The 72,089-nt window shown below is 40.6% G+C and overlaps 1 protein-coding gene across 1 annotated transcript; it reads right to left on the bottom strand.

Annotated features, from left to right (window-relative positions):
• Positions 1–14,823: 14,823 nt before the first annotated feature.
• On the bottom strand, positions 14,824–66,175 carry ATP6AP1 (ATPase H+ transporting accessory protein 1). The gene is made up of 10 exons (XM_072355206.1): positions 65,956–66,175; positions 60,742–60,868; positions 60,568–60,636; positions 53,342–53,535; positions 52,102–52,145; positions 46,731–46,816; positions 25,743–25,984; positions 25,084–25,137; positions 21,244–21,481; positions 14,824–15,655 (listed from the first exon to the last, which is right to left on the bottom strand). The coding sequence occupies exons 1-10, from the start codon at positions 66,054–66,056 to the stop codon at positions 15,446–15,448; spliced, it is 1,365 nt and encodes a 454-aa protein (XP_072211307.1). The 5' UTR covers positions 66,057–66,175; the 3' UTR covers positions 14,824–15,445.
• Positions 66,176–72,089: the final 5,914 nt, after the last annotated feature.

The raw sequence follows: 72,089 nt of genomic DNA, 5'->3' as shown, positions 1-72,089 counted from the left end.
GCTCAGAGGTGGATTTATGCACCAGCTATTACGCAAAGGAAGGTGCCCACAATAGATCTTGCAGTATCAATAACTGCAACACAGAAACTTGCTCAGGTAGCCAGGCTACATTTCCAGTAGCAGCCAACGCTGTCCTCAGCTGAACAATTTAATTTTGGAGATACCTCATGGCTTAGAAAGATGAGCTTTTCCCTCTCTCCAACTTCTTAACCTGCAACAATTTTTGCTATTACTCTAGTTTCACTCTGATTCAAAACAAAACTGAGTTTTGATAGTAACTTCTCCTATGAACTGGAAATACATTGCCTTGACCCACTCCAATGACCTGCTTGCCCAGAGGATCTGCCTGGGCCAGGGAACTCACATCAGTTCATTCAAATCCAGTGGTTGGGCATCAGGAACAAAGGGATGCACATTTCTTTCAAAATATCTTTTAGATCAATTTTTAAAGCAATTTACTTATAATATGATGATAAAATTATAAAATATTTTATAACATAATAATCAATATTTTATACAAATGACTTCCTTTGTTATATATCATTTTCTGTTCCCAAGAAAATATTCAGGAGCAGGATTATATACAGCTTCAAGTATATTTAAAATGTGGCACTCTGAAATTCCTTAATGAAATTAGTTATGGAGAGACATTAATCACTGTGCCCTCCACCTTGGCCTCAGGTCACTACCTTTATTCTTAATCTTTGCAAAGATTAACATTCAGCCGACTCACATGTAAAAGATTTACAGACTGAGATTGTAGGAATGAGCTTCAGATATCCCTGCAAGCTTCCCGTCTTTCTGGTTCTTCCAAATTAAACTCTTAACTGTGTTCTCTTTCTCCTCGTACTCGGCACATTTTTCATCTAGCTATCGTGGAGTAACAGTAACAATAATAAATTATGAGTAAGACTTTTTTCAGCAGAGGGTCATTTTTTTCTATGGCATGTCCCGAGCGATTGCTACTTTACCTATGAAGAGGCAGCAGTGAATACTTCAGGAAAAAAGATGGTAATTGTGTGTGCTGCTGGATAGCGAGGTAGCAGCAGCCCTGGGCTCTCAAGGGCTGTGTTCTTACAGAGCAAACTAAACAGTAGTAGTTTAAATGAAATTATTGGCCAACTGTTGGATAAATTTTAAACACGTTGTCAGTATTTCAATGAACTCTTCCCCCCCCCCCCCCCTTTCCTACTTTGTGACACAGTAATTTTCATGGGGAAAAAAGTACTATATTATACCTGGTCAATTTCTATTCTAAAAACTGTGTGTCCTACCTGAGTCAGCAGTTCAGAGTCTCATTATAACACACCTATATGTCCAGTACACAAGAGAACAAGAATGACATTCCCAGCTCTGGCACTCTGCGCCTGATGATGTACCAACTATTCAGGCTCACCTGGTCTCATCCCTCAGGGGTCAATACACCTCCCATTTGGAACTATGGTTTCCAAGACCAGATCTATCCTTTCTGATTTCTAAAGCTGAGATAGTTAGCAGTGGAGATTTCTGCTGTGTGTGTTAACAGCATCCACCAAACGGGCTGCCATTTCCCTTAGGGTCCTTATGCTCTAGTAGCACAAAGACTGCACTTGCTGCTAACCTTCTGCAGCCAAATGTGCTAAAGGGCAGTGATAGCAGCTCTCACTTACAGGATATATATGCAGTGTGTGCATGTAGACACGCACCCATTTCCCAAAGTATTAAAAAGAATGACAATGGGGCGTTCATGAGCGTTTTTGTCAGATTCTGGAAAACTCTCCTGGCAAATCAAGCACCCTGTAAATTCCTCTGTCACAAGGTCCAGTGCTTCCACATTCCTTTGCAAAGTGTCAGGGTGATCTAGCAACAAGAAACCTGCTGCTGCTGGTTGCAGAGCAACCAAGGAGAGAAATACTGTCTATTTTACCACACTGGTCTTCAGTTAGACTCAAGTTTGTGTTGCTGGGGCTGAAGGAATAGCTGACCACAGCTGGGTGATGAGACTGAAAGCTGTCTGCTTTCAGTTCAGCTCTGCAGTTCTCTCCCTAGAGCAATTCCATAGAGTGGGAGTCTCAAAGGCAACCAAACCAAAGCAAAACCAAACAAACAGAAAATCAGCTAGGTAAGACATTACTAAAATTAAATCTATAATTAATTGTATAAATATGTATTCATATATAATATATTGATTCATAAAGTTTCATTACTTCCTCACTATAGGAAGCTTTGCACGGGCTCCAACAATCTGGAGTCTTGTCTGCAGCCCTGTAGGACCGGCTCCCTTTCCCACAGCTGTTTCTGCCTCAGCTGCAGGTTCCCAGCTCTGCACCCTGCTCCCCAGTTACCATTTCCTGCCAGCAATCCTTGTCCTGAAGCACATCTGCTTGGGAGCAGTTTCCCTACCTTTCCTTCTTTCCAATTGGCTGCAGCTTATCTAGTTTCTGTTTATAAAACAGCATGAAAACATAAGTACCAACGGTTCAAACCTCAAATCTGCCTGTCTGAAGTTAACTTTAGTGCTTTTTGGTGGCCAGTACTCAGAAGATTAGCTAGACCCTGCTGCTCAACCTTGGAGGCAAAATCAATTGCACTGTGAACAGCCACAGCCCCATTAAAAGCAATATACCCTGTTAATATCTCCTCTCTTGACAGGCCAAATAGTAATTCCAGCTCTGAAGACAATTGCACAGAAAGAGCAGGCAGCAACACCTGGGCTCATGCTTTGGTCACCTCAGTGTCACGTGGGCTGTTCCATCACTACCATGCTTTGGTCACCATAGCAGTCTACTCCAGGATCATATCCTGCCCTGGTTCTGCAGGACTGAGGCACACAGCAGCAAGCACTGACAGCAGGAGCTTGGGACATGCACTGCAGGACTGTGACCATGCAGGCAGATGCACAGAACTCCCCAGGCCTATCCATACAAAGAGGTAACGCACTTCAGCCCTGTTATCTGTGAACAAACTCCAAAAAGAGTGATATTTTACCCCAAGTTAAAGCCCAGATCTGAATTGCATGGCCAGACTTTGGAGAGAGCCAGCAGCAGACCTGCAGAATCATTCAGTGCTGCGGATTAAATCATTGCAAAACAATGTTCATCTTTCATCTGTGCCCTCTGATACCGATACTGAAAGCAGTGCAATGATAGAAGTAATGATTAGGCAGTAACACCCTCACCTAACACTAATTAATGCTGGCTAATCTCTGCAGCTGAACAGAGCTTTCACAAGGAATCAAACCCTCTGGGTCATTTGTCTCTAATGTAGGTAACTTTTTAAAAAGTCCTATTAATCTTCATTCATTCCTTGGATAATGAAAAATAAAAGGCAGCATCACACTTCTGAGGTTTTCCAGTTTAAGGGTTATTTCCTACCCAAAGGTTTGCTGAGAGAGGTCAGATTCCTCCTGCAGGAAGAGTAAGAGATTAAGCGAGGCTCACTTCTCCCACTTGCAGCAGTTAAAAACACTGAATAGGAGATAGTTCATAGAGATTCTTCTTACTTTTTCTGTCTCATTCACAATTAAAAAGTCAGAATGTTTCTCTTCTCTCAGCAAATCACGATGAAGCAGCGTGCATTAGATATCCAATGATCTGGCACCATTACAGATAGTCACTGACACAGGGGGTAAAAGGACAAGGAAAGCCAGGGAGACAGCATTGAAGAAATTAAAATGTTCTCAAGATCTGACAGTATGACAAATGTTCCCGATACCAATCCCAATTACATAACAGAGAGGAAGTTCACGGGAGTGCTGGGTGGAAGCAGTCACAATGACGCAAGGTCCAAGGACTGATGCAGTGATGTAACTGTCAGTGACACAAGGGGCTGCTGTGGGGCTCAGTGTGCAACCAGGCCCAGCAATGGCAGTGCCCCTGCATGGCTTCCAGGGCAGTACTGCAGTACTTCTCCTTCCCTCCAAGTGACAGCAAGGTGCTCGACTGCTGAGCATCAGCATCCAGAACAGCAGCTGGCTTCCCAAATTTCTGTAGAAAGCCTATGTCTTTAGCTGAATAAATACTGACTGAGGGCCTAGCTTTCCACAGTGCTTTGTTTTGAGTCCAACACAGTGAATGTATGCAGTAAGCTTATGCCTAAAAGGACCTGCGCTCCACAATAGGACTGCAGCTTGGTGCCCTCATCTTTCTGCTGTAAAATCACATTCCTTTTTAGGAATTCCTAAAACTCCTGGAATTAACTGTAAAGAAAACTGCACATGAACTGAAAGCAGAGAGAGACAACAGCAGAAAATGAATTTGGCGTTTTTGTTTTAGGTTCAATAAACTGTGCGATCCAGATGCAAAATATATTGAAATGATAAGAGAACAAAACATTAGTGTAGAGTCATAGAATCATCAAGGTCGAAAAAGACCTCTAAGATCTTCTAAGCCAACTGTGCACTTACCGCCAATGTTGCCCACTAAACCACATCACTCAGTACCATGTCTGCAAATGTCTTGAGCACCTCCAGGGACGGTGAGTCCAGCACCTCCCTGGGCAGCCTGTGTCAGCACCTCACCACTCTTGCAGAGAAGTTTTTCCTGACATCCAACCTGAACCTTCCCTGACGCAACTTGAGGCCATTCCCTCTAGTTTTATCACAAGTTATGCGGGAGAAGAGGACAAGCCCCACCTCTCCACAACCTCCCTTCAGGCAGTTGTAGACTGCGATAAGGTCTCCCCTGAGCCTCCTCTTCCCCAGGCTAAATAATCCTTGCTCTCCTAGCTATATTTGGCAACCATTGGGATGTCAGGGCACTTGTCCTTCCCTGATGCCTTTTAGGACCATCTGGACAGAAACTTCCACAAACAAAGGCAGACAGAATTATAATTTTTTGAAGAATTTGTAATCTTTGTTCTGTTTCTCAATAACAGGTAAAAAGTGCTGGGGGAGGGGATGGCATCAAGCGAAAGAAAGCAGGAAAACCTCCAGCCTCCAGAGAAATGCTCTATTTACAATACAGAAAAGGATCTGTTATTAAATCATCTGAGTAAACGAACTTTGATCAAAGTTTTAGTTTGGGGGGCAGGGGTATGTTTTTGAAATCAGCCTTATCCTTGTGCTCAATTATTTATATTGCAGTCAGGCCTACAAGGCTCAGTCTGAAACTGAGGGCGCACTGCACTAAGAGTTTAATGCCTAATTTCTCTATAGCTTGTAAATTGCCTTTTTCTTGAGAAGAAAGAGGAAAGATGCAAGAAAACAACCAAAACAACATCAGAAGTTCTTTTTTTTTGTTGTTGACTTAGACAAAACAAAACTGACTTCACCACTACACTAAGTGAGGGGGAAATTAGGACTGCTGTCAAGAGTCTAAGCACCATTTAATCTACAGTGTAATCTGAACCAAAAAACTTTTCCAGTTTATTTTAAAAGAATGCTGTTTTTCTGACACAAAAGAAATAATTATTCAGGTAAAAGTAGAGGTCTGGCTATCAAAAGAAGCCTAAAATCCTTTGCAGTGGCACAGTATCATCTAGCTGAGCATCTCAAGGCACATCTCAGTGGTTTGCCATTTTACTGAAGCAGAAATCATGGCACACCGAGAGGAAGGTCTGAGTTATCTAAAGCAGCCTGTCATTGGAGTAGCTCCTGTGTCAGGGGCTCATCTTCAACAAGGCTCGTTTCCAGTCAGAAGCTGAAAGTTTAGGTTCAGCTGTCACAGTGTTCAGCTACATTGGGCAACTTGTGCTTGCATTAACCTGCCTGATGTCTGAGGGCTTTCAGCTCAGCTCTTCATCACTGTTCCAACTGCAGATATTAAAAAAATTGCGCCCAAAATTGGAGGCTGAGGATTTAGCACTGAATGACACGTTGTAGATTATCACTAGACCAAATGTCAGACAGAAGAAAACAGATTTTCTCTGTTCTAACCTCCAGATAATTTTGCCTCCCTGCTCCAAGCCTTCCGGATGTGCTCAGAACATTCTGCTTTGAAGAGCTGTATTAGGAGTGTAATGTTTTAAGACCTAAAGGGAAGTGAGAAGGAAGCATCTTACCTCAAGTGTCTGCTTCATATCAAGTAAATAGGAAAAACAATGAACTTAAAACCACACTAACACATGAACATTTGACACATGAACCACGCTGCCAGGGACACCTACCTCCATGCTGGACCAAAGACTGCACTGCAGTACAGACTTCTGTGATACTCCAGCAACCGTAATGAGATCACAGCTCCTACAATCACCTTATTGTGTCTTCTGCTGTATAAGCTGAAGTTACTGAAGGCAGAGTATAAGACTACGTATACTGGAAGCTTTGAGGAGCAGCAGGTTCCCTTCTTTACTCCCTAAGCTGCCTTAGACAAGGCTTGTGGAGGGCTAGTGGCACAAGTACCAGAGTATGCAAGGGCAGGGCAAGAGAAAGCAAGGAAGGGTAAACCTTTGAGCTGAGACATCTGGCTGTCAGCCCTCTCCACTGGTTTGCAGTCATCAAGCTGCAAAAAAAAATAATGAAAATGATTAAGCTAACGGGGCTGACAAGCACTTCATTTTTGCCAGCAGGTTCAAAAATGGAAAGTCGCAGTGAAATCTGACAGTCCTTATGTTGTTTGCTAAAAAAATGACCAAACCTCACACTCTCTCTTGTGCTCCTCAGGGCGAAGGCTACACTGTCAGAGATATGACAGAAATACTCTTCAGGAATAATTGGTTTAACTAAGTGGCACACATCTAGCAATAGACTTAATTGAAGTTTTAAAAGTCCAGGCTTCACTTATGGAGATACTTACCCAGTTACTTACATCATAATTGACTCAAATGCTGTCATTTGTATTTGAAGTTAAACACAAACCCAGGTGCCTTTTGTGTCTTTTTATTATTACTTAATTATTATTATTTTGGTACATCATCCTGTAGCAGCAATTTCTGATTTATTTACTGGAGATGCATGACATAAGATTTTATTAATCAAACAAGATATGTTTTTTCCACTGGATACACTAGATACCTGGGCACTGTGCCCTTTTTGGTGCTACCTGCATGAGCAAGCATAAGGAAATGGAATAAGTCATACACACAACACCAAAACACAAAAAGTAAATCAGTCCCTCTGTGCCCGTGGTGATGGGTTAAAGAACCCAGTGACTGGGTCTGATTTGGTCTGGGAACATAAGAGGTTTGCCCTTAAAAACAGCAGGCACACAATAATTCAGCCCTATGTCTTGCAGCCTCTGACTCAGTCTGTTTTGCAATGAGCCATACCATTTCTAAGATAAGGCCAAATCCGAAGCCAACAGAAGGAGATGGAGAAATCCAATGCCTCTGAATCCTTGTTTCTAACTATTGCTGCCCCTTAGGTACAGTTATTGCTGGGCACCTGCTGGAATTTGGGCATTGTCCAAGGGCACTGTAAGGTGCTGGGCAGGAAAGGGCGCTATGCTGGGCTGGTACATCCCCGTCCCCACAGAAACAAGGATGTCAGAGCACTGGGGAAGTCAATGCCGTTTGTTCGCAATAGCTCAGCAGTACAGCGCTTACTTCAGTGATTACTTTATCAGTTAACTAACAGAGGTAACATTCAAAAGTTAAAGGAAACTTCATAGTATTGCTATGTTTAATTTCCTCTATTCCATTTCCAAGTTGTTACATGCTCTGGTGAAGTTCTGCTTTGTTCTCTTGGAATCTGTTGCCATGGAAGTGACTGAAATATCACAAGTTAAACATTATAGCCTCTATTTCCTAAACAAATAAGCAGCTTTTCTTTCTGTAAAGGACGGCAAATGGCACTTGTGTTGTTCTCAGATAGACACGGCACTTGCCAAATGTTTTTAAGTGCTGTGCTCAACTCCAAGCAACTGGGTCACCAAACAGGAAGGGCCAGCAAGGAGGTGCAGCCCTGGTTGTGCGCAGGAGAGGATGTTCTGGAGTTACTGACACCCCAGCGTTTCCAAATCAAACCTGGTTCACCTTTTGCTGTGTACACATAAACAGACCCATTGCAAACATGAAGAAAAGGGGAGACGAGGTGAGCTTCAGCTCAGGTGAAGCATGAAGTCAGGTGTCCAGGCGGACACCATAACCTCCTGAGTAAAAATGATGAACCAACATTAGGCCGAGTATTCAGCTGCCAACCCAGCTGTGTCTATTAGGAAGCAGGATGATGTCTTTACTGGAGAGGAGGGCTAACATCACTTGATGTGTTTTTCATAAACACCGAAGATCAGCAGAGCATCAGTATTGCTGCTGTGCTGAACGCAAGGACAGAGGAGGGAGGGAAGGACACCTTGCTTCTCCGGTTCCTAAATCATAAGAGGATCTGAGGGAAGCCAGACCATCATCTGTGATGGGTGGACCTGATCGGCACAGCACAGTGTGTTCTCTGCATAACGCACCCAGCTAACGGGAGGGCTGGGAGCAACCTAACACCACAGCTTCACCATCTTAGAGTCTCTTTTCAAAAAGCAAACAGACCATTTCAAATAAAAGTCCTGTATTTTGCATAGATCACCCAAACTCACTTTACAGGTCCCGACTGTAAGGAGGATTTTTTAAAATATCCTTTTATTTTCTAAGTTTCTACATGAATTCAGATACATATATGTGTGTATATTCATATGGTTGTGAGCAAATAATGCTGTAGCACAACAATAAACAGAACCAGTCAATACATTCAGTCAGATAGCTGCTGTCTTTCCACGTAGTTGAAGCAACCTCCATCAGTACATTTTTATTTGGAAACCCTGTCTGTATTAGAAGCATGCATTAGTATCGGATATTAAATGACCACAGCGCTGCTAATAAAGCAAGGTCACTGTATTCCTTAACAGCATTATAAGGATCTAATAAGTGATTGTTTAACATTAGACGTTTATTTAGAGGGGAAAGATCACCCTTCTTCCAAATGCACTGAAATAATAATTAGTGATAATAATAAAACGGTTTCACTTGGAACACCAACAACAGACATTTGCTCTGCTGCGAGAGCTCATTTCCCTTTCTTACACAGGGTACAAAAGGTGGAGCACAGATTACACTGCAGTTGAAGCTCTGCGTTGTTCACTTTGAGACAGGAGGCCCAATATATTGAGTTATCAAAGAGGAACACCGGAGCTATAATTTTTGATTAAATTTGCATGAACAGCAACAGTCTCACTATCAACAGCTTTTGGAATAAGTCCCACCGCACTGCACAGCAGCTGAATCCAGTCCTGGGTTTGTAGCATGCATACACACTGCTGATTAGACAAGATGTAGACTTAATGAGTAACATGCAATCTTTCTTACTGAATCTTTGAAGTGAAACCTTTGGCTATTCCGGATGAAAACCATGACATACTAAAAGATCCTTCACCTTTCTGATAAGGGGAGGTGGTAAAAGTAACTAGCTCATATGTGCTAACCAAGAGTTTCACAACAAACAGAAGGTGGATGTTATTATGCAAAACGCTGCCACATTAAGACTTAGACACTAATTTTATTCCAGAAAGTGTTTCAAATTTTACAGTTCAGAAAGCTATCGGTTAATCTTTAACTCCTTTCACAAATGCCAGAAGCATGCTCAGATCTTTCTGCCCCCTTGAACTTCAAAGAGTGCTATGAAAGCTACTATAGCAGAAATGGGCTAAAATTATGTCAGAACACGAACAAACCCTGATTTCCCCCAAGTATTCAATAAACGATTGTTGTGCAATTTAAGGCAAACAAATGCAAGGCTCAGTGATCCTTCTCTCTGTTTAGGTACCCAAACATCACCAGTAGGCCAAGCAAGCTAGTAGTAACCCATTAAGGTTTTACATTTTGGCAATAGGATCAGCCGGTACAGCCCCAAAAACTTCTGTGAAAATCTAAATCAATGAAACATCATGCAACTTTGCCACTCCTGCCATATACGTATAAATCCACAAAAGCTGTATGAGAAAAAGCAGGCCACCTGTTCTGTAACTGTAATACAAGCTAGTTATAAAGAGACAGATAAAGCCTCAGACTCTTCCATTCAAAATTCAACTGCCTGTTCAAACCCTCCAGGGACCAATTCTGTTGCTTCATGCATGTAGTAAAATAAATGCAGAATACCTGCCTTTTAGACACCTCGGGCTCCTGGAGGCCTGCCAAGGCATGGGCTCTGACCTCAGCCTTCACACAAGCCTAGCTGCAACTACGGAATCCAGCACTGAAGACATGGGAGCCTTCTGAGGTAGCCCAGCATCACACAGGCATGCACATCCTCACCTGCAGACACAGGGACGTTCATTGCCACCTGTGTTTGTCCATTGGAATGTAGGACTGATGGCCAATTGAACGGCTAAGGACTTCAACTCAGCCAACTGAGGAAAACAGGATGGCCCATATTGCCCGTTGTCTTCCATATTTCCTTTTGTGAAAGGTAAAGGCTGAGACCATTGAAGATCTGGGACATCTTTATTCAACTGCATTGTGAAGAAACAGAGAGGTCCAGGCCACACCTGGACCACAGGGCCTTCTATATATCTCCGGCTTTGGATCTATGCAGCAGGATACAAGAGCATTCTTGACACTGCCCTCATACACGTGGTCAGCTGCACTGCGTTCAGGCAGGAGGAGACAGAAAACAGTGCCCAGAATAGAGCTGGTCCTGCCTCTCAGGATGCCTACAGTGTGGTCCCTGACCCTGACAAGTCAACTGGCTGCTTTGGTCTCCCTTTTCAATAAGTATGACAAAAATCCTTCACCAATATCAACGTAATGTGTTAAGACATCAATGTTTGCAGCTATCTGCTTTGCTGCTCAGCCAGAATTTTATTACTCAGTCGCAAGAATGACAGACCCAGACAGGCACCTGCGTCTCATCTACTCTTGTGCAGAATGATATATTACCTCCTTGGTGAAAGAAGAGAGCACAGCAGTGTGAACTGAATGAACAGCTGAGGCACAGTTAAACATGGATGAAAAACAAGGAGACGTAACGTCTTAAATCATGTCAGTATGCTCCAGTGAATGATATCCATTAATTGGTGGAATTATCACTTAACTATATATACATATCCATATTTATCTGGGATAAATATGATATGTAAAATTACAATTCTGACATTATATCAGCATGTCCTTAACTTACCCACCCCCCAAAGGAACTTTCATGAAAATTCTTGTGGTTTTGTTCTTTTCCCCTAACATTTCAAACATTATTGCAGAGTTTTCTTTAACTAACAACTGTGTATGAAGTCACGGTCACTGTACTTCAGTACAGCATTTACAGTGCTAAGACTGGCAGTGGGTTTCACACCCATGTTGCCATCTGCAAAGCTGAAAATATATGTTCAATCATTTATGGTAGTAATAAATTATATATAAAACAGTCTACAATTAAGCTCAGTTATAATAATTCAAGAACATACCAGGTCCAGGGGTATAAAGAAATCCAGCTAATCTAGAGCAAGCAATCTTTGTTCAAACAGGTGGAGTTCAAAGATTCATGATGAAGAACAGCAAGCCTCTTCATCTGTGGAACATCAATAGCAGGTGGCACGTTCCTTTCTGTCAGTCACCACAGTAAGCCTTCCTTCCACCCACACAGGTAGGAAGACTAGGAAAGACACTGACCTGCATTCTGGAAGTGAGACTGGTTACTCAGGGAACCACCCCTTGGCACGATCTTGGCTCTTTACTTTTTTTTTTTCCCCCTTCTTCAATATTTTCTTAAGCTTTTAGAAATCCGAGTTCTAAAGAAACAGTTCTTTCCTCTTCCATTTTACACTGTTGAATTTTGATAGGGAACAAACTAATCTGAGAGAACGTTTATAAGCAAAAAGAGTAACACTGGGTTCCTTTACTCAAAGATTATTCAGATATTTTGGCATAATTATTTCGAGCCAACTGAAAATGTTTTGTTTCTCACTCACTATCCCACCTATTTCAATTGGCAATTAATTAATCTTCCCCAAGTCTGTTTTTGCCCATGAAAGTGACAAGTGACTTCTACATCCTCATCTTGACCCCATTATCCTTCCCATTCTGTTTTCTGCCCTGGCCTACTAAAGACAAGCAGTGAGAGAACAGCTGGGTTGGCTTCTGACATTTGGCCACAGTCAACTCACCTCAAGGTGCAGCATAAACAACAGCGTGCAGGAGAAAAACTTCCTGCCCTCTTGACTAAGTGCGTGTTATCTGCTTCTCTTGGGCAATCTAAGGAGGCTGTCACTACACTTACTCCTGCAGTCATCACCACCTGCTAAGACAGATGCTAGCATTCTGCCAGCACTGATCGATACCCAATATTCAAATTTCCTCTTGTATCTCAGGTTAGCTTCTCATAGTCACGCTTTTTTCTCCCTCTGCTTGACCATAGCTTATGTTGAAAGAATTAAGGAGCTCTCTGATTTCCAAGCACTGCCTAATTCAGCTGATACATATTTGCAAATTAATTATCTACCGGGAACCCGGAAGAAAGGGAGGAACCAATTACTTAATCGAGTCTTGCCTTCACAGATGGAATGACTTACCTTCCATTACAGTCTATATACAAACACTGCTCGTAGACAGTTTCCATTATAGTCTGTTTCAGTGCAAATCATTTATAGGTTTCCACATGGTTTGAGAAAGAAGCTGTTTTACAAGTAGAGAAACCAGCACAGCAAGACAAAACAAACCTGTACCCGTAGCATGAACAGGAGTCAGAAGACTCAGACTGCAGCTCCATCTCCCTTCTCCCTCCAACAAGTGATTGTTGCTGAGTTTTGAGCTGAAATGCTTTAAATATCTTATGGATTCAATACTTTTACATTTCAGTTTGGTTTTTCTCTGATTTTAACCTTCTTGATTTCTCATAGAGAAACTGATTTTTTTTTTTTTCTCAAGTTGCACTGTAGATTTTGGGAGGGTTTTTGTTTTATTTGTTTTTTTGAGGAAAAAATCAGAATCTATCAATAAAGTTTCATTTATTAATGTTTTTCCTTTGCCGCCCTCCCCTATTTATTATTTTGTACTCCGTAGAAAATGAGCTGGCACTCACTAAAGCCTTTGGAAATACTTCTGTTAACTTCACTGAGCTCCAGGGTAAGTCATGATGGCTCACACCTTCCAGACACAGCTAATGTTCTCACTGGAACCGTTCCTGAAGCAGGCGTGTTTTAACAAGTGCACCTGTGATTAAGCTGAACTGAGAAAACAGAAGTACACAGAACTGAGAGGCCCCTGGCAGCTTTCTAACTTTATTTGGCAAGGCAGGCAAACACAGGCAGGTGTAAAATCCTACTTAAATTTCTGTAGGCCCAGCCCTGCTGAAATCAGTGTCTTGTTGCTGACCATGGCTGTAGGGCAGCGTAACATACAGCTGCAAGGGTTCCAAAGAGTACAGGGTCTCTGGTGGTGCTCAGCCCCTGGCATGGTGTTTTGGGTGTCTGTGTCCCAGTGTTGGTAGTGGAATGGTTGTGGGGGGGCCTCAGTGAAAAGAGGCTACAGCAGCTTGGTGGGCATCTGCCAGCTGGCCAGTGTCAAGCTGCCACATGGAAACAGACCAGCTCAGCCTCTTCTATGAGCCATGGTGCCCAGAGCCCAGGCCACCTGGGCCGCAGGATGCTGAGGGTTGCAGTTAATTCCCCTCCTTTCCTGCTCCTTCCCAGCACAGACCTTGCAGCAGAAAACCTGCCCCATCCAGCACTTCAATGTGTGGCTTCCCCCTGGTGTATTTTCCACTGTAGCCTGGAAAGTGTAATATCAAACACAGCATATTGTTCAGTCTGCCCTTCTTCTGAGGTCTCCACTTTTACTGATGCTAATCCAACAAACCTACCTTCCAACATCTCTTACAACTTGATCTCTTCTGGAAGAGGCCTATCTCTTCACAGCCTACGGGAGACTATTTTCTGCTCTTTTCCAAGTGCAGCCTAGGCAAGCAAGGGAGGGTTAAGTGTATCCTCAGTGCCACACTTTAGTCAGGACACTGTGAGCTTGAGGAGCCCATGGGCTCAAAGAGGAAACTGGACAAATTCAGGAATATAGGTATACTGAGAGTTATTAAATACGGTCACCATCTCTGGATGAGGAAGTCCATGAATTTAAATGGCTGAGACCAGGAGAATGTCTGCAGGAAGCACTATTCTTGTACATATTCACTGTACTCATTCTGCTGCTGGATACTGGATCCTGATCTAGGTAGCCTTGTGTAGCTGTTCTTCAGTTCTCATATATCATCACCAGTGAACAAAATCTATTTCAATTTTTGGGGAATCTACAGAAGAGTGATAAGAAAGAAGTCTTCTACAAACCAAAACCCTTGTAATGTCCTTCGTCTGTTCTAGCTATCAATTTCATGACTATCATGTCAATTTTCAGGGAAGACTCATTCTTTAAAGAGAGAACTAATGGAGTACAGTTATCTCTCCTGGCAACTTATTTTTGCAAAGAAAAAGTGCCTTTCTAATGCTGCATTTTTGTGCAGACCAAACGGCAGCATTCCTCAAGGTTCTGAAAAACATTAGGGGAAAATACTAGAGCAGTGGAGTCACCTTTCCTGGCTATATACCAGTTTCCTTTTTGTCCTCCAAGTCAGGACTGAATGATTCAGAAGAAATAGCTCCAGGTAGCATTTATCTTACCTCTTTGGCTTTGAAGCAAAAATGCAGCATCCAGAAATTACGAGTATAAACTATTACTGGCTTAGTTAAAGAGCTGATTCTAACCATCCTTCCTCTTAATCACTGACCTGTGAGATGGACCGAGATTGAAGAAGAAAAGAGAATTTTCCTAATGTGACTAATATAACTTTGTTAAATTCTATCTTTTTGTTCTTAAACTACTAATGGAACATGTGCACTCTTAACAATACATTGGTAACAAAAGTATAAAAATATTATTTTACCTTTTTTTCAACATTTTACCACTTACTGTCCCATAATATTTAGCAATTCCCACCACAGACAGATTGCTCAGTGAGAGGTTGTAGCATCTTTATTAATTGCATAAGAATTAATCACACTGAGCTCTATCAGGCTTCTGGAAGCAGTGAGATGACCACAAACACATTCAGACTTAAACAGTAGAGTACCACTACCTTTTTTCCCCTTTTTTGTACAACCTTCAAAACTACTCCAAAGACACCTGGCAAAGGAAGAACGCTAAGAAAATTACATTATTTCCATCTGCATTGGCACATTTAATCATACTTAGTATGATAATGCGTTCAGTTTCTTATTGAATTAGTTATTTATAAATCCTTCTCATTTCTCTCTGTTGTGATAGTCTTTCTTTGCCAAAAATATTTAATCTGAAGGCAGCTTGTTCTGGTCTTTTTAATAACTAGAGTAATAATCTTGACAACCTCACCTTAGACCTTAATAACGAACATTATTAAAAAAAAAAAGGAAGTTAATAACAAGTAGAATTATTATTATTGTTGCTAACCATAAGTATCCGTTTAATATGTCATTTGATTATCCTTTTCCACGATGACATCTTTTCAGGTTACACATGTCATAAAGTAGAAGGCTTAGAAAAATCATAAATATCAACCCAGAAAATGCTGAAGCAGTATTAAATAAATCCATGGCTATTCTGTCTGAGGAACTGACAGAGCTGGACCTTTGGGATCATCAAATCTGCTGTTTGTTGTGAGCTGCATGATCATATGAATTCCGTAGGTCAGGATCCACAGTAAAATTATAGATGTCAACAAGCCCATCCAGATTGCAGGGCTGAAGAAACCTGTACAGTCACTGGCATAGGAAAACTGGCCATTTTCCACATTGAATCCTTGAATCTGAGAAGGAAGAAAGACAGATGAGTGAAATTAAATGTAAAGTAAAGACCTAAGAGTCTAAAGCCTGAAAGTAAAGTTATATGTTTGGCAGGAGAGAGGTTGTGTTCCCACTTCACAAATTTGTGTTAGTTTTGATCACGCAGCATGTGTGATCAGCATAGCTCAATGACCACTTCAGAATCAGGGAATTCAAGGTCATGTGAGGTAAGGCTCTCCAAATGATATGACTTGTCAAAATACCTTGAGATTTTTAGATAATATCTCCTTAATGAATAGAACTTCTAGAGCCTACTTTAAAGTGCCTTTAATGATACATAATATTTTAGCTGAGTTTTAGTAAAAGTTTAAGAAGAAAATGGTAAGGTTTTTATCCTCCATTGAGGGGTGGACTCCATGCTGTGTATTCACATACAAAAGCCCATATATGGAACTGGACTTGGTGAAGGATGCGAAAAAATAACAATAGGGGATTCTATAGGTACACTGGGCAGAGGAGACAGACCTCCTCCGACTAATGAGAAGTAAGAACTACCTCCAATAGGCATGAGAGGTACTCAAAGACTTCTTTGCCTCAGTCTGCACCAGAAGTCAGCCTTCCCACATCTCTCACATCCCTGAGCCTCTTGGAGTTAAGTCAGGGAAGCAAAATCTCACTCAGTGTAAGAGATGGGCAAATCCAAGACCACTTCATGAGGCTGAATGTGCACAAGTCTATGGGGACAGATGACATGCATCCCAGGGTTCTGAAAGAACTGGCTGATATGGGTTCCAAGCCACATTCCGTCATATTTGAAAAGTCGCGGCTGTCAGATGAAGTCCCAGATGACTGGAAAAAGGGAAATATTGCTCTCATTTTTAAGAAAGGGACAAAGGAACACCCAGGGAACTACAGGCTAGTGAGCCTCACCTCTGTGCCTGATAAGATCATGCAGCAGATCCTATTAGAATATATGTTAAGGAATGTGCAAAATGAGGACATGATCCATCACAGCCAGCATGACTTTATCAAGGGCAGATCATGCTTGTCCAATCTGGTGGACTTCTACGATGGAATGATGGCATTGGTGGCAAAGGAAGGGCAACAAATGCTGTCTACCTGAACTTCTGCAATGCCTCTGACATGGCCCCAAACCACATCCTTATCTCTACATTGTAGAAATATAGACTTGAAGGCTATTTGGTGGATAAATAATTGGTTGGATGGTTGCAGCCAGGTTGTGGTCAACAGCTCTATGCTCAAGTGGAGGCTGCTGATAAGCAATGCTCAAAAAGGGTCTGTCTTGGGACTGGTGCTCTTCAATGTCTTTATCAGTGATACCGACAGGGGGATTGAGTGCACCCTCACTAAGTTTGCTGATGACACCAAGCAGAGTGGTGCAGCTGATACAACAGAAAGAAGGGATGCTGAAGAGAGAGGACGTTTGGATTGGATATTGTGAGGAAATATTTTACACAGAGGATGGTGGAGCACTGGAAGAGCTGCCCACAGTACCTGCGGATGGGGACCCGGGCAGCCTGATCTAGGAGCTGACAACTGACCACAGCAGGTGGATGGAACATGATGATCTTTAAGGTTCCTGCCAACCTAAGCCATTTTATGATTCCGTGATAGGCTTTTCACGTGCTTAGGGAAACCTGTAATATTTCTCCTGTGATTGGTTTCTTGATATCTGCTACTGGTTGAGCTCACGCTGTCATTATCCTGAGAAAAGTCAACTAATTTCGTGACCTACCTGGGGATCAATTATCTGTCTATTCTGATAGATCTCCAGATTTTGCAAAAGGTATGAACAAACTGGATGCCTCTGAGTCTGATACCACAGTTAAACTTTTGTTAAAACCAGTTAAAGAATTTGAAAGATACAAAGGGAAGACAATTTGCAAAAAACAAACAGGCACATAATGACATAAGCACCCTCTCCTTCAGAAGGAAGGAAAACTAGTGGGAGAAAATGAAGGAAAAGAAGATCATGGATTTTTAATTTATGTGTTCCCCGTCCATGATTACTCTATGCTTTAAGATAAATTAACATAACATTTTTGTGTTAATAATTGATTTTGCACTTCCTACGAAAGATGCTGCACAAACTAAAGAAATCTGTCTGTAGCTTGTAGATAACGCTACTTCAGCAAGCACTCTGAGTTTGAGTTAATTCATGGTTCAGGCAACTGAAGTTAATGTGCATATAATAAGTGTTAAAAGCAATGCCTATACCTTGTGAAATGCTGATTAATAAAGCTATTATCACATGCAGGCATAAGTCACCATGGTGGTGAAGATAATTTTAACATCATGAGATTTTTTGGACCTTGTAGAAGAACGTTTCTGAGTGAGATCTCTGCCACTACTTGCAAATCCTAAATGCTTTCACTATAGGCAGTCAGAGTTCTGATTAAAGCAGGATTACTGGCAATAAGCTTTTGGGTTGGATAACTGTGCAGTTTCAGAGAATACAGGTGCTTACCAAAGCTGTTTCTTGTTAAGCCACTGCTTTGACAACAGATGAAAATGTAAATTGTAGTCAAGAAATATAACCTGAAAAACTTGTTTACAATAAAAAGCAGGTGATGATTTATGTTATTTCAGTAGGAAAAAAGAAGACTGAAATTCTGAAAAGCAGTGCATTCACATTACCACGTTTAGAGGAAATCTCTGAAGCACGCAGCACCTATATTTGCTTTAGCAAGACATTATCACTTCTAGTTTAGAGCCAGAAATACTGTATTTTATTTTGTCGATCCTACTGGTGGTAGTTTTTTTTGTGGGGTTTTTTGGTGCTTTTTCTTTTAAGAACGATTATGCTTATTGAACCTCTGAGATGAAAGCTTTAATTGTACATTCTTAAGATGTGATATCTACGTTCAAGAAGAATTATATGTGGGATTCTTTTATTGCTTTTCTGAAGCTTTATCATTCCTGTGGGGGTGTTACATTGCAGCTAGGCGATAAAAATGTCATTACTAGCAGCATTTCTACCACAAAGAAATTAAAATTACTTAAATTTCTTTAATTTTTATGAATGCAAAATACAGCATACAGGATCCAAGTCTCACTTCCTGTGGAAGTTCTGGTTTTACTGTTTGGACTAGCATTACTTGTCTTGTCCATACTAGCAAGCATTCACTGAATATGTTTTAAATTATTTGTCTTGAATTGAGTCTCTTCATCATCTGGTCTCTGACAAAGCCTTCAAATAAGATCTCTTGTTTCTGTTGATCTTAAATGTATGCTGGACATCTAATTTTTGAACATAGTGATGTTTCAGCCAGAAAGAATCCTAAACGTAGTACCTTTAAAGTTTTTGGCAGTTTTTGTTAAGAGCAAAGTTGTTTGAGAGCCAGTATGACACCTAGTAAAGAAAAGCAGTACTTGGTGGTTGCTCCCTCTTTAATTTCTTACAAAACCCTAGAGCCCCTCAAAAAGATAAGCCTTATAATGGCAGAATAACCTTTCTTGCCACAAAAAAAACCAAAAAAACAACAACAAAAAACCATAACAGAGTGATATTAGTACAGTTTACATCTGTGAGTGATGACACTGCCGGCCAAGGCTTTGTCTAAACAACATCCTATGGAGGTTCTTTACAAGGCAGTGATCAAGCTATCTCTGGAACTAAAGCAATGCGTGCACCATTTCAGCCTGGCCCTGGAACATACTATGGAAGCCTTCACTGTGCAGGTGCCACAACCTCTTTAGTATGGCGACACTATTTTGACCTTCCAAAGTAGCAAAGTGCAATTGTACCATCTAGATTGGCACTGGGTCCTGATTTCTGATTCACTGCATAACATTGACAATGAAAGTCATGTTCATCAGTGTCAACAAGCAGCTTCTGTGCTGGCTGCAATCACTAAGCACATCCCACGTGTTTTTTTCATCTTGCAACACAGCTTGGGAGTTAGCAAATCTCATTCTTGGACAAAGACCAACAGTGATACCATTCAGACTTCTATAAGTATCAGTAGATGATAACTGGGAAGGTATGATCTAGTTTAGAAAGAACTTAGAAAGTGGTCAAAAATGGTGATATTCTGGCTTGACAAAGAATGATAAAACAAAAATGCTCAGAAAAAGACTTTCTAGGCTGTTTTTAACACCAAAGACAAGATTAGAGAAAAAGGCCTTCTTCCAAAGGAAAGTTCTGTTGTCTGAGCAGTGGAAGCAGCTGTTGCTCCACAGGAGTGAAGAAGAAAGTTGGATAAACTATTACTTCTCTTATTAAAATTAGATTGAATGGATGCCTGCTAAAGATGAAACAAGACCTCTCATTAGGTTTTGAGAAGGTAGCAGCATAAGTTCATTTAGAAGTTCTAGGAAAATATAGGTTGTTGTTGTAAGTGGACCCTTTGTATTTTCACAGCCCGAGTATTCTCACAGTTCACAGACTAGTGATGTCAAAGTCTGTGCTCTGCACTTCAAGGATTTGACTAGACAAGGTCCAGCTGCATGGATTCAGACATTTTTGAGCCTTTCCATAAAGCACCACCATCAGGAGGAACCTTCACAACAATGGTATGTACTGCTGTATTGCTTCTCAAAAACTGTGGGACTTAATCTTACAGCCTGCAAAGGGGAAGATAAAAAACAATGATTCAAAAGGAAGGCTGACAGAGATACTTAGGTCTAGTGTTTTTGTGTGGCTGAATAATGACTAAAGATATTAAATTTGCATTCCATCTTCTTTTAGAATCTGCAATGGACCTTAGCAGCTCTGGGTAGTAGGAGGAAAGTTAATCTCACTACCAATGCCGTTCTTTCGAGATTTCAGTGCTTAAACTGAAGTGTCAAATGTGAATTCAGATTACTGAGATTTTTTGATAATGAAATAATTAATATGACTTTATCAGCACTTGTATCCAGTTATGAGATTAGCTCATCTTTGACAAAGAGAGTCCAGTTTGCTGATGTGCCTCTCCCTAACTGAAAATCAGTGCCCGCAATGATAGCCAGTCATCCACATCTACACAAAATATAGGGAAAATTTCATTAAAAAAAAAAAAAACACAAAAAACAAAGAAGAAGCAAAATGTTTTCCTTCTGGGCCATGTGTAGTATTTCTCCTGATTGAAATCCATGGCAAACGTTCCATTACATTTAATCCTATTGGGCATTGTTTCTGTCTGTAGGAGTTCAGACTATCTATGTCATTGAAAGCTGTAACCACACTAAGCTGTACTTTTCTAGGTAAACAAAGTGCAAAGAAATCAAGCAAAAACAAAGTAAGCAGCATAAAGCCACCCACCCAAGAGGTCCGCATTTCCAGCAGCAGCCCAATTCATTAAACAGGCATGGAGACTTAGTCATTCTTTGCCTGATTAAGCGCATTTGGTTTTATTGGTTTTTCTTTTTTGTGGACAACTTTGGAGTTTTTGTTTTTCACAGCTGCACTTCCATGTTCTTACTGTTCAGCGACTGCCATCTCTTTTACCCCTTTTTTGAATAGCTCACCTAGGGGGAACAGATTTTCTTTTACATTTTTCCTCAGGTTGAATTGAAAGTAAGGGCGTTCTGAATTTGTGTCGTTCGGCACCTACAATAGCAAGTAATAGTTCTTGGAATTATCTCTGAAATAGCAGTGTGTACTCACTTGGAACCTGGAAATGAAAACATCCCAGTTGATTGCTTCTAAGTTGGATGGAATCAGCCTTGCCAGATAGAGACTACTTGTTCCCACCAGCTGACAATGAAATGAGTACTCTGCAGGAGCAGAGATGACAGATACATTATACTTAGCAAGTTTTCCTTCATCTTGTACAATCTCAACTGAATCCAAAGTGAACCAATTTCTAGCTGAGCCTCCATAAAACACATTGGTCATTAAAAACCTAGAAAGACAACAGAATAAAAAAAGTCAGAATGCCAGAAGGAAAAAATTAACATTCATTTGATAAAACACTGGTGGCAAATTAAGGTAAATCACAGCTGGCGTCTTACGTCATTAGGACTGTTCATAAGTGAATAGCTTTTGTGAACATTTCTACTGTTTCTTGGGGTTTCATCTCACAAACTGTAGCAGGCAAGGAGCAAGACAATGTGATTTCATTCTTCAATGGATTATGCCGATGCAATATCTCATCAGTTACCAACAGTTTATAATGAGCGGACCAGAACTTAACACACTGCCAATAGAACTGCAGTAGCTATTGATAAACAATTTATGGGATTTTTTGGAAAAAAAACAAACAAACCTGCTTTTATGATAGGTACAGCCATGAGAACCATTTTGATTTGTTGTAACTCTTCTTTGATTCAGATGCTTAAGTGGCAATCTACCTTTGCAAATGTCTGAATTTACAATACAAGAGAGTTTTCTCTCACTAGATGGGAGGAGGGGTAGTCGGCCCCACTTTCCTGATTTGTAGCTGTTTAGCCACAAATGAACATTTTCTCGTGTTGCAAAAAACAGTTTCTGGTAGTTTACAACCATGGGATATAACTAAAAGTGTTACTACCACTGTGGTATAAACAAATGTTCTGAAAGACAAATTACTGAGAATGCACAGAAGTAAATTCTTATCTACAGATACTAGGACTATGTCCTAATCTTCACCATTCTTACCCAGTAGCTTTTAGGTAATCAAGTTATCTCTTCAGGAAGTGATAAACTTTTCTCCTTCTTATATTTTGCTCCATACTTAGTCCCCACTTGTTTTGCGTATTTATCTCTCTGCTGTTTGCTGAGTCACATAACCACAAAAAGTTTATAAGAGTAATCCAGACTTGATTCAAAATGAAATATTCTAATGTCTATCCACACCACTATTGGCATCACACTGTATGATTTTAAAATCTGGGGTAATATTTAAATGCAATGATGACAGGTTTACAAATAAGCAGTTGCCTATAAGCAATGCACAATATAGAGTAGTAGTGTTCTCTATCGATTCTTTAAATCAGTTGCTTTTAGTAGCATATCATCCATTCAACTTAAAGTCTAAATACAATCGATGTTCTTTAGGAGTAAAATAACAAATTACTACATTGAGCTGTTTTCTTATGGTGTTTTTTTGTTTGTTTGATTGTTTGTTAACGATCAGTGGTTTTTGATTCATATAATCCTGAAGAGTTCTGAAATCCTCAGAAGAAATCACAGAACCCCAAGCATCATTCAGGTGAGAAAAGGATGTTCTGTCTTTTGTCATTCCTGTCTTGAACTTAAACTGCTCCTTCCACACTATATTCAGCTACAAACATCAGTGAAAAAAGAACATAGCCTTTGAACTGCATCTAGTATATAAGCATATATGGAAAATTATCCTATTGCTATAATGATAAAGGTGCAACATTTACAAATGCATTAGCATAGAAACTAAATGTGAGAATTTATTCCTGATACATAGCACAATTTGAACTGAATTTTCAGCTGCAGGCTCTAAAAGCACTTCTTCAACCTAACGACATGGCCATTTATAAATATACATAAATATGTACCATATACATAACCATACTTAAACCTTGTGCCAGCCACAAGTGCTGAGTGCGCTCTGAACCCTTGCTAAGAAGGCAAGGAAGCAAAAAGAAGGAAATTCTTTGGAAACACACCGTATGAACAAACAAGTTTTACAAGGCTACGTGTCTTGCCTTTCAGAGGAAATGCTGTGCTCACACTGAACATTACAGCCAATACAGGAAGCAAACTTTCACAAAGCCATTATCCTCTTTAATTATTGTGGCACAAACAGTTCTTGGCTGCATGTTAGACTCCCTTTGTGGCGGATAACCCTCTGAACTCTAACTGTCTCTGCTTGTTACTGATCACCATTTCACGTGGCTATCCACTGCAAGGAGAAACATTTCTGAAAAGGAAGTTATCTGGAATTACCATTGTTCCAATAAGAGAAGCACAGCTGAAATGTACCAGACTTTGCACCACGGTTCTTGGAGCAATTCCATTTAATACATGCTGTACAAGAACAGTCACATTCTTAGAAATTTAGGTAGGGAAAAGAGAAATGAAGCTCTATCCAGCAAATGCTCTGCACTTCTGTCCAATTTGGTACCTTTCTCCTGAAAAGATGTCAGATGTGTGAACAGCTGGATGTCATCAGCTGCTGGGAAAGCCGAGGTGCTTCTTCCAGCAAAATCTATTGCCCACTGCTCCTACTCCTGGTGAAGCATTACTTTTGCACAGCCACAAAACCTCAACAGCTCACCCTTCTATGGCAAGTGCAGGAGGGTGACCACTGCTCTTGCTAGAGAAATGAGAGAGGCACATTTCCATAAGAAGAGGCAGCTACTGCAGCTGCTTGTAGGAAGGAGGTGGGCTGTGCCTAGCTGCTCAGCATAATGTGGCTTGGGGGTGGTAAGAACGAGCTCTGGATTGAGTTTATGCTGCTGAGGTTAGAGTTTATTGAGCTCAGTGAGAAACAAATTGAGCTATTTGAGCATGGTCTTGTCTGGTGTCATTTTATTTTATTAAATGACCTTTGCAGAAAAAAAATAATGCAGTTATGGCTCTGTCTTCTATTCCTACTCACCTCTTTGCCCTGCTCATGTCCTGTCTACTGAGCCAGAATGTAATCTTACTAAGAAGTCATCTTCAACAACAAATGTAATTGAAATGAACAAGCAGTGGAAAACAGAAGTTATAATGTATCTCTGTGAGTTTTAGTTCTTGAGAACAGACACGCTGGGATGAGCAAAGTAAATGAAGCCTTCCTGAATCATGAAAAGATCAATGGGCTGTCCTGGTTCTGCTAAGTGTGTATTATATACCATGCAATATTGTATTATGGGAGCTAGTAGAGGCCTAAAATGGCATGACTGTCTCTTTAAGAACGAAAGAAACTGAAATGAAAAGAGGCAGCCACATTGTCTTTGACAGAGATTACGGAAAACATTTAACTGCTGTTCCTGCTGCTGAGGAAAGAACTGAGGTTTGTTGACCAGCAGCTGTATGGCAATCCTCACAGCAGTACAGATGCTACCCTGGAGTCCACCAGAGACAGCAATAGCAGCATGTTTTCTCTTCAAGTTTTCATCCTAAGTCCTCCTGTTGCCTCATTTTCTCTTCCCTGTTCTCATGGTGGAAGAAGCTTGCTTTTGTCATCATCTACAGAGCAGAAAAATTATCAGTTTTTGCAGCCCTCGTTAGCCACAGGCTAACTCCAACAGAGTACATTGGTAATCTATATCAGGATGAAACACAAAGCCTGGCAAGGCAAGCAGACTTCAGCTCCTAGAATTATTTCCAAATTAAAATAAGATGTTTTGTGTGCCACTGTCTCACAGAATGGTTGTTTGTTTACACTGTTTTCAGAACTTTACCTGAGCATGTTTAAATATTCTTTACTATACGGTAACTCCTCAGCAATAAAAAACAAAACTGTGATTTTAATAACCTTTTCACTACTTTTTTTCTTTGTCTTAATTCACAAATGGGCTTTGTACATCACAAAGATTTATTTAAGAATAAATCATAAGTTACCTTATCTCTAGGCTGTTGATTCCATTCACTGGCTTTGTGTATTTTAATGACAGTCTAAGAGGAAGAAAAAGATTTTTAATGTTAGAGTAGTCAGCTTTAATTAAATCACTGTGACATTTCAATCAGAAGGAATATTCTAAATCAATAGGCAATTACAAAAGTCATGTAGAAAAGGTTCACAGTACAAAAAGCACACAGAAAAATATGACAAAATATTTCTACAGCCTTTTTTTTTTAACCCAGAGCAGGTGCTTCAAAACAAATGAAAGCAGAGATCATGTTTCATTAATGTATTTCCAACTGAAGTACCACCTACCAAATGGCAATACGGCACTTCAAGGGAATTTTACAATGAAACAATCATCTCATTAATGCTAGTGGAGATCTCTGTGATGGCAAGATCAGGCACAGAGAAACCCATTTGGGCCAAACATAAACAAGCAGGCAACTAAATAATGCCGAAGGAAAAAACAGTAAATATAGAGGCGGCATCTGAAAAACTGTTGTGGTCTTGATTCAATCTCCTTCTTTCAATAATATTGAATTTAGTATATTTTATTTTGTATGCTTCAGTAGAATTAAGTTTTTGTTCTTTCCATTTAGCTGTTAGCTTCCAGAACAAAATGCATGAGAAAGTTAAAACCTCCTGTTCTACTCACGTTGCGTTGGTGTCTGAGCACACAGAGGAAGAAATATCCACACTCCGCGTAGTAAACGTCGCATTTGTCAATTCTATTAAAACTGAACCATTGGCAACAAGGCTGAAATTACTAGCATAGAAAAGGATGCATGTATTATTTCCTGTGGTCACACTCAGAGGTGGATATGATAAACCATCTTCTTCTTCAGTAGCCATTAACTGTCGTCTTAAATTCCACACCACATCAGTTTTCCTAGAAATCTGGAATAACAGCACATTAACCATTAACACTTTGTAAACTTTGAGAGAGATGTCAGCTGAACACAGATCTTAACCATTCTGTCCCATGAACCTCCATCCTTAAATCTGCATCTAAACTTAATATTTATAATTGTCTGCCTTTCTAATGGGCAGCATGGTGTCTAACTGGGCGGTATTGATTCCCATGTCAGGTGAGTAAAATGAGTACCCCTTATATGAGATGTGAATATAAAACTACGCTAGTGCTGCCTTAAGATGGCGGTATCCATTTCTGTTAACATATAAATATATATAGTTAGACTGCAGAACAATGTAGTGAAATAATTTCATCTCTTCTCTGATAATATCACAAGAAAATTTCAACTTAACAGTTCAGTGACCATGGCCCTTGATAACAGTAACAGTTTTCACACTCTTCATTCTAATAAGCAGGAAAGAAGACTAGTAAGCTACGGAAGTTCTGTATTTAGGCTCTTCTGATGGCTTCTGGAAGAAGATCTGTGCTCAGTTGGATGAGAAGGCAAACTTTTATAGGAGACTTCACTGCAGATACATTTGCTTTAAGGAAGCTTCCAGGAATTCCTTTAATTGGTGCCTTCTTGCAAATGTGCCCAAGGCATCTTTTCTAAAAATAGCTTCACTGATACCAGTAGTAAAAGCTATCTGATTGCATTGGATACAAACTTTATCTTTTTGTTCATGTCTTCACTTCTTACTCATACTTGTACTATGCCATTTATTTTTAACACGTGCATCAGCTTTACAACTTGATATCCTACAAGTGGCCTCTGCCCTTGGATATCTTTAGAACGTAAGAAATGAGAAGTGTCACAGGAGTTACCAGAAGTGTAATTATGTTGATCTACTGCCTGAAACCGTATCTAACAAGTTTAAAGATAGGTAAGGACTTTTTATTTTCCAGTCTGGAAGAGATGTTATAATATGACTTTATAACCTGATTGTGGAGAGGAACGCCCAAAGGATTTTGTCACGTTACCTGTTGCCCTCTAAACACTGTGTGACATCTGTTATTTACAGTGTGTCTTTGCAGATAGCTATCTCATTCTAGGAACAAAGCAGGATGGGTAGAGTAAAAAACCTTTAGCTAAACACTCAAATGAAGATTGCAATCTTCCTCTCCCATACATGCATACTTTATGAATTTCTTTTTAATGCAGAGTAGTGCCTTTTCAAATACATCAGAACATGCATTATTTTAAATGAATACCATTTCCTTTAAAAGAAGAGTGCACAACAAAAGAAAATATTCAACTTTTGATATAAAACTTTTAATCTTCCCTTAGGCTCTCCTGAAATGTAATCATTTTATTTCAAACTGAGAGGAAGAGCTGAAGTCTAAATTATATCCTGTCTAACAATTGACTTCACTATGTGGGCCCCGCATATCATCTAAAGAGGGCTCTAAAAACCACCTGCTAATAGCTGAAAACAATGCTGCATTGGAGAATGTGATTGGGCTGAGTTTGGGGATTAGTTTAAAGTATCTTAAAATAAAAAGAAAGCCATTAGGATATCATCATGAGACTGCAGCTTTACTTCTATTGCTCTGCTGCCAGTACTTTGTCATGAAGCTTTCACATAAAGATTCCCTTTGGTCTCAGAAAAAGCATATAAACCAGAAGAGCATTTACCTGTAAACTAGGGGTGTCAGGGACTAAGAAATCCATTCGTTTTCCCTGACTACACCTATTTTAACCAATTTACCCACGCTGAAGAAGGGTAATACAATACAGCTTGCCAGGCACATTTCTAAAAGAGGGCTTTGTTTCAGTCATACCTGTGACTGAAAATAGAGAAAGTCTTGGATTGAGCAGGCCAGTAAGTCCTTATGTGCACTGCTACTGGCAGGTAAAACACCATCACCAAACAGGAGCCTGAAAGTGTCACCTCTCTGGAGGAATGTCCTCAAAGTCTATTCACCCCGTCAGCCTACAGGTGTATCAGGTACCTGTGGCTGAGGTAATTTAGCACATTCAAAATCAGAAAGAAGCTATTCAAGAAAAGCTCAGTCCTGAGGTCTGAGATATGCAGCCCAGGAGCTGCTAGAAGGTTGAGGACAGCAATGTCTGCTTTAGCATCCTGCAGCTTGGGCCGGGCAGCTGTCCGCAGATGTCCCCGTCTCCCTGTTTCAGAATAAGCTTTCTTTTGTGGCTGCATAAACATGAAATTACTGAATTGAAACTTCTCCCCATAACATATATTCTGTGCTGAGCTATAAATGACCAGATACTTCCTTGAGACATTGATTATATTTACACCAAGATTTTGTAAACCAATCAGATGTTTTAGGAACAATACACAGTGGCAGTGTTCTCAACCACTACACTCTATTTTGTTCAGTATCCCCTTCAGCTTTACCTGATCTGAACTGTACGTACTGCAAGTCACTGTCTTGTTTGTCTGGATTTATTAATGGCATTTCTGACCTCAGATTGGCAGTGAACAATCATAAGACAAGATCAAACAAGATACAGGGGAAAGAAAGAGTGCAACTGACATTGTCTTAGATCTCAATTGCACACTATAGTTTCTAACTCAACCTGCAGTGGAAGCTTGGACAAGATTCTTGCCTTTGATCTAGTCTGCAATCATCTCTCTTGAAAAGGAGAAGGCTAGCTGATCTGGCTACATTTTGATGCACAAACACACTGATCTCTTTTCAAAGCAAAAAGATCCAAAATTATTCACTTGTTCTGTTGTCATTGCTAGCTTATTGCTGGCTGTTCCAAAACAGAATGGCTAAGGACAAGAGAAAAGATTTGGGGCCATTTTATATATCTGAAAATACAAACATGTAGAAACTGAATGGTTGCAAATACATGTAAAAAAAAAAACAACAAAAAAACACACACATAAAATACTGGGAAATAAAATTTAATTGGCTGAAATTATGAATGGTAATGAACCATAGAAAACAGGCTACATTTTGCACTAGTTTTAAAGCCAGATTTTTGGATAACAGTTCAACAGATGGTTATGCCTTTTTTTTTCAGTCTTGTACTTCTTTGCTTGTTACTGGCTATGTTTAAGTGTGAACAGCAGTAAGAATACAAATAGCATCCTGACGGTGTCCATTGCTCCTTTTCATCTCTAACATTATAGGTCCGTAACCTCATTTCTGAGGGGTTGTTGCTCTTGTAACAGCTACAGGAAATGAAAGGTCATTCTGTAGTTTCAGGGAAGGGAGGGAATGGGGAAGAAGGTTACACTTCACTTTTTGGGTTGTACCCCAGTCCCTGCCCCCATATTGGTACAGTGATCTGTGATGTGTTCTCCGTATATATCGTGCTTTGATGGCAAATGATTGTTTTTCTCAATGTGGTCATAATACAATTAAACCAATTGTTGGAATTACAAACCTACATAAAATCTCAGCTTCCCTTAAAAGCAAAACACAATAAAATACAGAAATGCAGTATAAGAACCAGATACTGATGTATTATCTTACTATTAGGTTTTTCTGATAAACAACGAAAATATTTAGGGGCTGTATGTCGAAGATGAAAACTCAAAACACATTGTGAGAGAGGACATAAAAAAATCCTTTTGGGTCACTTAGAAATGTAAGCCCAAATCATGAGCTCGGTGTGACATCAGAAGTAGGGAAGGCACTGCAACCGTGTGATCAGAGCACTCCAAAGACAAATACTTGGTATCTGGAGTAGAATTTTCCTCAACAGCTTGAACTGCATCTACATGTGATGTACCATCAGCAGAGCTCTTGACAGGACCCCAAGCTGAATGCACAACTGCAATTTTTTCATATGAGGGACCATTACAATGTTTTCTCAAAAGGCATCTTTTTAAAAATGATGCTAGAAAGCTGCTGAATGCTGTGGTGCTGGTCCCAGGACAACAGCACATAATGCTGCTTGCTGGGGTTTTGCATATCAGAGGTCACTCAATATTCATGTCTCAGCCAAGAATAAGCACATTTCCACTCCTTTTTCTGAAACCTCCACTTTCCTTTTGTTCGTGTGAATAAGGTCAGTTTCTTATGTTATTTTAAATTGATGTAACATCATCACAGCCTCAACACAGACAGCAACACCACCACTAGTCCAGCCCCAGCCCTGCCAATACATCAGTTTGGCTAAAAGATACTGCAACAAAAATCTGAGCTGTGGGCTCATGGTAATGTAAGTCTTGAAATTCAAGATCACCCCAATATGTTATTTCCAGAGTCGGGTTCAGAAGAATCATATACAAGGGGAAGGAATGTCTTTCCTCAAACCTATTTTATTGATCCACTAACACAGACCTATAGCCTAACAGCACTCTGACCTGTAAAAAAGCAGAATGTCAAGCAGTTACCAGTTATCTCTCGTTCTGGTTCTGAGTTTGTGCTTTTCAAGGTTTTTATGATTTCCATTTTGTTGTTGCTGTTGCTTTCACCACCACACCCTCTCGGCTCCCCCCCAAACTACTTTAAAATATCACCTCACTTTTGGTGCTGCATTTGGCGAACTTTGTGTTCCATTGAAATCTCAAGCTCTCTCTCTTTTTTTTTCCTGAGCAGACTGGATGTACTTGGATTCATTCTGATACACCAGTGGGTTGTGCTGCCATCCAGAGGTAATTTGACAGGCTGAAGAAATAGTCTGACTAAAACCTCAGCAAGTTCATTGCAGTGAAGTGCAAATTCTGCACCAAAGAACAACCGAAGGCACCAGGTCACACTGGGAACTGCCCAGCTGAAAAGCAGAAAAAAAGCTGGGAGTCAAGGTGGACACCAAACTGAGCATGCACCAGCAATAGACCCTTGCCACAAAGAAGGCCAATGGTATCCTGGGCTGTGTTAGGCAAAGTACCCCCAGAAGGTCAAGAGAGGGGATCTTTCGCTTCTAGTGAGCACTGCTAAGGCCATGCCTGGAGTGTTGTATCCAGTTCTGCCCTCTCCCCAATAGAAGTGAGATGTGGAGTTACTGGAAAGAGATGCTGAAGGGACTGGAACAACTCTTCTGTGAAGAAACACTGAGAGCACTGGGTCTGTTCAGTCTAGAGAAGTCCTGTGGTGATCTCATCAATGTGCATACATTGATGGCAGCATTGAAGGCAGCATGCAAAGTGGACAAAGACATCCTCCCCTCTGTGGAGTGCAGTGCCAGGAGAAGAAGCAATGGCACAAACACTGGAGGTTCTAACTGCATTTCTGTACCATGTGGGTGATGGAGCACTGGCACAGTTTGCCCAAAGGTTGTCCAGCAAGTGAAGGGAGGTAATCCTCTGCCTCTGCTCTGTCTTGATGAGGCTACATCTGGAGTACTGCATCCAGTTCTGGGTTCCTCAGTTCAAGAAAGACAAGGAAATTCTAGAAAGATCCTAGCAGAGGGCAAAAAAGATGATAAGGGGTCTGAAGCATCTCCTGTATAAGGAGAGGCTGAGACCTGGGGCTATTGAGACTGGAGAAGCAAATACTGAGAGTGAATCTGGTAAATGTTTATAAATATCTTAAGTGCGAGAGGCAATTGGATGAGGCCAAAACAAGGAGCAATGGCTAAAAACCAGAACACAGAAAGTTCCCAATAAATATGAGAAAGAACTTCTTGACAATGAGGGTGACAGAGCACTGGAACAAGCTGCCCAGAGAGGCTGTGAGGTCTGCTTTTATGGAGATATTCTGGACACTCTTCTGTGCAACCTACTGCAGGGAACTTACTTTAGCAGGGATGCAGGACTCAGTCATCTCTAGACATCCCTTCCAACCCCTGAAATTCTGTGATTCTGTGTGAATTAACTTGCCAATACAATGTGTGAACCCTAAGATCCATGTCTGTCCATCATCTACACAGACATTAAATCAGAAATAGTACTAAACAACAACAAAAAAAAGAACCTCATTCACAGTAGCAAAAATTTTTGAGTAAGTTCAAATCCAAATGCAGACTTCGATGGAGTAACAGCAGTCTTTCATACTCAGTTGCAAATTATCTCACCTACCTGCAACTACTTTTGACATTCATTCTTTATTACTAAAACTGACCGAGATAACATTTCTGTGCTGCTGCAACTGAACCCAGAGGATGTTTAAACTGCATTTTCTACCGGGAATGTTTGTAGGGTGACATGTTTGTACTCAGAATCTTCTGAACATTTCTAGTAGAGACGCCTCGCTTATCAGGAATTACCAGAAGCTCATTTGAATGAACCCTTCTTGCTCCTTTAACTATCTCTTTTGAAAGCAGTAAGTTATCACAACTTCAAGGTGCTTTTTCACATTTGAAGTTTCTATTCATACTTAGATCACCTGATATTTTACAACTTGCATATTAATACAGTAAAACTTACATATCTTAAAACTGCACAGATCCCAAGTAATTGCATGTGCTGGTGTTATCAGAAACAAAACTAAGTTTCCAAATCGTTCTTTTCTTCCAAATAACATCTCTTCAATGCCAACAGCATAAGGTAAAGCTAAAATAGAGTTTTCAACAGAACAGAACTGGCAAAAATGTATACATTTGTATAGATTTGGGAAAATTTAGAGAGTTGGTTTAGAAAAACTTATTTCCATGCATACATATTTAAGCCATAGTAAGCACTTGGGATTGAGAGAAGTCCTGACATTAATTTTTCACTCAGACACATTTCCTGTCAACAGTTTTTTTCCTAAATAAAAGCATCAAACTGACCAGAATCACCAGTGCACACATAACATGCTGCAAGGCGGGTGATGTGCTTCTCTTACAACACAGAAAAGTTGTTCTAAGTAAGAGAAACATACTTTAAAAGATTTAATTCAAAATCTATGCATAGTTGAACTATGACAATACATGGGGTAAGTATGGACTTGGTTGCCTGTAGTGTTCACATATGTATGTATGCAGAAAGAATTACATGAAGTACAAAGATCCAAGTGCACCATGCAGAAGGATGGCTTATCGAAGAACAGGATTCAGCACATTAAAAATATACTTTGAAGCAGGCAATTCCTTACTGAGAAATCTCATTCTTATCCCAGCTGACTGCATGGATCTTCAGTTGGATCTAGATGTCGAACACAAAGCTGCAGATCTAGTGGCGTTTGCTGGAGGACCAAAGGGAGCTTAAGGTGGTCACATTTAACAATGCACAGCAGGAATCATGTTTCCAAAGCCAGTTTAATTAACATTGCTGAAAACGGAACGGGCTTCTCACCAAAAAAGAGGGAAATGAAACTTCTAGAAAACGGCCTGCCTCAAAGATTATACTTTCCCCTTCCCATTTCCAGTTCAGCAGTTGGTAGGAATTCATTAGACCACTAATGCTACCACACTGAAGTGAACTGCATGCCATTTTGCACCTTTGTAAAGCAGCTGTAAGCCTAATCAAGACACCTGAATAAAACTGAGTAGCATGTCCTTTTGCTCAGTGGAGTTCTTAGCTTCTTTTTCACATTGTTATTAATATTCTCACAGAGCAGGGAAAAAAAAGAATGCATAGAAATGAGGTTATTATGTCAATGGCAATCATTTATTAACAATGATTACTAACACTTTAGTGCCTTGCAGGATATATGACTAAGCTTACTGGTTCATATTATCACCTGATGCCTCCTTCTCCAAGCATGAATGCTTCTATCAGCAACCCAAACAGCTCAGGGACTGTGACCTGCCATTCTGCATCTCAACTCCCAGAATTCTTCACAAAAGTGAAGATATAAGGCTGACTCTAAGAGATAAGGCTCCCTTCTATAATTGATTGCATTGTTATGACATTTTGAGATCTCTGGTTAGAAGGGACAATACAGCTGCAATATAACTACTGAGCTCAGTGGCCTGTGTAAACACAGTCTGCAGTGTTACTCCTTATGCTTATGGCTAGATGTGTTTCTTCACAGGTCTGTCCTTTTGCAGCACTGGGCTCTACGAGATCCCTTGGTTTATGTTTACCAAGCACAGGGCTAGTCTGTGCAATTAAATATGGTGCAGAGATGAATGAGCTAGTCCACCAGAGCCACCATCAGCCATGGTTCTGGCCAACCATGCACTTACCAGAACCCAGAGCAGGGAAAGGTGCCGAGATGCAGCACTTGAGATTTCCATTCTACTTAAAGGGCCTTAAAATGAGGCACAGAACATTTTGTGTGTATAGGCTAACAACCATATCCACAAATGCCAGAGTAGTCTCAATTCTTCTGAAGGAAACTGCAGTATTTCCTCTTATTTTATAGCCCCAACTTCTAATTGATTTTTACACTACACTTTTTCAATTAACTTGTGGAATAACAGGAACCGGTCCACAAAAAACCTCTTGATTTTAGAAAGTAAAACACAGTATGTATAAAACAGTACAACTCTGTTCTGTGTAGAATACAGTATGTAGCACTGGAAAGAGCGGCCACGCTTAGATTCACCACTTATATTTCACTTATGACAACTACCCCAAATACAATGATTCCAGTGAAAACAATGTCCTGGTCATCTACCAAATTGTTAAAACTCATCTGAATCCTTTTAACTAACCAAATTTTTTAATCAAGAATACAAAATAGGGAGAAAAAAGTACAGAGAACTTCTATATAACATAGATTTAATCCTGCAAAGAATCTACCAGATTTATTATTAAAGCAATATTCCGATGCCAGTATCCCCGGCTTTAACATTAAATGTTGGGCCTGATTTCAGGCAATTCTGCCATAAAAATAAAAGATGCTGCAGGTTTTACATCAATCTTAGACTACTAAGGGGAATACCCACTCCATCTGAGTGCTTTCCCCACTTTCTTATATCTGTATATAGAATCCAAGTTGCCATGGGAGATGTGAAAAAGGATGAGGAGTCTCTGCTGCAGGAAGAAGAAAGAGATATGCAATGAATGTTGGGCTGAGAGCAGACAGTGGTCTGGTGGGCTACGTCACAGAAAAATGCAGACAGGGTAAAATGCATCACAAATGGCTGGCTGGGAGAGTTGCCAGCACTGTTTTTTTCCCCAGTGTAGAGTAGTCACAGGAGAATTAAAAACATGAATATCCATAAATACCTCTCTTCCTCCACTTAAAACTTTGATCCCATAGCACTTTGGGTGACTAAGCTGCAAAACTGGGAAGCTTGTCATCCTGACTGAAGAAAAAGATGTGGACAGCATGACAATATTGTATGCTACACTTACTTTTTACTGAAACTTCGATGAAATTATTTTTTGCTTTAAAATGTATATATTGTTCTTACTACTCCTTGGGTTTGTCTGTAATGAACAGAAGTCCAAATACTGGTATGTTTCTCAGATGGCCCCTACAAAATACCATGTTCAGTGTGACAATGATATTCTTTACTTCCAGCAGCTCCATCTGTTTGTCACAACCCTTCGGGAGAAAGTCAAAACTTGCTCTGAAGGGACTTGTGAGGGGAGTCTGGCACTGTCTGTCTAGTTTTGATGAATCAAAAGGCAAAGGCCAATAATTCAAGCAAACTGCACTTTTTTTTTTTTGAACATGGAAGTTGAAACAAGCATTTTTTTAATCTTTTTTTAACAGAAAATCAATAAAGAAGTGCTTACTTTCTACTGTTTTCTTACACTCAGTAATACACTTAATTTTCTCGACAGTTGCGTGAAGCTGGGAGGTGTATGTATAAATGGAAACCACATCAGAAAGCCTAGAAAAAGCTTATCTTAGAACTAACAGCCATGCACGTTGGAACATTAGCACGCTTTCTTTTTTCTTGATAAACAAAACATTACAGGTTTGCCTCAAAATAGCTGTATTTCCACCAAGCTTAGTTAATTCACCCAGTTAACACAACTAAGCCTGCATTACCAATCTCACCTTCATAATTTCCTTCATCTCCTGCTGGTTTCCAGCCCATGCAAGCACTGCCAGCAGTTGGTTGGACCTGCCATCTCTGGGGCTGTTAGTTACTGACCCTTGTCATACCTTAATAAACTCTGGAAAACCAAACTTTGTAAGGTGAGGCGTATCAGAAAACAAAAGACCAATGCCCTTCCATCACTACAGAGGGGTTGCTTTAGTGACCCCATGCCTAGTGCAGTTCTTACGCCACAGACAGGCAGTTCAGAGTCTGTCTGGGGATTTGGTTCAATCACCAATTGCTCTGGATGGCAGTTCACACCCTGAGAAGAACTGTGGAGCAGTCAAAAGGCTGATAATTAGGTTCATAAAGAAAGCATACACTGGGAAGAAGGAAAGAGTTTTCAACAGTGAAGAGGCAAAGTAGGATCTAATATTCACCTTGCAATAGCTCTGCTCAATGTAAGGCAAGAAATCCTCCCTGTTCTGTTCCAGGATTTTGTCAGTGTTTCATCTGAAAGCCCCAGAGGCAGAGCTATCTTGCTGTTGGAATACCAGGGGTTTAACTTACATGCTGTAATGCACTAAAACACAGGACGCTGCTGCTTATGAATCATTAAATATCTATCTGTGAAATGACTCAATCATTTGAGTTAAAACCGAAATCCCATCAGAGAAGAACAGCTGCAATGTGGCTACAAGCGTAAACACTGAGGTTTTAGAAAAATGACAAGGACGGAACAAAACATGCCATGTAATATTAAATCTGATGTCAGGTACCACTTTACAATAAGGCTTCCATTAACAAATTAAAAAAGATGCCTTTGGCATTTTGGCAGGAAAAGTATGGGTTCCTTGTCTCTTTTTTGCTTGTTTTCCAAGTTTGACAACTTTCTAAGCCAAAATGGCAGCAAGAAAAATATCGTTTATTATCTGACTGAAATTCTATTGAATCCAAAGCTGTCAACTACAAGGCACAGCTAGTATGGTCCTCAGAAAGGACAAACTTCTACTACACAAGCATTTCTGTAACAGGCAGTATTTTATTACCAACCTGGTCTAATTCTTACCTTTGTCTGCTAAAGCTCTAATGTGCAATCTTTGTGAATAAAGGCTTGCAGGCTAATAGATTTTAAGGAAAAGCCTGTAATATTTAATAAAAGTAACTTTTAGAGAGAGCATTTCAGTAGAGCTATCCATTAGAAGCAAGGACATATCTCTCTGCTAAAGTCATAAAAATGTTTCATTATTAATTATCATGTCCTACTCTAATTTTAGAGGTGTGCACGCTGAACTTAAGAAGTAATGGCTGAACATGTACAATGGTTATGCTTGAGTAATGATGGCCTCTCTTTCTGCCTGCTTCTAATGGCAGAACGTCATTAGCTGATGGCTTTGGATCAAATCTAATACTTCAGACAGGGTAAGAGAGAAAACACAACTAGTACATGCACAAACATGGCAGATCTAGAACTGCTCCACAAAATATCTCCCTACCAAAAAACACTGAATTTTTAAAGTTGCAACATTCTGTTGCACTACATAAACCGAACAGATTATCCTCTAAAAAGAAGGGAAAGATGAAGTACAATTTGCCAGAGGAAATGAAAATGAAACTATGTCTTCTAATTAGTTATAACCATGTTACAGGTTGGATGCACTAAAACTTAGGGGTTTGTTAAACTGCTTCTAACCATTAGATCACAGACTCTTCCCAGGGATATCAGGGATACCTGCATTTCACTGATAGCTGGCAAATTTTTGTCATGTGCTGGTAAAGGTTGCCTTCATCCTTCTAACAACTCTTTAACACAGACAAGAGGCCGCACTAGAAATCAAATGATGCAAGGTATAAAAGCTTTGGTTTAATTTTCTACAGAGGAAAGGAACATGGGAAGTGCTGCAGGTTGGTGTTTCAACCACATGCAGGAGAGGTCTTATCCCACAGCACAGAACCCTTTGCTCTTCAGACCCAGGAGAGGTCTGGGAGGAGACACCAACACTGCGATTCTCTGGGTGGATGGGATTGGTTTCCCACTTCTAATCTCCCACTTCCTCAAAATGGGAATGTATATTTACTTCTGAAGATCGTGCCTGTGAATCTCAATGTCCAGAGAAAGTGGGAATGTAAATTTCTTTTTGATCAGAATACAGAATCACAGGATGACCCAGGTTGGAAGGGACCTCAAGGATCACGGGGCTCCAACCCCCCTCCCTGGCAGGGCCACCAAACTTCCACGTTTACTAGATCATGTTGCCCAGGGCTCCATCCAACCTGGCCTTGAACACCTCCAGGGACGGGGCATCCACAAGCTTCCTGGGCAGCCTGTTTCAGGACCTCACCACTCTCCTAGTAAAGAACTTCCCCTTAACAAACTTCCTTTTGATCAGTAGAATCAATGAATAGGAAAGGGATTCCAGAGCTCCAGGAGCAACTTAGAGATCTTCACCAAGGCAGGGATAAATCTTGAAAATCCAACCTGTTCTATTACAGTGAAGTAGGGAAAACTGCACAGAGTTCAGGGTAAAACCCACCTGATTTCCAGCTGACACAACTGTTTCTTATTATAGATTTTCCAATTGCCAACAGAACAATGATTCATATGCAGCTGCTGTGTTTTGATGTGGCAATTCTACACCAGCCCCGCAGGCAAGCATGAGGAGGGAAGTCTGTACACTTCCTTTTGCAGAGCTTTTTTTAGTCTGTTGGCTGCCTCTTCTGGCTAGTTAAATATGTTATGTATTACCTTTTATATTCCTATTACAGAGAAAAGCTATGTCAATATCCCAACCTGCCATCACCAGGTAAAGACACAAAACCAGACGCAGTCTGTGAGATCAAAGGTTGACCAACCTCCCTTCCAGTGCTACTGATCATAACTGGACGATGAAGAATAAGAAAAAGGTGCATAAAAACAATTGTCCGAGGATACCCTCCTTGATTCCTGACATCTTGGAATAGTGACTTTCAGAGCTGAAGGCTGCATTTCAAATGAACACAGGCTCTTCCTTCCATCCTACCTTCCTTGCTTTCTTCTGCTAGTTCACCAAATCACAGAAATCAATGTTCAAGTGCTGCTTTGAAAGAAATGCCTCTTATTTTATTATGTTGGTCAACAAAGTCGGAGGTGGATGTTGGTGGTATGGCAGTAGAGGCTGAACCTTTCTGCCAACACTCCATTACATGCTGTTGCTGTGTGACAGATGGCAGCAGAGGGGCAGTCCGATAAATGACGTCTGACATGGAAGTGCTGATGCAGCAAAGGTGTCTCATTGCATTCCTCCATGATGGAAAAGTTGCACCCACCGACAGTAATCGATTCTTGCTGAATTTTTTTGAAGACCATACAGTGGACGTGAGCACAGTGAGGCAGTGGATGGCGTGTTTCAGCAGCAGTGACAGTGACTGACTACCTCCACTGGTGCCGATTCTTACAAGCACAGAATGCAGGCACTTGTTCATTGCTGGCAAAAAATAGTGTCTTGTAGCAGAGAATTTGCTTGCTCAAATTTTGTTACTGGGGTATTGTGCTCTTTTTATCTATTGTAGTTTCCGTGGAAGTAAATAGGAGGCATTACTTTCAGAGCGACATACGTACTTTTGTCATCCAAATGTAATGTGAAAATCAGTTTATTTTGTTTCTTCTAAGGAATCTGATGCTCCTGAATTCCTGATTGCAGTCTGTAAGTTCTGATCATCAGCAGCAGTGGCCAGAGATAATTTCCTGTTTAATTTCTCCATGTTACTGGTGTTTTTATTTATCATTTCCCCTTGAGCTGCTGCTTTTTCTAGATGAAATATTTATGTCTTGTACTGATTTCTAATGTATCCCTTTGGAGATGGGGTAGCCAGAATTGCACACGTTATGTCACTCACAGACTTGCACTCACCAAGGACTTACATAGTGAAATAAATGATGCTTGCTGCTTTACTCTCTTCCTTTCCAAACAATTCCTTTCTGCTTGCTATTCTTCTCACTGCTAAGCGTTGTGATGTTCCAATAGATGTGCCCAAAGTCACACCATAATCTCTCCTCTAATAGCAGCCTCTCACCACAGTGCAACATGCACATTTAAGGTTTTCCTCATGTGTGTTACTTTCCTGTACACTGGATTGCATCAGTCATTTTATCACCCAGTAACACAGTGCTGCAAGTTGTTTCTCTAACTCATCACTACATCTGTCTTCAGATTCTGCCCCCCTTCCATACTGATAGTGTCTCTGTGGAACAGCACATCTCTATGTAATTCTACTGATAATTACTCTCCATTGTAAACACCGATCCTTTATTTCTATCCATGATTCCTACCTTCAATTAGTTTCTTTTTGTTTCTGCTCTCAAGTAGACCCATTTTTACTGCAGCAACAGGATCATTTCTCCTATGTACATTATGCCTCTCAAAGAATACTGAATCCATACTATATTTTCCTCTTGTAGCTACATTATATTCAGTCTGCTTGACCCTTACAGGAGAGAGGTTTCCTGGTTGTATTTCTCCAGAAATATGGAACCACTTTTGAAAAACCATGCCATACCTGGCAGCTCCTGTAGCATGTAAGTGCATACATGTGGTATATAAATTGTAATGCATAATTTAGCCATTAGAAATCATAGTTTGGCAGTCCTTTATTTCATTTTACTTAGAACTTAGGTGAAAATTACCTTACCTGGCACAAAACTATTTTATTGATTTATTCTGAAATATATTCAACCAGCTCAGTAATCACAGAAGAGGCTGGATGATTACTGGAAAAGTCTCTGAGGTGAGAACTTCTCTGTGTTCCATCACAGAGATTATCAATCTCAGATTCATTTGGCTTTGTTCAGATTTCCACATTCTGATTAGAACCAATGCTCTCTGAAAGCATTTCTGTCTACAGTACTTCTGTTTTTTTATGTCATCTGTACATTATTTCTAAGAATGTCTGCCTTATAATTCCACACTTAGCATGCAAGAACTTATAATCCTTCCCCTTTTCTGTATGCATACAAGATGTTCACTTTTTGAAGCAGTTTTATTACTATCAACAGTCTTATCTCATTCAGCCTGTGGTTAATCATGACCAAGTTTGGGACATTTTTATTTGGGGAGGAAGGCAAGGAGAAAGAGGTGATTCTTCAAAAACAATTTTATACATTTAGTTTGAACTTTTAATATGTTATCTTTAAACAGTTTGCATTCTAAGAATTAGTCAACATAATTAGAGGGTAACGGGGCAACTGACTGTATCACAGATATGTGAACTGTTTCAGTTTTAGGATTAAAACCTTACATTGAAATCACATTAACCGGATGCTACATACAACCAGTCTTCTAAGACACTACAGGAAATCCTAGAATATTTATCCTTCTCTCCTTGAATTCAAACTTTAAAAAGCAGTTCTTTGCCAATCTGTTATTCTAAAAACATCTCTATCTTGGTATTTTCCTTCCACAGAGTTTTTATATATATGCTGCCAAAATGCTGTATCAGTATGCTTGCTTGCTATTATGTATTCCATATTTCCTATTTTATTTTAGTCTTAGTCTTCATTTTTATCTGAATAATCATCTTTATGACCTCTAGATGTAGATTAATGCATTTTTACAAGTTTTCTTGGTAGTTCTTATATCTACATTTTACCAGTTTCTAGTTTTTCCTTTTCAGACACCCCGGTTTTCTTGGTCCTCAATTTCAAATGCCCTAAAGATTTCTAATATTGTTTCCACAGAATCTGCCTATACCCCAAAAGATAGAAACTGAAAAGAAAAACAGACTGCTGTCATCAGACAAGAATAATAGTTTGGTTCTGTGCTACCTTTCATTTCTCAGGGAAGTCGACATACATATATATATATATATATATATATATAAACATAAGAATAAACTGGAAGCAAAGTTTGCAAAGTATGTTTAAATTAAGTGATTCTTAATGCCAATGTCTAGAAAGCAGTAGCACAAAGCCTAGGGTTAAAGGTAAAACACTACCTTGCCTTCCCCAACTAACAACTGGAACAAATTATACAGAATTGCTGGCTAGCATTTTTCTCATCCCTAGCATTGAATTTCCACACTAATTTGACTAAATGTTTTGTTCCTTTTTTGCTCTAGAACAACACATAACTGGCTTCAACCTGCCTTAAGCAGTTCTTCTGTAATTATTTAAAAAGACTCTACCTCATCTAAGTCGAAAAAAAACTGAGTTAGCTAGGAAATAAATAAGTGCATATTCTTTATCTACAAGTAAAAGTTTATTTTTTATTATAATAGAATTATAAAAAGAGGGAGAAGACCTAAGGATGAAGAATTCATGTGTTTCTTCTTTCATGTTGGAAGCCCTGATGCCTTATTAAAGCATGTCAATCCATAATTGCTCTTTCAAATGTGAAAAATACAAGAGTAAATGATTAAGGGTCTTCCCCTATTTAATGATGCATGAGGGCATCTACCCTACAACCCCAACTTCAATGAGTGGCATTATAATCACTTTTATAACATTTGGTTCTTAAAAAAACTCCCATTAAAATGTTTCACTATATTTAACAATTGAAAGCATTTCATTAATCAGAAGCTGTGAAGTCAGTGGGGTTGCAGTGTTTAGTCTCCTCAGCATGGTGAACAAGAGAGGAGCTGGATGCCAGTAGAGGATGTAGCACTGCAAAATGCAATTAAAAAAGTAGTAGGTAAAAAGCAGAAACAAAGAAAATACAACCACAGATACTTGCCAAAGAAGATGAAACCTTTTCCAACTCTTTTTAAATCGAGGCTCATTTCTGTATCACCTGAGGATCCACACCATCAAGAGACTTTTTCTGAAGAGTCAACCATTTGTGCTGCCCACGTTACTTATGGTTGATCTTGTAGTTCAGACTGCTCATGTCTTTGTGGGACCAAAGACTCAAGAAACTTAGATGCTACCTAGAACTGACAGCTGGTTCACTGAAGCAGTAAAAAACCCACAGTAGATGAAATTCTCTGAAAATGTGAAGCCAGTAGAGGAGGTTTGAATAGCACTTCAAAGTGCATCTGTAAAAAGTGGTGTCAACAAAATGAGCATCAGCTGGGAAGTAGCCATAAATTCCATTTTGGCAATATGAATTTATTCAGAATTCAGTCCAACTAGGAAATTGTAAAACTGTCTTGCAGAAGTTTCAGAAGCAAACTTGTAAAAAACTGACATGGACAGCACAAAGACCTGAAAGACGGGAAACATCATGAGATTCACAATTTGAGGCACACCTATCTTTCAATCACCATAGTCTTCTAACCATTCCAGTTGCAACAGAACAAGTGATGTCATGTTCACAAACACTAGCCAAAAAAACTAGCTAGCAGTGAGCACACATAGGAAGGGTGACTTTGACCACAGCTCCCCAGACCACTAGAGTTCATACACTCAAGAAGACTTGAAGTAAGCTAAACCTGATTGCAGCCCCTTTATGTTATTGGCATGAGGATTCTGTAAGCTTTCATCAGAGAACATGGAAGTAATTTCCTCAGTGATCAAAATTTGGTGGTGACAAACCAGCAGAGATATGCAGCACAGTCTATCAACAAATAGACCAAATCCCAGTTCTTCCTGTCCTCCACTACGATTCTAAGGGAGTTCAGAAACAAGAAAGGACACCTTGCTCCAGCAAGAGACAGCAGTGCATGGCAGTTCAGGCCAACACATCTTCTTGTCCTGATTCTCCAGATGAGAGCACTTCACCATCCCCAGCATCTCAGTCTTCACAGAAACTGAGGAAGAAAGGTAATGCTCCCTCTGGAGGGAAGATGACTTCCTGATGCAACAGTGGAACGGGGACTGTGGAGGAGGATGATTCTCCTGAAGAAACTAAGCTAACAAATGTTTTAAGGAGAAGAAGGGTCTTGGGAAGATGCCCTGCAAGTCTTGAGACAAGCTTCTGGTTTTTAATAGAAAATGACATTACAGCTATTGCTCAGCAAGTGCTACCTGACTAAACACACCTATGCTGAAATTTGACCTAAGCATGTAGATTGTTATTATGCTTGTCAGAGACAAAGGGTGCATTTCCTCTCATTCTACAGTAATCACCTATAAGAGGCAAAAGAAATACACCCTAAAACGACCATTTCAGTCAGTACTTTGACAGTAAAGAGAGCCTTGGTTGACGACATTTACATTTCACTTGCCCAGTATTAGATGACACAAACCGGTCCCTCAGTTCCAGCCAGACCTCAAGGGCAAACCATCTGAGAAGGGTCATAAGACGTGGCACTTGCCTTGTTGGACAAAGGAGCTCAGTTGTAACAAAGCAACCAAATAGTGAAACTATTCCATGTTTCAAACAGACTGTTTCATGGTCTTATTTCTGTCTCTCAGCTTCAAGTTCTGAAACTGGAACAGAACAGGAACCAGGTGGAATAAATCTCCTTCATGAACTGGGGTTATTAACTGATAACTATGATGGCCCAAAGGGATCTGTGGCTATATTGAGTAAACTGAACAGCACTCCTCATCAAATCAGAATAGGGACTTAGTCATAGGAGTGTTTTGCTTCCTGTCTCATTAATTTACTTTCTGCAAAGCCAATACCAATCTGCAATCCTTTCCAACATATGCATTTTTTACATTTATTTTTCTTTGCTAGAGGCAATGGAAGAATGAATGAACAAAACAAGAAGATGCTATGAAACCAGTAACTGTCCAGCAGCAGAGGTATAGCTGTCAAGACAGAAATATCTGACAAGCCCAGAGTTTGGAAGCTTCATTGCATAAAATTAATTTAATCCATCAGAATGAGATCTTTTCTTTTTTTTTTTCCTTCATTCTTGAGAATATCATGTTTAAAGCTCATTTTCCACATCAGCAGGAAAAGAAAAAGCCCACTTAGCAAATGCAAATCTTTCACAGGAAATGATTGGTATTGATTTTCAAATGTACTGAGTAATGTGAAATCTCTTCCCACACAATGAAATCCTTTTACTTCTCACACTGAGTTTTAGGTTATCACTTGGGAGAGACCCTGTAACTCCTAGATCATTGAATATGGTGCCTACAGTTTAAGCGGAGGGAATCAGTCCTCTAATTTATGGATGCAAAACAATTCACATCTTCCACAGTTCAAGTACACCAAAGATATGTAATACATACTAAGAAGAGGTTACATGCAAATGCAGACAGATGAGCCCTGAAAGGCACTTTCCATTTTGACTCTCCTAGCCCTGTACAGAAGTTGATAACCCTGAATGCACTTCAATAACTTAAAGTAATTGTGTAAAAAATGCCTCCAATAGTTTTATATGGTATTAAATTCACAGAATTAAGAAAAGTTTAAATTGCTTACTTTTTAAAATGCAGAGCATCTAAAATATATTGCTTTAACTATTTAAAAGTGCTTCAGATGCTCAAACTAAGTTACTTCAATTTAGGAAGTCTTTTGAAATCTGCAGTTTTAAAATTCAACAAACTTTTACAATTACTCTAAAAATTCCTTCTCTTGATACCAATTCTTTCATTATTAAAAATATTTTTCATTCTAATTGTTCTAAATGCAGTTTTCAGCTAAGAACGCCCATTGCCCATTGCCCCTTTGATTTCAAGAGTAAAGAGACATAATAACTGAATAATTTTTGTTATATCTTCATTAAAAGAAAAAAAGGAGTATTTGAAAAAGAAAAAAAAAGAAATAAAAAAGAAGAAAAAAAAACAGAGATTGTAAGTCCTGAACTCATATCCTCTCCTATCCACAAGAAATGAACATCACAAGAGAATCAGCGCGAGCTTCCAAATGCTGCTCTGATGTCTGTGTGTTCTAACCCTGGTCTTGAAAACTAAGTCTCTGGAAGTGAAGTTTACAGAATGGATGACTGAAGAAAGTTCTGTTTTTCTTCAGTAGCATTACCCTTTTGCCTGCAGTCTGAAGGGACTATTCTGACTATCTAGCTGAAGGTTCAATATGCTACTTCCTTGTAAAAACAGTTTATTTCTGATCAAACCCAGGACACCTTTGAGAAACCTGTCCAATTTTGGCTTTAAAAAGAAAAAGCATTTATGAAGTGCAGTCAAGTTCCCACTTACTCTTCTTCTGGGTAGGCTAAACACACTTCAGTCCCATTTTAAGCAGGTTTTCTAGGTATTCTTGGGCTACAAACAATTCACAGTGTTTGTAGTGTTCCCTCCCGAAAACACTCCAGCTTCTCAAGATGCTGCCTGCAAGGCTCACTGGAGATCTAGACAATCTCTGTCATTACTTTCCTGTTCCCAAACCCAAGAAAATTATAACTTCTGTATTTTCAATTGACATTACCCTGAGCTTGAATAAAAAAAAAAACTAAGCTAGGCACTGTATTAGCAGCTCAGCTGAATTATCCACTGCATCAGATAATTTTCATTCAAAGTGGCTATTTTATGGGATATAGCACATCCCTCCTATGCCTCTCTTGAGAGGGAACTGCATTCTGTTTTCCTCGAGTCATTTAATTACATTAAAATGTAGATATTGCTTCATGACAACCTGTATGTCATACAAAACAGACACCATTTAGTAACTGTTCTGCACTGCTACTTACTGTTAGCATGATACGATGATCTGTACATGATGTTCTGACTAACAGCAATGGTGGTGGAAACTTTGTGTTCCAGTTATCAATACTAAACATTGACTAAAGGGAATTAAACCAGTTACTTTAAAAATAACTAAATTAGCAGCCTTCAGTTTATTAATTACGTTCCATCTTTACTGACCTGCAAAAGCCTAATAATGCTCCATACAAAGCTTACTATAAAAAAACTATTAGACATTACAGTCATTAAAAATAAGTTCTAAGGACAACTAAAGGCATGGCAAATGTATAGTCTCCTAGATTTTAGTAGTTCTGTGATACAGCTATTGCATATGAAAACCCAAGCAGTCATTTCTGGTCAAAACCTTATATAATACAGATTGCTTGCATGTGTAATCTTGAAAATCGGCTGCAGCATTCTTCTGTAAACATTAAGTTGTTAAATGACAACCGTTTGACAGTTCTAGGCACTGAAGACTACTCACCCTTGAAGGTCTCACTGCAGTATAAATTACTGAAAAATGAACCCCTTGCTTCCGCAGATCCTTGGTCAGTCTTCCAATTATTTTGTCTATAAATAGAAACATGTATAATTTAACAAATGCTGTATGCTGAGGAAGCCATAATCCTACAGTAGCCAGCAAAGTAATGAGCTAGATGCTTAAGCTTATTTAGTTTATTTATGCAGTTTAGTTGCTGGTGCCATTCATATATCAATAGGTACAAATGGGATAAGATGTGTTCAGTGTCCTGAAAACTGAACAATTCAGTGAGACGATACAAAAACAAATGCGCTAAAAGCTGTTCAGAAAAAAAAAAAAGATAGTTTTGAAGCTGACAAGTAAATACAAGAAAAATAATACCTGAAACACAGAAGTCTGAGAAATTCAATGCATGAGAAGAATAAATCCTTCAAGAGATGAAAGCAGGATGCACATCCTGTCAGTCAAGTGACCAGTTAATAAATAAATAACTAATAAAGCTGAATTAGTACCAGTCTGTGAATTACGAAGCACAGAGAACAACAGATCACTGAGAAGCAATACTCAAAATAGAAGCAGTATTTAGTCTGATATACATGATATATTATACATGATATGTATAATATTTACAGTGACATTCCTTTTTGCTTCAGTGGATTTAAAGCTTGATTCTGTACTCTCAACAGAACACAGAATGGAAAATGTTGCTGTTGACTAAAGTGGACAGCAAGGTAGAAACACACTGACATATTTCTGAAAAAGGAAGGAAAATTAAATAAGGAAGAGAGGACCTTTCATTGCGGTCCAAGGAACTGTGCAGAAGACTCACTTTTAGCTCTGATATGACAGGTAGTTGTGACAAATACTTAGAATTAGTAAGCATTTTCAACCTGCATGCAGAAATATTAACATCTACTTATGATGAGGAACATAATAGTTGTGATTCAAGAACTGATATTAGAATTGTCATTAGGACTAAGAAAGAAATAAGCCAGCAGACTGACACAGACTGTTTCTGTGCCACTTCACTACTTGTCCATGTAATATTCTAGTGAACAGCTATTACAAAGCCTTTACAAGCGGGTTTCCTAGATTACAAGGTTACACTTTACAGAAAATTATATTTTATTTTCACGTATTGGAAGTGGAGCTTATATTATTACCCTTTTTAACCTCTTTAATTTACAGAATCACATAGACTCACAGAATCCCATAATTGCAGGGTTTGGAAGAGCTTTCTGGAGATCATCTAGTCCAACAAACCACTAAAGAAGGTTCTCTTAGTAGGTCACACAGAAAAGCATCCAGGTAGGTTTTGAGTATCTCCAGAGAAACAGGCTCCACAGTCTCCCTGCACAGCTTGTTCCAGTGCTCTATCAGCCTCAAAGTGAAGAAGTTTTCCTCTTGCTCAGATGGAATTCCCTGTATTTCAGTTTTTCCCTTTGTGTTTTGTCCTGCTGTTGAGCACCACTGCTGGCCTCATGCACTTCAATCCTGCTCTTCAGATATTTTTAAGTGTTGACAAGGTCCTCTCTCAGCCTTCTCTTTTTTAAGCTGAGCAGCTCCATACCATAAGTCACTCAGTTTTTTTCTCATATGGGAGATGCTCCATGCTTAATACCATCTTTGTAGCCCTCTGCTGGACTCACTCTATTAGTTCTCCTTCTTTACTGAACCAAGGAGCCCAAAACTGGGCACAGTACTCCAGATGTGGACTCAGGACAGAGAAAAAAGGAATGATCACCTCCGCTGACCCGCTCATCATGTTTTTTTTTAATGCACTCTGGAATACCATTTGCCTTCTTAGCCATAAGGGCATGCTGCTGGCTCATGGAAAACTCAGGCCATAGTGAGCTACTTTCCAGTAGGCCAGCCCCTAAACTGTACTTATGCATGGTTGTTATTCCTCTTCAGGTATAGGACTCCACACTTGCCCATGTTGAACCTCATCAGGCTCCTTTCAACCCAACTATCCAGCCTGTTCAAGTCTCACTGACTGGTAGCATAACCTTCTTGTGTGTTAACCACTCATCTTGGCTTTGTGTCATCAGTAAATCTTCTAAGGGTGCACTTCATTCAGGTCATCAATGAAGAAACTGAACAAGATGGGACCCAGTACTGACCCGCGGGGAACACACCCAGCTACAAGCCTCTAACTGGAATTCATACCACTGATCACAACCCTGTGATCTGTGAATATGGCTTCCTGGCTGAGTAAAATGCCTAGCGTTTGTGAAGATTTAAGTATTACTTTTTACATAAGGTTGCATAACAGCTTGGTTGCAAGCTGATTTCCTCATGTCAGTCAAGAATCATAGCTGTGTAAAGTTTCCTTCTAAAAAATTATCATTAAAAACATCTACTATTAAATAAGAAGCAGACTTGGTCAGAAAATCAAGTGCCTATACACTACTAGTGAAATTATACTGGGTGTAGGTGTCCATGGAATTACATAATGTACATTAGTATGCAAATCTACATGCACTGAGGGTAGTTCATCAGAAATTCTCAGCAGCCTCAGCCAGACCTTACAGGAAGAAAAATACTGCACTGAAAAATGCACTGACTGTGGGGTTTTTTTCTTCCATTAAAACAACTGATTACCTTATGAAATGACACACTATTTACATTTTGCTTCACTAAGGAGCTACATGTAACTATAGTTACCACTAAAATCTACAACTTTAGCCTTTGGGAAGATTCTAGAGGAAATTTCTTCATTCATTCACAGTAAAACTGATATAGATCTTTGTTTTTATGTGATCAAGACTCTCCCAAGCCAGACACCTTGCTAATGAAGGATCTGCAGACCTCCCAGGAAAACAGCCATGACTTGTCCTCTCTATCTTGAAGTACGGGAACTGCTTGCCTACATGCGAACATTAGTTAATCCAAGTTCTTTCTGTAGTGGAAAAAGAGGCATCTCCAGATGGTGATATTAATGTTGGAGGGATTTTAGAGTGGTATTACTGCAGGTATTTAGTCAGTAAGAAACACTATGTAGGTCTATGAATTTGAAACAGTTTGTCCAGGATAACCCTCTGCAGTTAGCTTAATTGCATGCTTTGCTCTGGTGGAAGGATTAAACCTTTCCGTCTCATTGAAGACATGTCCCCTGAATTTCACCAGGGACTGCAGGATTAGTGCTGTTATTAATTTCTAATCTACTTTACTTTCGTTGCATGCTTTTACACATGGATGGAAAGGATAGAGGAACTGAGAAGCAATGTTCTGGAAGGAGAAAAGGAAAAAGAAATAATGAATATATACTATGGATAAGAGGGAAAGAAAGGAATAGAGCAAGATGGGGGGGAGAGGAGAAAGAGTGGAAAAAGGGATACATTGAGAATCAGAGCAGAAAGAAGAATACACACAAAGAATTAAAGAGCCTCATTCTTACACAGAGTCATAGGCAGCTTTGACATTAATTCTGAGGTATGCCGCACACAACAGGTAGGACTGATAAGGCACAGTGCAACCTTCTGAGCAGAGAAATGTTCAGGAGAACTGGCAAAACCTGTGTAATAATCTCAAACACTATTTCAGGCAAATGAAAGAAAGAAATACTGCACAACACACACACAGCGCAGCAAAAAGCAAGAAGAAATGTATGTTCTGGTTGGGTTAAGGCTGAGAAAGGAGGATTCATTCTCTAAAAACCTTGTTGCAATTAAAAAAAAAGAGAGAGAGAGAGAAAGAAATAGCATTTCTAGCACCTGTTTTATAGAAATTACCCAATACCTGCCTATCTATACGTGTATGAAAGGAGAGAATGGAAACAATTCTGAATCTGCAAAACTTGAAGCGGGTTTGAATTCTGAATTCCAGTTTGGATTTTGTAATGAGTCTCATTTTAATAACGTCCTAAAACTCCTCCTTAGTCCAGCTCCTGGAGGAGCTCAGAACTGCACATTTCCTCTGGGCAGAATCTGAGCCCATTTGCTCTGTCTGACAGAGATCGCTGTCTGCAGTGAGTAAAACAGCAGGAGAGATTTCTCTGATGTCTTATAGCAGCAGATTTTAAAACCCTCTACAGCAGAAAGGAATTAAGTTGATGTGACAAACAAGAGTCTTTCTGAACTTCTAGGCAGGATAATACAGATCTGCCCTTGTTTACTGTGGGTTTACAGTTAATACTGTGCAAAATTTACAAGCAGTACTGTACTGGTTAACAATTCTCTTGTCACATTAAAGATGTGACACACATCTTGGTATCTTTGGTTGCTTATCCAGATAGCGCCAGCAGCACTCACTCCATAACAAACACCAATAATTCATGGCCTTGCAAGCCCTTATGTCCTTGACAGATGTCCTAACAACATTATTCTGCAAATGGCTATGGTCATCCAGCAGCAAGTGCTTGGACACTCAGGTGCTGGACCACATGAATTGGGATCCTTCTCTGGCAGCTCTGCTATGACCCTCCCAAGCCTGTCCTTTCCACTGCACAGATTTCAGTAGGATAACTTTAAAAAGCTGCAGCTCAGCAGCTTGCATGTGAATTAAAATTCCCCGCTGATGACATCTGCAGGTTCTAACTCTGCCGTGTGTTCAGATGTGTCAGAACTTGAGTATTTAGCCTACATTATCGCTTTTCTAGAGCATAACTGCAGCTCTGAACACAGTGTGAAGATTTTGCACTTGGCCATACGAAGCAGCACATCTTCCCCAATTCACACACCTTTTTCCTGAGAGCACATAGTTGACACTAATCACAAAGCTGGTATAGCCTGTTCCTGTGTCATTCCAAAGGTCTCCCATTAACTTTGCTGTTCCAAAACAAAAACAGCCTGAAACAGGGTCTGGGAGGCCTGTTCTTGTGCTTGTGCAGCTGATGAAAGAAATGTCCCATAAAAAAAAGTAGGTAATGTTTAGCCAAGGCCAACATTAAGTCAAAGCTTTTGGAGACAAGAAGGAAGAACTGAAAAGTAATGGTTTTAAGCTGAAAGAGGGTATATTTAGGATATACTGAAGACATTCTTTACTCAAAGGCTGGTGATGCACAGAAATAAGTGGTCCAGAGAAGCTGTGCGTGCACCATCCCTGGAGGTGTTCAGTGCTACGTTGGATGGGACCCTGGGCAGCCTGACCTGGTGGGAGGTGCCTTGTCCATGGCAGGGATTTGGAATGCCTATGGCAATGGTGAATCATCTCCACATTTCAAGACACAGAGATGCATCCATTTCAGTGGATTTTGAATTAGTTACTCAGTAGTTCAACAGGATGATAATTGGCTGCTTATAGGTATGTAGATGGCAGAAAAAGCTTTAAACAGTATTACAACAAAATCTGGAAAAAACAGGAAATACAATCTGTTCAAGCAAAAACAGGCTTAAGTGGTGAAATGTTGTTATGTCCTGGCTATATTGCTTACCATTTTCAGCAATTGCTTCCAAGGTGGAAATCTCATTTAAACCACTACAAAGAAATGGAAGAAAGATAATTAAATTTTTTTTCTAGACAACAATGTGAATCAGAAATGTATACAGACATATACTAATCAGCACATCACTTTCAGCAGACTGCAAAGATTTTCATCTTTTTCTCATCTCCTCCTTATGAACTTCTCCTTCTGCACTGCAGTTCATACAAGGACCACATCTTTAGCTGATTCCTCCTAAACCTCAAATGTCCTTAGCTGCAGAGAAGTCAGATCATTGATCTTCTTTTGACCATTCTCTCCTCGGATTTCCTTGCATTTTATGGTGTTAATTTGTCTGAAATTGGTACATGAGCTCTTCTGAATGGGTCTCACGTCTTTATTTGTGCAATTTTTAATTGCGTACTCTTAGGGCCCACCCATATATGCACCATACAATGACATGTATAAATGCCCAAGAAACAGTTTAGGAGAAGGAAAGTGCAAGACAAGCTGAGCAGAGATGCTGTGCTCACAGTACCCGTGCCTTATACTTCCTAGACTTACACTGACACTGCTGTCCTCAGTATGACTTCACAGCTTTCAGTCTGACATGATACAAATAGCTGACAATCTAGATCAGCTCTGTGGCCCACAGCCAGTGGCCAAGAGCACTCTATACCAGACAACCCATAGTGGTGTAAAAGCCCTAAAGGTAACAGCCAGGCACTAGCACTGCCTCCATTAGGCAGCAGTTGTTACAAGTCAGGAAACAAGAACCTTTATAGACCTCCTATTCCTTTAAGACTGATGAAAACTAGTCTCATTATTCATATTAAATTCTAGGATGTTTGGATGTTTATTTGTTTATCTTTCCTGCCAGTTCTTTGACCCCTGGAATGTCTTCTAGCAATTAATTCAGCAGGTTAATCACATGTTGCATAAAATAATTCAGCTTTTCTGCTTAAAGAGTGCTGCCATTTAGTTTATTAGTTGTCCCTTTGTTCTCATATAATGAAGCAGACAAAACAGTAATGCATGACTGACTTTCTCAATGTAATTCAGTTATTATACCTGGTAAGCTCATCAGAGGACATTAAAAAACACTGAATTCACACTTGCTGGAAAAGTAACTTTGTTAACTCTGTAAACTACTCTTTGGATTTTTTATATTTCCTGAACATAATTGGTACTTTCAAAAAGCTGTAAAAATCTTGCATACATTTGGATCAATGTGTTTGTGACAAGGTCCTACCTGGTAAGTGGTTGTAGCTCAGTTACAAGTAAGAATGGTTTAGATGTATTCACTTCCAGCTGAGAGATATCAAGATTTGTCAGGGTTTTCAAATCCCAATCTCCTGATGCCTGAAGAAAGCTCACAAGATCCCTGGTAGCCCTGCAGTCAACAGCAGGCAAAACTAAAGATGAAGGAGAAGACTGAAGAATTTCCTGTAATAAATGGACAGTTTATTTAATTAGTTAATATTTAACACAAACCATTTCTTTTCCCTATCCTTCATTTAATATTAAAGGTGAGAAAACAGTGAGGTAAACACTTAGTGAGCTCTCACCAGCCTGATGCTGGCTGTAGGCTGCTCCTGGAAAGGTGCAGTGAACTGACATTGCCATCACTCTTACTCCTGCACAGCTTTGGAGCAAGCTTAAGACACACTGTGACCTCAAAATCTCACTGCCTTTTCCATGAGTATAATGGAAAAGGAGAGGCAGAAGGTGGAGAGTGTACTGAAGAATATGAGGCAAAAAAATGAGGCATTAGAGGACCATCAGACAGGAAATAAACAGCTTCATAGGTGAAAACCATCAATGTTGGAAACTACATTCCATCAGCTCTAGTTAGTAGGGAGTCATACGTCACTTAACAAATTACCTTCCTTTGTGTTATGGTTTAGCACTCAATACAGATGATGTCTAATTTGTAACTATTAATTAAACAAATCTGCATATTTTAGGATCTACACAACAGTTGTCACCATGAACTCTAAGAGAACAAATCTTAACCATCCAAGGAGCTAGTTCACACTGTGCCCTGGGGATCTGCTTGAGAGGGTTTATGGGTCCAGGACAGCTGGCTGCTTTTCAAGAACCACCTCTTAAAAGCCCACTAGCATGTAATCTCATTGCATCACAAGTCAAGAGAGCAGAGCGGAACACTGACTTAGCTAAACAAGGAACTCTGACTGGAACTACTTTGAGTACTGAGTCTACGCCTGAGGCCCCCAGCAGAAGAAAGATGCAGAGCTCTTGGAACAGGAGGAAAACACTGGACTGATTCTTGGAGCAGATGGTCACCTAACAACGAAAAGGAAAATGAAGAGGCATTTAATGCATTTTAATGCCTCAGTATTTAACAGTAACAACAAATCTTGGGCAGTCCAGACTTCAGAGTTGGAACACTGACTTGGGGAGAAGTGACTGTAAAGGATCAGTTCTAACAGCTCAATGTTTACAAGTCCACAGGGCCTGATGGGATTCACCATCAGAGTGATGAAGGAATTAGCAGATCATATAACTGAATCACTCTCAACAATTTACCAAAGGTTGTAGGAGTTTGGTGAGGTCCTCACTGACTGGAAGCTAGTCAATACCAATGCCATACCCATCTACAGAAAGCATATGAGAGAAGACCCAGGAAGCCAAAGACCTACTAATCTAATCTCATTTCCTAGAAAAATTATGGAGAAAATTATTCTGGGGGTCAAATGGCAACTACAGAAAAAAGCTATTACCAGGTATGGTCAGCATGGGTTCAGGAAAGGAAAGTTCTCCCCTCTATGGTAAGGTTATCTGTCTGGTGATGAAGGGAAGGTCATGGACACAATACATCTAGATTTTAGGAAAGGCTTTGATACTATCCTTCGTGGTATTCTTCTGCCTACTGTTCAACTGTGAGATAGGCAGGTTTACACTATGGTGATGAACTGTCCCAACTGTAGAGTTCAAAGTGTTGTAGTGAATGGGATGGCAGTCAGTCACTAGTGGTGTACTAGTGGATCTCAATTCCAGGGGCAGTTCTGTTCAATATTTTTATCAGTGGTGTGGATGCAGGAGTGGAATGCATTCTCAGTATGTTTGCTGATGACACTGAACTAGAAGGTGCTATTGGCTCCTTGGAGGGACAAGAGGCCTTGCAGAGGGATCTGTCAGATTGAAATACTGAGTTATCTGCAAGGATATGAAGTTATTTCATCAAAGGAAAAATGTCAGATTCTGCACCTGGGATAGAGCAGGACTCAGCAGGAAGGGATCTAGGGGTGCCAATGACAGCAGATCCAGCAAGAGCCTGCAGTGTGCCCAACAGCCAAGAGGACAAAGCACATTTTGGGAAGCATTAAACACAGCATATCCAGCTGGTCCAAAAATATTTTCTCCCACTATATTTAGTGTTGGTGTTACTTCATCTTAAATACTGTGAGCAGTTCTGGGCTGCACAATTTAGAAATGATACTAAGGTCCTTGAAATTATCTAGAGGAGTGCAATAAAGCTGGTGACAGGGCTGGAAGACATGTCCAGTGAGAAGAGAGGCTGAGGACACCTGGGCTGTCTAGACTGGATGAGGCCAAGAGGCAACCTCATTGCTCTCCACAGCTCACTGAGGAAAGAAACTGGAGAGGGCGGCTACAAGCTCTGCTCCTGGGATCTAATGATAGGATGATAGGAATAGAACAAAGATGCATCAAGAGAAATTCAGACATGACAGTATGAAAAATTTCCTCATGTTAGAAACTGGAACAGACTTCCTATAGTGGCAGATGATCCCCTTGCCTGTGAGTGTTAAAGGGATATCTGGACAATACCCTCACTTTAACTCCTGACTGGCCCTGAAGAAGTCAGGCAGCTGGACTTTTGAAGGTCCCTCCCAACTGAACTGAAAGATTCTCTTCTTGGTATGGAGGCACACACAAACTTCACACTGAGTGCTTTCTTTCCGTCTATCTATTCAAAACACAGATTACAAGGCTCAGGCTGAGCTGGCTCAAATAATGAAGCACCAGGGTATCTATTATAATTCTCATTGATGGGTTTCTGATGAAAACTCTTGAGTGAAATGAATTTTAAACATCCTTGTTCTATAAATTTGAAGCCTGCACAGCTGAAAAACACCTTCCCAAAGATTTTTCTGAACGATAAAATACACTTGGAAAATTCCGGGTAAGAAGATAAATGACAGAGAGTTGAGAAGGATCAAAACTGATGTGCACAAAATTTCATACATATATTTTTTTTTCCTGAGTTCTAGTTTACAACTTGTTAACTTTGCTTTCGCATTTTTTATGTTTAACTCTTAGATCAAGTCTGTCACTTGATCCAACATTCAAATATCGGAGTTGTTAGAGACTTTTTTTCTCCCACTTAGTGATAAGTGTTGTGGTGTTGCTAACACTTTTCCCCTCCCACTCTTTTTCTTTTTGTCTGTTCTCTAACTGCCTACCACTTTTCTGGCCTCCTCAGTTCCTTTCTAAATGCTCGCACGTTTTCCTTCCTAAGTAAAGGTTACTTATTTCCACATTTCTATAGATGCTCATACAGGAGGACTATGTAGTATTGTCTAATTTGCCATACTGATAGAAAAATACCTACAGAAACTAAAATAGATCAGAAAACACTGATCTCATTTACAAGTCTTTGAGCAGGGTGCTTAGCACCTCCTAGAAGGAAAGGATGATATATTCCCTTCTAGTTTGTTTTGCATATATGAATTTATAGCTAAAATCCTGAGCAACATTCCAACAGTCAATTATTTCTTTTAATATTTTAATCCCCCACTGCTTAGCAGCAGCCAGAATGGCAACAGCCAATTCTACCAAGGATATATATTAAGCAGTTTACTCATTTATTATAGAATAAGAGATAAAATGCATAATTACTGAGTAATGTCTGAACTGTGCCTCTGCTTCTAACCAATCCTGCAGTGCCATCTGTCTCAGCTTCCAGCCATTTGTATTCAACCATTTTCCATTCGAAGAGCACACACAGCTGGATATCTCCTCATTAGCATCGGACAGACATTTTGATCACATGCATCTTGACATTTGACCACTGCATACTTGTTCTTAAAATGCCAGTATGTTGCTCTAGGCATTCTGGCATTTCAAGTACCACGAGCATTCAAAATACCAGACCTCCAGAAGAGGACAGAGAGTGAAGAGGGCTACTGAGAAACACCCGGCACTGCATTTTGCAAAACATCTTAACAAAAAGGTACAACCACATAGTAGCTGGCAAGGGAACAGGGGAAAAAAAATCCTCCGACTGACCTGATGACTGATAGCACAAATTCCTACACTGAGAAATTTTAATGGATCTACAAATTGCTCAGATTAATCTGCCTTCTGTAACATCCCCTAAAGGACCGCTCATGAGTGAAATACTGCAAGGAGAGCCATGACTTGTTTACATATCTCACTGTTCAGGTATTTTCTGAAGGTGGGTGTGAGAACTGAGAACTGAGTGCCATCTTCCACATAGGAAACTTAGTGTCAGATCAGTGTCTGATAGTGATCAAAACAAAATACTAGCAGGTTTTTATGGAAAATACAAGGGAATGATACAGAACAAATCACCATGAGACTGAATGAATTATGATGCACTTGTATCTTGTTGCATATGCGGTCCTGCAAGTTCCCCTGTCTAAAACAAAAAAACACCAAAAAATGAACAAACCCATAAAACTGAAAGAGGCACATGGAACGGCAACAAAGACAATCAAAACTACAGTAGGACCTTCTGTGCTGAATGTGACTGAGTAGTACTCCACAGTCTGGAGAAATGACTACTGAATGATGAATATGATGGAGATCCAGAACCACAGTAGGCAATGACTTACAATAATAATTATACAGCCACCCAGCTGGCAACTAATGGGAGTTTGCTACTTTACGCTGCAGTTTTAAGAAGTTCAGTTATTGCCTGGGGAAAGCCAATGCTAATATTAAAGAAAAACAGTCTGTAGAATAGGTGACTAGTTAACACACACACAAAATCCCGAAATGCTAATCTTTGTATTTTATTATTCAATTAAAAAGTTATTGAATATTTAAGATAAATGATCTATCTACAAGACTCCTTTCTGTATTAAGTGGAAATAGAATTCTTTCATTGCATACAAAACCACTGATTCCAGCCGTTAATGTAGCTGAACAAATCTAATATCTGCAAATGCAGCTTACATGTCTATAACTCTTACAAATATTACACTCTTTTTGTAGTACACGTGCTGCTACATGCACATACACCCTCTAAAGGAGATCTCCAGTTTAAGTTTGTGAATAAATTTGAATTGCTGAAGTTTAAAAGGAAGTTGTTGTAGTGGTACAGAATTTCTATAACAGTTTAAGAAATCACTTGCATAGCTTAGATTGTGAAAGTATAAAACTTTCAGATTACTCAACATGAAAGATTCTAATTTCCCTAGTGAGAAAATCCAGATCTGACCTTTTGTTTGTCCAGTGCTCTTTGAGTACTACTGTAGCATCTTTTATAGCATGATTAAGAAGGGATTTCTTTCCCAAAGTAACTCAATTGGAGCACAATCAATGCAATAGTTACTGAGCATAGTCTTTGTTGCACTCAGGATGGAACTGGATTATTAGATGATCTTTAAGGTCTCTTCCAACCCCAATCACTGTATGATTATGAAGATCCCTCCTAGATCTAAAAATCTACATGATGATGCACACAGATGATAGTATCAAAATTATCCAAATGGGCATGTAAATGAAAAAGAAATACTTCATTTATACATTCCCATTTTCTTTTTTCTAAGAGCAACTCACCCTCAAAAACCTGTGCTAGATAGGTGTTAAGCCTGCCCTATCCAGAACAAATCTAGGAAGTGCTGGAGTTAAGGTTACCAGTTTGTTGAAAGAAACTTCCCAGTTTCAAAGAAGCTGCAATTGGAAAAGAAAAGAAAACAGAACAGAAACAGAGTCAAGGTCTGAAAGCACGTGAACTGTTACTGACATGAGTTCAGCTTGCCGAGAATGTGAATTCAAAACTTCCTTCTGCCAGATACAGACCAAAGACTCACCTAAACATGATCAGTGGGTGCAGACCACTACATCATTAGGGACTTGCAGCAGTCATGTACACACAGCTTCTTAATAAAATCAAACCAGCTTTACAGTTATGTAAACGCAAACAGAATTTGGTTCAGACACCACTGTGCTTAGATTTGGAACCCAGAGAGAAAGTACAGCATTCCAGAAAAGTACCAATACATCTACCTGAGGATGGAGTCACTAATCCTTATGCTACAGATAAATATTACTCCCTTTCATGCCCCAAAAAAGCCATGTACCTACACTGAATAGTTGTTTTTGTTCCAGCATAATTGTTAACATGCTGTCATATGGCAAGGAGATGAAGGTTAGTATTAGGGATACAACGAAGATGTGAGGTTCCTAGATAGTATAAATGTAGAGACAGGTAATACGTGAATATTTATATAGTTGATTATACATACAGCTTGCTACGTGGTGACTAGGAATTAACACTTCGTGTGCTCTGATATCAGCTATGTTACTAAGAGCTCTGTTCTTCCTGCACTGCCCACAGGAACGCCTTAATGACTTTCAGGTGTAAACACTTCCCTTTTCCAATAACAATTCAATAAACTGTCAGGGAAGTTCAACCACAGATACTAAGCAAATAATCTATAAACCTTTTCACCAGGAACAGACGTTTAAGCTCATGACCAGCTCAGATTCTGTGCCTGGAGTTTATTTTGGATTACTAAGTAGCACAGAAATTAAAGCAAACCAGTATCTAGGCATATATTCACACTCTTCAAACAGGGTATGACATGGAGCTGCAACAAGGGAAATTCAAGCTGGCTATCAGTAAAAAGTTCTTCACCAAGAGGGCAACCCCCAGAGAACTGGTCATGGCACTGAGCTTTCTAGAGTTCAAGAAGCACCTGGACAGTGCTCTCACACATCTTTATGTGTGGTTCTGTGTAGAGCCAGGAGCTGGACTTGATGACCCTCATGGGTTCCCTCCAGCTCAGTATATTCTATGATTCTAGGAATAAATTAGCTGTCCGGATAAGTCAGCTGGACTCTGCATGAAAATAAAATAAGTATTCAGTTTTGACAATCTGGAGTGAGTACTCGATTCCTTACTTCTTTTCTTTGTGTGGCTTCAAAACACTATTCTGGGGTGCCAGACTAGGAATTACGTCTACGTCTAGACTTAGTTTTTTTTTACTATTCAAAACTGCAACATGCCTAGAAACAATATTTTCAGTTAAGATAATTCTGAAAACCTGCTCTTTGAAATAAAACAGACACAAAAGCCCGTGTGATCAAACTGAAATAATCCCAGCAAATAAATTAATAAATAAATGGGCAAACTGCTGCAGTTCAGTTTAATATTGCCAGTTACTCTCTGTTTGCACCATTCTTACATAATTTTTAATTTAAAAACATGCATATAGGGAAGTAAAAGAGAGAAGTGCTTGCCTGAACATTTTGAAATGGATTCTTGTTACCATAGGATTCACTGAAGTACGTGAAATCGTCTATGCTAAGCTGAAAAACAAAGAGAGCAGATTGGTGAGAAGGAGCCATATTATCTCCTGCAGATACAGACTTACACTTGGCACTGCTAAAGGAAATGGAATTAATGTTACATACCCTCTCTTGAAGGAACAAAACAAGGTTGCTGGGATTTGGAGTAAAAACAGGTTGCAGAAGTACAGCCAGCTCCTGTGCTGAGACAATGTGTCCTTCATGCAAAGCAGGGTCTGGATTCCAATGGGGCCTGCGAAGAAAATATTTTTTTAAACATGAAATTTGGTGCCAGGGATGACACAGCTTCTTTCTTCAAACGCTCAGAACCAGTTTGTGATATCATCACCTTTGGATGACGATCGTGTTTACAGTTCAGTTTCCTTTTATCCCACTTAAGAGGAAAAGAATTTGCCCATTTACATCCCTACCCTGTGAACTGGATTACAGCAGGAATAAAATTTGTCCAGACAGGATACAAAATTCAGACCAAGAAGCTTTAGCTCCCCTCTTCCACAAGCACATATCATTTGCTATGGCCTGAAAATCTGGTACTTTGGTCCCTCTGAATGGAGCTATTTGCAAAGAACAGAATATAGCATCAGCTATTACAATGGTCACAACTTAGTGAATTTGACGTGCCAATGGCATTTTCTCAGAAATGATCCTTCCTGTTCATTTATCAATGAAAACAATCTTTGTTTTCATCATACTTTTAACTTTCATCTTGAGATGGAGGCAGAGTAGGGGTAATGAACACAGAGGGGCATTCTTTGTCATTTATCAGGTAGGGAAAATTCATATTGCACTTCAAGACTTGCTGATCATCCGAATGAAGACTGCAGAGAGGGAATCCAAAGCCTCCAACTGCATCCACAGCAGAGATAAAAAAGATGTAATTGTACAGCAGTGGATATCTAACTCCCTTCAGATTTGGGAAAGTATTTTGCTATTTCTGGTGGACTTTTCCAAGACGAGGTGCTGCAGATGTTCAAACTAGATCCTAGCATGCCTCTTGCCTGTCTGTTTTTCAGCTTTAGATGCAAACGCTGCTGTGCAGGAAGGAAATTTCTTCCTATTAGACAGAAATTATCATTCAGCGTTTCCTTAGTTTTCCTCAGCTCCTTCACTTCTATGTTCATTTGTGCTCAGCAACCCACATTAATTTGTATTTCTGAAGACCACGAGCTTAGAAGTTGCAATAGATGTGTTAACTTTTCAAGAAGGCTGACCTCGGGATGTCACAGATTTAAATACAAACTTTAAGAGTAAAGAATTTGAAAAGAAAAACTCCTGAAGAGCTTAAATTCAGCAACTGGGTGACATTTTAGAGTGACATTAAGGAGTGCACGGCTACACGAAAGTACTAGTAATACTGAAGGAAAAGAAGATAGATTCAATTGGGAAATGTTAAAGAACTGTTTGTATGAAGGGAAGCGATAGTGAATACCTTGTTATATTTATTTTTGCAAATCAGATAACTGATAACATCTTTTACATGTCTAGCATTAAAAAAACTTGAAGATTTTGAGAACCTTCTGGATTTGCCATTAAGTAAAAAAAAGTAACAAGGCTTTTGTCTTAAAACCCTCTGAAATTTAATGATCCTGTTTTAAACCATCCTTTGCTTCTAAGGCTTCCTTGTTCCTTGGAGCAGCCCTTGCTAGCTATCCAACCTGCAAAAGCACCTTTTGTGAGATCTTTTAGCTTTCAGACAGCAACTTCAATAGCTCCAGCGGCATCATTAGAAAAATAAATCTCCATCAGCTGGCTAATAATTCTACTACAGTGCAGTGTTTGCCTAATCCTCCTATTTCCCATTTGATACATGTATTTTGTTTCCCTTCACTAGCCTGCCAGGTGCTGCACAGTGTGCCTCACCTAATGAGCCTGTACCATGGTGCAACAGAACTCTCACCACGGGTCAGATGGGAAATGTCAGATGTGTTTTGCTGGCTGCTTACCATTAAGCGCAGAATGAAAGGGAGATGTGCGTCCATGTGGTGGATATGCTGAGGGTGTGCATTACTGCCTGCAATGAACCCAACTATTCCTTTGAACTCTTCACCTCCAGCAGCGTCCAAGTGAGAGACGGCAGAGGATGAGGTAGGCACTAGGCCAGCACACGTATCGATTGCTGCTATTTATTGATGGCTCACACAAAATGTGACGCCCAGAGCAGCACAGCCATCTGCAGGCCCAGCAGGCCCTGCATCCTGCAGGGCAGCCATGTTTCAGCCATGGGGACCTCTGCTAATACTCGTGCTCTCCTTGGGCTAGAAATGCAGAAGCTCAATGCTCAGCTTCACTCTGTAGCCAGACAGTGTGGTAAAGAAAGGAGTTTTTTGCTTCCTTCTTGCTCTTAACTGCTTGGGCAGACAAGAAGTCTAAGCATGCAGTCTACTACAGCACTGATCTGTCTCCCTCATAGGCAGAAGGGGTTGCAAGAATTCTTCTATCTGGAACTCTGAGAAGAATGATGGTAAACAAGCAGGGCTTCCTCGCTCGGGCCTGTTGTCACCAATACATACCTACTCTTCAGCTGCAATCTGAACTCCCGCCTACAAGTTATTCTTGACCACGATCTCTTTTAGTCACTGTTACCACATTAGATTACCACACAAGAAATACCGTTTTCCCCTGCACAGAAGAAGCCAGTAAGCTTATTAATAAAATGTTGGCAATGATCTTCTGCACAAAAAGCTCACGTCACCACTCCTAGCAGCACCACTACATCGACAACTGGTGAATACAAGAAGAAACAACTCAAGGGGCTCCTCGAGCAAACATGAAGGCTCAGAGCATTGGCACAGAAGTCCAGAAAACTTACAGCTAAAATAATTCTCTGCTTTCACCATCTCCTTTCTAAGCTACACCTCCTCCCAGCAAGATTTTTCAGTAAATTCCTTGCAGCTTTAGGAAACATGGCAGATGTCCCATTTGGCACTAACGCTTTCTCAAAATCACTTGTAATCTGGATATACCAGCAAAAAGATTCGCAGAGCTGCATAAACGAAGGTAGTAATAAATTCCCAGCGACTACGAGCAAGAAACAGAGGCACACGGAGGGCAATCACAGAAGCCACTTTTAACGAGTTTATTTCCTCAGGCTCTCTCTATCTGAGGAGAGAAAGAAATTCTTTTGAATATTGTTTCAAAATGGCTAAATGATGTTTCCGTTCTGAATCACATGGAAGAGAAAGCTCCCCCCATCCCTCCTGCTCTGGGAAGCAGCAACATTAACGGCTTCAGCTTCAAGTCTGATTTAAGATAACGCTAATTTTCCCAGGGCAAAGTTATTTTGGAAAATGCCCGCTGATAATTTGGTATCTCTGTGAAAAGCAGGACACCGTGACCTACCGCCTTATTCCCTTCATCTTTCCGAATGCAATGGGGGAAGATTGCTGTTTGGTACAAAAAATATATAATAAACCTCTGCATCTCTTGTCTAGTATTAACCTTGAATAGCACGATCACAGTACAGTAACACACGAGAGATTTTAAGACGTCACATTCTCCTACTGCAGCTCTTCAAACACTGTATTATCCCTCAAGGATTCAGTGTGGTGTCCTGACAGATAACCCCGCTGATGGAACAGATGGGTGCATCTCAACTCCTGTCTGGCAATCAATGAAATTGAAGATTCTTTCCCTCACAAAAACTTCCCCTTTCAAAAACACAGGGGAGGAGAAACACCTCTATTCATCTGTTGATGGAAACACCAAACTGGTTTAAACAGTCCACCATCCTGATTTTCTTGCTCTATATTTGTATAGACCTGAACAATCTGCAGTACAGCGAGTTGCTAATTGCATCTGTGTTTGTTTTATAACCTCCCTGGGACACTGCTTATATTGACAACATGTGTATTATTTATATAAACTAGGCCAAAGGCAGCACTGGTCTTTTCTCAGACTCTCAAGATCACTTTTATCCTAAGAACAACTCTCTCCAACACCTACTTTGCTTTTACATATAGAGGTAGCTCACATTACTGAGTTATATGAAGGTGAACAGATTAAGTATTTAAAATACAAAAGACCTCAATGTTGGAATATCTGTTTATGGGTCAGTTACCTAATCAAACTCATTGAAATGGGAACATTTTGAGGTTCCTGTGTGCTGTGGCTGCCTGGGACCAGATGAAGTGTTTAACGACACTTTGGAAACTTTTAAGAGATGGGCAGACGTTTATCAAAGTTGCATTACTGCTGAGAAAAGAACACAATGCCCAGGACACACATAAACCCAGCAAGAACCTTCTACCCATATGTCTTCAAATGCAATTTATCAGCATCTCCCAGCATGGAAAAACAAGAGTATCATACTTGTCTGTATGGGACTAAACATGGAGAATTCCCTGAAGAACTTCAACAGCATAACTGCTAATGGTCATAAGATCTCTCCATCTCCTTTTGCTATCTCCAAACAAGTGCATTAAGAACAAACAAACAACAGCAAAACCACAACAACACACAAGGATTTAGCTCTGAGACCTTAATTTCAGTAATCTTGCCCAAAGACACAAGATGTACGCTGTGATAAATGACAGCAGCGTTCAGCCCATCTGCCTGGTGGCGCTTAGATAGATCACTGTGCTTAAACATCTTCGTCAGCTCAAAGCCTCCTGAAAGGCAGAGTGAGCACGGCCCTTGCTTTACAGAAGGGTAAATCCGAAGAGGAAGGTACACAGGGTTGAACCCCTGTCTGGGGTGTGCCAAATTCTGACTGAGCGTATCAGAGAAATGAGTAAGAACCCAGCTGTGAGAAGGCCTGCTGCTCAACTGGGTATATATAACACGCGTTGTGCAGAGGGCAGGAGCTCTCCACTGGAGGGTCTGCAAATTAGATAACGCTCAGTTATTCCTAACAAGGGAAAACTACGCACAAAGAAGTGCTTCCTATGAAAATTAGGAACTGCATTGAAAATTAAAAAAGAAAAAGAAAGAAAAAGAAGGAAGGAAAGGAGAGCAACACCGGAGAGAAAGCAGGGTGGAGGAGCCGGAGGAGTGAGCCCGGCCCGCAGCTCCTGGCCAGCTCCTCCGCCAGGCTGCCCCTCGCTACGCCTTTAAGCCAGCAGAGCTGCAGCCGCGCGCTCGGGGGTGCCTTGTGAATAAAGCCCAGCCACTTCAGATCTGAGTAATATGGGCCGGCTCAGAACACCGCCATCACAAATAAAAACGGGCAAACATTCCCGTTAGCTAGTGTGCCCGGAGGCAAATCGATTCCCTGGGTCAGTTCGCTGCCAGCGGTTCTCTCCCACAGGCGGTCCCGCAGCAGCACTTCCCCCACGGCCGCACGCACGCAGAGCGGCGGGGTCCCTCCGCTCGCTCTCCTACCTGCCCGTGGACCACAGCAGCGCGGGGACGTGCTCCGCGGGCAGGCCGGGGAGCAGCATTGCGCCCAGCAGCAGCAGCGCGGCGGGCCCGAGCCCAGCCATGCTGCCGCGCCCGGCGGAACTGGCCGGCCCGGGGGAGGCAGGGCGCACGGCGGCACCGGCACGCAGCACTTCCTGCTCCCAGCTGCTCGGGGCCGCCCGTCAGGCGGCGAGCGTCTGCTGCGCGCGGGCTGCCCCGGAGGGGGAGCGTCACGGCCGGGCTGGGCCGCGCTGTGCGCCTCTGTGCCTCTGCCGCTCTGACGCCTCACGGCTTCACCTCGTGAAGTCCGAATCCCCGCGGCCTTGTTTGTTAGCTCCTTGAGAACAGCTTTGCTGAACTTCAGAGTGGAGTTTGTAGGAAAGTTTTCTGTGCTGCAGCAAATGTATTCCGCGGCGCTTCTCCCCCTGCTGTGTGTTTCTTAGTGTCCCTCGGCTCCTTCGCATGTGCTGAGAGCTGGTGTCACACATTCGGGTGTTGACAGGTTTGAAATCTGCAGCATATCTCGGCTGCTGTTCCAGCAAAGGAAGAGAAAGTGAGAAAATCGAATTGTAAGAATGGTTTGGGTTGGAAAGGACCTGTAGGATCATCCAGTTCCAGCCTCACTCTACACCAGTTTGCTCACAGCCCCATCCAGCCTGACCTTGAATGATTCCAGGGAGGGGGCAACCTGTTCCGGTGTCTCACCACCCTCACAGTAAAGAATTTTTCCTGATATCTAGTCTAAATCCGCCCTCTTCCAGTTTAAAGCTATTTCTCCTCAGCCTGTCACTACATGCCCTTATAAAATGTCCTTCCCCAGCTTTCCTGTAGGCCCCTTCTGGTACTGGAAGGCTGCTATAAGGTCCCCCTGGAGCCTTCTCTTCTCCAGGCTGAAGAACCCCAGCTCTCTCAGCCTGTCCCTGTAAATGGAGGTGCTACAATGCTTGGAATGCTTGGAGTGTACCCACTAAAAACATGTGACTGTTCATCTACCTTCTGCATGGAGTGATACTATCCCCAAAATACCCAATTTCAAAAGTCAGGAGCAAATTACTCTCACTGCAGAAGAAAATTGTCCTAGAGATGCTCTTGCTGCTGGGAAGTGGGTCCTTCTGCAGTCCTCCTTAATCCCTGCCGGCGCTGAGCTGTCTCTGCCATCACCTGACAGCATGAGGCAGAAGGAGTCATGCAGCACGTGGTGAGCACATGGGTGCCTCATCCCAAGCACAGCAGAATAGTAAGGATGTTACACAAAAGGAATTGCTAGCTGTGATAAAACAAGTTAGAACAAGGGAGAAATAAGGAAGCACAATGAAGACTGTAAGGGAGGATGTAAACACCAGCTGAAGACATGCAGTTCTGAATCAGAGCACACATAGCTTGACTCATCAAGTCCATTTCACAGAATCACAGAATCACAGAATCACAGAATTATAGGGGTTGGAAGGGACCTCTAGAGATCATCGAGTCCAACCCCCCTGCCAAAGCAGGCTCCCTACACCACGTCGCACAGGTAGGCGTCCAGGCGGGTCTTGAATATCTCCAGAGAAGGAGACTCCACCACCTCCCTGGGCAGCCTGTTCCAGTGCTCCGTCACCCTCACCGTAAAGAAGTTCTTGCGCACATTCGTGCGGAACTTCCTATGCTGGAGTTTCAGCCCATTGCCCCTAGTCCTGTCCCCACGCACTACTGAAAAGAGACCAGCATCGCCACTATAGCTCCCACACCCCAGGTATTTATAAACCTGGATCAAGTCCCCTCTCAGCCTTCTTTTCTCAAGGCTAAACAGACCCAGTTCCCTAAGTCTCTCCTCGTAGGGGAGATGGTCCAGGCCCTTCACCATCTTTGTGGCCCTCCGCTGGACTCTTTCCAAGAGATCCCTGTCTTTTTTGTACTGGGGAGCCCAGAACTGGACACAGTATTCCAGATGAGGCCTCACCAGGGCAGAGAAGAGGGGGAGGATCACCTCCCTTGACCTGCTGGCTACGCTCTTTTTAATGCACCCCAGAATGCCATTGGCCTTTTTGGCTACAAGGGCACACTGCTGGCTCATGGCCAACCTGTCGTCCACCAGGACGCCCAGGTCCTTCTCAGCAGAGCTCCTCTCCAGCAGGTCTTCCCCCATTTGCCTTAACTCACAGCGTATTATTCCAGCACTGTTGTCTAATGTGAGACAGTTTGTTCAATTATATCTCAAATCAGATTTCAGTTACAAAAATAATATTAATGAGGAAAGAAATGAAGCCAGTCTTCTATACATACCTTTCCATAACACTGAAGTTAACCCTTTTACTGCACTTTCTCACGTAACTGTCCAGAACAGTACTGACAAGTTCTGCATGCACCTCCTGCCCACAAAGTCATGAGCTGTAACTCCTGTACTGATGGACAGTCGGCTGAATATGAGCCAGCAGTGTGCTCAGGTGGCCAAGAAGGCCAATGGCATCCTGGCTTGTATTGGGAATGGTGTGGTGCGCAGGACTAGGGAAGTCATCCTGCCCTATTGGTGAAGCCTCACCTCAAGTACTGTGTTCAGTCTTGGGCACCGCAATACAGAGAAGACATGGAGATGCTGGAGCAGGTTCAAAGCTGGGCAACAAGGCTTGTAAAAGGCTTGGAGAATCAGCCCTATGAGGAGAGTCTGAAGGAACTGGGGCTGTTTAGTCTGGGGAAAAGAAGGCTGAGGGGAGACCTTATTCCTCTCTTCCAATACCTGAAAGGTGCTTACAGTGAGAGCAGGGCTGGTCTCTTCTCTCTGGTAACAGAACGAGGGGAAATGGCCTCAAGTTGTGCCAGGGTAAGTTTAGGTTGGATATCAGAAAAACTTCTTTACTGAAAGGGTAGTTAAACAGTGGAATAGGCACCCCAGGGAGGTGGTTGAGTCACCATCCCTGGATGTGTTTAAAAACTGTTTGGATGTGGTGTTCAGGGACATGATTTAGCAGAGGGTTGTTTGTTAGGGTAGTATGGTTGGGTCATGGTTGGACTCAATGATCTTTAAGGTCTTTTCCAACCTGAGTGATTCTGTGATTCCTCCTACCAGCTTCTCCCTTTAATCCTCATATCAAAATCAAAATGAATTGAGTGTCAACATTACATAAACCAAGAATGCACGATGTGGTTGCCCACGGAATACTAAAGGAGTCACAGAATCTGTAGCAAATCTTTCCATTTTGCAGAACAAACTAGATCTGCAGTTGGCAGTCTAGAGAAATAGCATGGTACTGCTCCTACCCTGGCTTTTATCCTACTAACCCATGCCTTCTGAGCTTGACTCCATCCATTTTGCAGCTCTCACAATGCAGAGATCCTTGTTTTGGGAAGCAGAGAAGTAAAGCAGCCTATTTCACTGTTTTTCAAACAGCCAATGAAAAGTAGGCTCTAGTGGCTCTCCTCCATTCCTTATACAGTTGATAAACAGGACCAATGCTGCCAGGACCTTTATATATGAATCAGACTTTAACAGTCTGACCTGAATGTATGGAATTCAAGACTAATACATACACAGACAGATGTATTACACCCAGACAGGAACATAACCGCAAGAGGAAATGATTCATTAGCATCTGAAGATTCCATTTTGATTTATGGGTGACTGCTGCATTTTCAAAGGGCTGAAAAATTACAGAATCATAGAATATCCTGAGTTGGAAGGGACCCACAAGGATCATTGAGTCCAGCTATGACCTCCACAGAGCACTTGCACTGTTTCAAAACGCCACTGCTGGCACGTGAAACTTCTTTTGCAAGTCCACACTCAAATGCTGACAGCATGAATTAAGAGCCCAAGTCAAGAGATTCCTGGCTTCTTGTTCCTGAAATGGTTGACGTAAAGTAGACTGATGGAGATCAAAGAGAAGCTGATACAAGGGAGAGAAATGTAAAATAAAGGCACTGTGTCCTTGCTTCTGGCTGATAATACCTTAAGAACTGATCATCCCCTGGTTTGAGTGGGATCTTTCAGAGGGGATTTGCACACCCTGCGCAGATCACACACAAGAGAAATGAAGCGCAGCTGGTGGATGTACACCCCATGTCCTGACTTACAGAAACAACCGTAAAGTTTTTTGAAACAAAACCAGGTTGTTTTCTCTCGGATCACCAACATCACTTCTGATCCAGCTTCCAACTGAAAACAGAGTTTTCCTTTTTGATAACTCTCCACAAAGCACACTCTGGGAACGACTGAAGTGAAGAAAGTTCCAAAAAAAGGAATGAGAAGAACCCATTGACTTGGATCTTCATCTGCCTCCCCCGGAAAATTTGGCTCTTCAGTATTTCTGCATATATTTGCTCCTTGCTTTTTTTTTCTTTCCTTCACTTCTAAAAATAAAAATTTCTTGCCAAATGACGAAAAAGAAACTTGGCTACTGCAAAGATAGATTTATCAAAAGAGTCCTTTCTCTGAATTAATTAAAATGAGAAGTTCTTTTATCCACAAGCAGGAACCTAAATACAGCATAGACTGATATCTTTCAGTATACACAAAAGCACACTCGATTTACTCATGTATTTTCTATACACGTTTCTCCTAGGAAACCCACAGGTGTTCGTGAATACAGGTTTAAAACTGCTTCTATGTGAAGATTTCTTTTCTTAATCTCGCACAAATCCAAAATCTTGAAACACAAAATGCTGTGAAATCATTATAAAACTGTAATAAAGAATAAAATCATTCCATCGCTGTTTCTCAATTAAAATAATTTCATCAAAAGAAGCTGTAATACTGACATACTTTGTTTTTGCCATCTATTCATACCCATTCTTCTGAATTTATGCACTATTTCTTTTACAACTGTGTTCATATCACGTATCCAACATATTTCTCATCCTGTCAAAGTTGAAACACGAAACTCAAAAATAATGGGAAGAAATGGAACAAAATGAAGTAGGCTTAATTATCATAGAATGGCCTGGGTTGAAAAGGACCACAATGATCATCAAGCTTCAACCCCCCTGCTACGTGTAGGGTCACCAGCCTCAAGACCAGGCTGCCCAGAGCCACATCCAGCCTGGCCTTGAATGCCTCCAGGGATGGGGCATCCACAACCTCCTTGTGCAACCCGTTCCAGTGTGTCACCACCCTCTGTGTGAAAAACTTCCTCCTAATATCTAAACTAAACCTCCCCTGCCTTAGTTTAAAACAATTCCCCTTGTCCTATCACTATCCACCCTCATAAGCAGCCATACTCCTCCTGTTTATATTCTCCCTTCAAGTACCTGAAGGCCACAGTGAAGTCTTCCTGTAGCCTTTTCTTCTCCAAGCTAAACAAACCCAGTTCCCTCAACCTTTCCTCATAGGAGAGGTGCTCCAGCCCTCTGATCACCTTAGTGGCCCTCCTCTGGACCCCTTCCAAGAGTTCCTGAAAGCTTTTCTGTAGAAAAAAATGTAAGTCTCTCAAGTTCATAATTCAACATTCCTGATGTAAGAACTGCTGAATATAAAGAAGTGCGAATGCCAGATCTCTGTGAGATGATGGTAAAGTTAGCACTGTAAATCAGACTAAAAGGGATCACTCCTGCAACAAGGACAATTTACAGTGCAAGATAAGCTAAAAGAATTATCTACAGACCAGTGATAAAAACAAATGGCAGACATTTAATATACAAATATGATTCTGCAGCCATAGGTTTGGACACTAACATGGTACTGCCTAGCTCAGGCAGTAAGCCTATTCAAATTTAGGCTCTTAAAAAAATAAATAAATAAAGATTTAGATTATATATATATATATATATATGAATAAAAGTTACCATTAGAAAATACATTTTCAGTAACAAATAATACTATATGCCAAATATTGGCTAGCAACTGCTTTGCTACCTTCACATATTTTGTCTATAATACTGTTTTATCAGTGTTTACAACCACATTATAATACAAGAAGGGAATGAATGCTTTGTTAACTGGGAGATCTTTTGGGGTCAAGGAGGTAGAAAGAGTGGTTACTTTGAGTTCTTCTTCTTTTGGGAAATATATAGGGAACTTTACATCATGGAAAATGCTGTATTTCATCTCAGGAGTGGGTAGGAAAAACGCCTGTTCTTTGCCAAACTAACATACTAACCACTTCTGTATGTGGGGGGAAGGCTGGAACTTTTCCTTCTGGGAATGG

The sequence above is a fragment of the Excalfactoria chinensis genome, chromosome 1, assembly GCF_039878825.1.
Source record: "Excalfactoria chinensis isolate bCotChi1 chromosome 1, bCotChi1.hap2, whole genome shotgun sequence".
Lineage (NCBI taxonomy): Eukaryota > Metazoa > Chordata > Aves > Galliformes > Phasianidae > Excalfactoria > Excalfactoria chinensis.
Note: the sequence above shows the minus strand (reverse complement) of the source record. Positions and strands in the feature narration are given on the sequence as shown.

Excerpts from the sequence above, each read along its gene's own strand:
- ATP6AP1 (XM_072355206.1), bottom strand. The coding sequence starts at position 66,056 with ATGGCTGGGCTCGGGCCCGCCGCGCTGCTGCTGCTGGGCGCAATGCTG. Across the intron at positions 60,869-65,955 it reads CTGCTGTGGTCCACGGGCAG|GCCCCATTGGAATCCAGACC; the intron begins GTAGGAGAGCGA and ends TTTTCTTCGCAG. Across the intron at positions 15,656-21,243 it reads TTTTCATTTCCAGGTTCCAA|ATTCAAGGATTCAATGTGGA; the intron begins GTGAGTACACAC and ends CTTCCTTCTCAG.